The 56,404-nt window shown below is 42.6% G+C and overlaps 3 protein-coding genes across 3 annotated transcripts; 2 read left to right on the forward strand and 1 right to left on the reverse strand.

Moving 5' to 3' along the window:
• The first annotated feature begins 745 nt into the window (after positions 1–745).
• FOXP3 (forkhead box P3) lies at positions 746–11,300 on the forward strand. The gene is made up of 11 exons (XM_053473334.1): positions 746–874; positions 1,813–1,920; positions 4,244–4,379; positions 5,091–5,262; positions 6,302–6,391; positions 7,082–7,169; positions 7,375–7,455; positions 7,553–7,706; positions 9,031–9,107; positions 9,854–9,955; positions 11,008–11,300. Exons 1-11 carry the CDS (start codon positions 746–748, stop codon positions 11,131–11,133), a joined length of 1,263 nt encoding a protein of 420 aa, XP_053329309.1. The 3' UTR covers positions 11,134–11,300.
• Positions 11,301–11,914: 614 nt separating this feature from the next.
• On the reverse strand, positions 11,915–21,151 carry CCDC22 (coiled-coil domain containing 22). Its single transcript, XM_053473443.1, has 17 exons — positions 20,857–21,151; positions 19,037–19,214; positions 18,417–18,549; positions 18,091–18,197; positions 17,639–17,717; positions 17,356–17,525; positions 16,833–17,039; positions 16,579–16,644; positions 15,998–16,114; positions 15,800–15,919; positions 15,221–15,337; positions 14,314–14,415; positions 13,421–13,528; positions 13,087–13,182; positions 12,932–12,991; positions 12,624–12,698; positions 11,915–12,192 (listed from the first exon to the last, which is right to left on the reverse strand). Exons 1-17 carry the CDS (start codon positions 20,904–20,906, stop codon positions 12,079–12,081), a joined length of 1,899 nt encoding a protein of 632 aa, XP_053329418.1. The 5' UTR covers positions 20,907–21,151; the 3' UTR covers positions 11,915–12,078.
• Positions 21,152–23,639: 2,488 nt separating this feature from the next.
• Positions 23,640–53,180, forward strand: CACNA1F (calcium voltage-gated channel subunit alpha1 F). Its single transcript, XM_053472566.1, has 48 exons — positions 23,640–23,667; positions 23,974–24,250; positions 24,710–24,815; positions 26,582–26,721; positions 27,148–27,290; positions 27,791–27,943; positions 28,511–28,707; positions 28,879–28,982; positions 29,666–29,826; positions 31,431–31,514; positions 32,536–32,617; positions 34,513–34,539; positions 34,697–34,857; positions 35,033–35,258; positions 35,658–35,865; positions 35,962–36,082; positions 36,230–36,308; positions 36,910–36,952; positions 37,452–37,497; positions 37,905–38,037; positions 38,368–38,497; positions 38,581–38,640; positions 39,328–39,434; positions 39,585–39,672; positions 39,878–39,985; positions 40,375–40,427; positions 40,514–40,660; positions 41,092–41,293; positions 41,779–41,937; positions 42,774–42,884; positions 44,031–44,114; positions 44,725–44,745; positions 45,277–45,405; positions 46,017–46,082; positions 46,382–46,473; positions 46,610–46,769; positions 46,910–47,037; positions 47,130–47,226; positions 47,785–47,887; positions 48,233–48,334; positions 49,611–49,741; positions 49,887–50,001; positions 50,408–50,633; positions 50,831–50,953; positions 51,496–51,653; positions 51,775–51,887; positions 52,112–52,375; positions 52,565–53,180. Exons 1-48 carry the CDS (start codon positions 23,640–23,642, stop codon positions 52,847–52,849), a joined length of 6,081 nt encoding a protein of 2,026 aa, XP_053328541.1. The 3' UTR covers positions 52,850–53,180.
• Positions 53,181–56,404: the final 3,224 nt, after the last annotated feature.

Genomic DNA, 56,404 nt, shown 5'->3' on the forward strand with positions numbered 1-56,404 from the left:
TTGGATCGAGAAACTCTAAAATATTAATTCTATTTATAGCCCTGTATATCGTGCCTTTCTAAAAAAAAAAATTCCCAGACCCCTTTTGAAGGCATCTCATGTATTGGATAACACCACCACCACCTCCCTTAGCAGTGGATTCCATACCTTTATTGTCCTCACTGTAAAGAATCCCTTCTTTTGTCTACGAAATCTCCGCTCTTCCGGTCTCAGAGGGTGACCTCTTGTTCTTTGTACATTTCTGTTAATGAACAGGTCACTGAAGAGCTCTTTATATTGGAATGATGAATCTTTTTATATTGAGTCTTATTGATCTTGCACCTATCCGTAAAGATGTGTAGAGTCCCTAATGACTCGAACACTGCCAAGCTGTCTCAAGTTGTGTTCTCGTTTCTTAAGTAGGACGTTTCATTTTACTGGGGACATTACTGGGGCTGAATTCAGATAGTAATCCAGGTCATTGTAAACCCAAAGTCAAAAGCGTTGGGGTATCTGGGATCTTTTTCTCCATTTTTGTAACGAATTGTGTGTACTTCCAAAGACCATCTAGAATAAGATCCATGCAGGTCTTTAGATGGTCCTCCTCCATGATGGACTCCCAGAATGTCTATAGAAGTCCCATATAGAACGGGAATGATCGGTGTGTGCTGGATGTGTTCAGCTAGTGTATAGCGTTTCCCATTGTTTATAACATTGTATTCATTCTCTGATCATCTTATATCTTGTAGCCTATTGAGAAGTCCCAATGCCTAGACCTCAAAGCAACACTTCTGTTCTAGATCCATCTGCAAAGAATGATCCTCATTGTGACGAGAAGGGTAAAGAACCCAGCAGCTCCTGGAATCAGAGAAGTGACAGAGTTTTTACACAGCAGGTAAAAAAAAACATGCAGCGTTTCAGGATGTCTTTGAGTGACTATATTATATATATATATATAATTAGTAAATAAAATATAAATAATTAAATATTAATTATGATAAATGAATAATTATAATAATATAATAATATAATGATATATATATATCCATTTCTGTATGTGCTTTCACAAGGAACCAATAATATTTACAATAACAATATTGGATCACAAGATTTCTTACATAAATTACTATTATTAACATATAGTGGAAAAGTACCTTCCTCTTGCGTTGTCTGTAAAAAGTTTTAAAAACCCTATTCCTGCTGAGTACGCTTTTGATATACGCAATCTGGATCTCATTAAATATATGTTTCCTGAGAACATTTTGAGACACTGATCCAATAAAGCCCACGTGATGTCACTTAAAAAGTTTTCCAGGTGTAAATAGCGAAGAAAACCAGCAGATTTATTCTGCAAGAAGACATAAATTGGCATTAACGGCACTGTGAGAGTAGGACATCTGACTCTATATAAGGCAGGTTAAAAATAACAATAAATTAAAGATGAAGTCAGATTTTTCTTAATCCTCCCACGAAACAAATGGTTCAACAGATTAAAATTCCTTCCAGCTATTGGGGTTACTGACAGGGAATTTACATGTTATACGGGGAAGTGTTTTTTACTCATTAGGACAATTTATCTTAGTAATTATAGGGGTATATGCCTGGAATTTACTGTTCAGGAGATGATATGCTATGAAAACAAGAACTGTCTGACCCTAAACTGCACATTCAGCCTGAGAATTCATCGCGTGCGCTATTTATTATAGCCTTTTATACGGCTTCGACATCTTTTGATTATTGTGTCATTAATAAGAGTGTAAGACGGTCCTTATGATATGTATAGAGAAACAGATATAGCATAATTTATTGAATTATACGATCTTTTATTTCCAGCAACCTCCGAATCCTTATGCCGCGGTGGCACCTTCATCCTCCATCAGTTCTTCCTCTCAATTGAGGGCCCTGCTTCATGATAGCAAACAGGCAGTGGTCATACACCCGGTAAGTATAAGTATAGTAATCCGCCTGGTGCCCGTCCTAAAAGTCCATAAAAAAGGACATTTTAGAACATAAGAACTCATTGGTAAAAGCCGTTCAAAGTTAAGTTAATTCTACGAGGGGGAAATGACATTTAAACGACAGAGAATGATGATTGGATTGTTTTCAGCCAATCAGGAGAGCTAGATGCTACAATTCATATATCACATCCTCGTAGCTTTTATTATTGCTATTAACGTTCCTATTTTTATTCTTACTTTGTTTAGTATGATCTAATGTTGCTGTTGCGGTTTGGGTGCCAACCAGATGCCAGTGATGGGCACCAGCTTTTTAGTGACTGCCAGCCAAGCCCCTCAGTCATTGATCAACGGCTTATTTTCACTTATTTACTAAAGCGTCAATGTGATTTGGCTGCTGCTAATACCATTGATTTCAATGGAAGTGCTACTGAGCACGTGCAGGAAGTGTACCTATGAATGCTTCCTGTTTTCAGTAGAGGCGGATGGGGGAGGGGTTAAATATGACAGACGTCTTACACCAATAAATAAAGATTGATTGTGCCAATGCACAAAAGTCAACGCACTGGAGTCCATGCAAACTGAAAATAGGGCTGGAGTGGGCCTTTCCGTCTGTGTCAGGCTTCATAATTATGTTGCTTCGCTCCTTTTGCTGACTTCCGAGACTTTCTAATAAAACTTTCTTGCCTTCTCTTGTTCTTTAGATCTTTAATGTTGTCCACTGGGGCTCATCATCATCATCCATATAACTGGATTCTACTTCCGGTTTTATAACAATCAATTCAATCAATCGATAGAATAGATCGCTTTCTTTAAAAATGACGATTCCTAAATATTACACGTTCTTCGATTTTTTTCCTAAAACAAAAAAGCATGCCTGAGGTATAAAAAAAGTTACTTTTAGAACAAGATGATAAAGCGCGGCTGGTATCGTTCCAATCACATTACATAAATTAAAAGGTAGAGCCGCGTTTCGGCTTGCCAATAGATTTCCTAGAATTGAAATTGATATTTATTATCTTCGGCTTCTATGATGTCTCATAAATCAGAAAACGGCGGACAATTAAATGTATGTCTCGACCTGCCGGGGCAGATATTATTATGATCATCGTGTAGTTTGATCCAAAACAGCGTCGGGGTTGGTTGGTGCTCAAAAGATCCCTAAGGCATGACCGTGCAAATAACAAAAGATTAAAAGCATAAACTGTATGAAACAGAAGACAGCGGTCTCGAACTGTCTAGTTGTGAAAAGTAATTTAGGGTCCTCGTTAAAGAGTTGTGGAGAGTTCCTCGTCTGCTTTGTGTGGCAGAGGTGGCAGAGATGGGACGTAGCAGTTTTTTAGTTGATGTTTTTGACTCGTGCTTCCTTATTTTCCCTCTCTGATTTCTTTCTATCACTGTTTTGCTTCCCTCCCTGACCTCAGTCTACCTTCCACCCCTGAACGGTTGCGCCTCCACCCCAACGCTAGCTGCCCCAAACTGCCCCCCTCCACACTATTGTCTGGGCATCTTCTCTTACAATGATCAGCTGAATCACATTTGAGGATGCTGGGAGAAGGAATTCAAGTTTCTTAACGTCTGCAATGTTATATTTGTTGAACTAAACAGCAATTGGGGGATTTGGCTCACCTTCGGCACCCAAAGCCTCACCCATGGCAGCGCCGCCTGCTGCCCCCTCCTTGCCTTACTTCTGGGAGTCGGGATATGACATCATAGCCCGGAACCTTCATTTAAAGGAAGTGAGGCGCGCACGGAAACCATGGAGAACCGTGCTGACCTGGCATAGCCCTCCATAGTGTTAATGGTCTGGTTGGGGAGATTAGTGATCCCCTTCTAACCGGTCCGTTGAATAGCGGCATTGCCTGGTGTGTGGCCGGTATACGTCACCGATTTTCTTTATATAGCTCCAACAATGCCCGCAGCGCTTCTTACAGTCCCTACATTCAAAGGGGTCTGACAAAACTAGAACTGACGGACTAAGACAAACCGATGCATTAGGCACACGGGGTCCGGCTCGCAAACTGTTCCCCATTTTAATGACATGTACCGGTGCTTAGCTACATTACAAATCAAATCTACCCCATGAAAGGAAACATTAATTGGTTTGATTGTTTTTATTGTAGGCGCACGCTGTGCTTTGATAGTATCGCACCTGTACCTATTTTTATTATTGGCACTGTTTGTTTTTTAATTTAACGGTCCGCTTGCTATCCCGTCCTAAGGAGCGTGAAATTGCAGTATAACGTTCCGGGGCCTGCGAGCAGGAGAGAGAGACGTATACGATCGTTTGTAACTTGTCTTTCAAACAGCTCTCCAGGGGCCCCGTCTCCCGGTCTCCCGTCATCCGTCTGTCTCCTGTTTCTTCATCCGCAATACTGAACCTTCAGCCCGCGAGGCTTTTGCCCGTTATCGGCAAACAGAAACAACAGCTTCCCGTAATGCATGGCAAGTAGAAATGGTTACGTGGCATTCTATTGCCCAATAAACTATATAATTTCCCCCAAAGTTCTAAATGGCTAATGACGATCACAGATATTTGGGGGATTTTTGGTTATCGGGGGCCAGGGATTTAATTTCATTCATAAACCTGTTATAGCCGGCAAGCTTAGCCCACCGTATAAATACCCAAGCGGCTAATTAATTTAATTTTTTAAATATATTTGTGCAACATTTATGATAAAATCTGTGTAGTGTTTCTTTGGTCCTAGCAACCATCTGCCTAGGATTTTTGCTATTTATTGGTAGGAAAGGACCTTTTTTCTACAAAAAACTGTTGCATATTTTTGAAACATTTCTAATATATCCATTTTTTTCACTCGTAGAAAGTGTTTTATTCATATTTTTAATGAACTTAGAGCAATTGTAAATATTGTAAAAAATCATGTCTTTAAGATTCTTTTCCGCAGCTGGATCCTTTGTATTTGTAACATTATTTTAATACAAACTTGGCAAACGTTAATGCGATCCAAACGTGTTTATCCATGATTTATGTGAATGCCTTTTAATTAAGAGACATACATGTTCTATGCCTTTGGGTAAGAGATGCACTCTGCTAAACCCAACACACCCAACACACCCGTTTTTGATCCTCTATGACTTTCACCGCTGCTGGTATGTACTTGGCAAGAGTTTCTGAAGATATCTGCCCCGTTGTAGGATTCAATCTAACCAGCCTTGGGTGGGTTCAGGAGCAAACATGTCTCAACAAACCTGGAGAAGTCACTAGCGGTAAGAAAAGCTTAGCTTCTGGATCTCGGCATCATCCACCATCCCAAGACGTAGAGTCGCGCCACAAAAAATGTCCTGGTGAAGAAAAGTCCGAGGAAAGGTCAGTTTGTTTGTATGGAATATTCTTTGTCACTTGCCATAGAATTCTTTCTCTTCGTTGAATAGCTTTTTTTTTTGCTGAAATGAAAATCCCTTCTAGGAATCACCAAAATTCCTTCTATCATCTGTAGGGAGAGGCCTTCAAATGGACCCTCTCCAAGTTCACATTGATGAAACGCTGGTCAAAATGTTACTCTGTATTCAATATAGGATATTAGGGACTATTTTGAAAAGTTATGCTTTGGTTTAATTTGTCTGTCCATTGACTATATTATATCTGAATTACTTTTTGTATGTGGTAAGTAAAATTGCATGCTAAGGATGGATTTACTTCTCACCAGGCCCTAGGAAGCGTACCAAATTAATTGTGCCGTTGCACTTTTACTCCCAGTTCTCAATAGAGTTGGCTGTAGTGAATATCCATGGCCCTAGAGTTCTTTGTTTAGAATATAGATAACTGTTTTGTAAATGCGTAACCTTCTATTTGTTAGCGTTGAATCATCCCCAAAGGAAGAACTTGATCTGATTTTATTTCCTGTCATCAGCAACATTTATTTTCCAGGGCAGTCGGACTGATGACTTGTTAACACTGAAGTCAGTGGGTAGTCCGCTTGGTAGAGCAAAGCATAGTTCAACCAGAGTGCAATCATTTAGTGTTGGATGACAGCTTAGTAGCTAAAATGTGGGACTTTGTGAGTAGAGCCACCAAACTTTAAATTTATTAAATGATAACATAAAAAGCCCCGATAAAGTCATCATTGATGATTTTGTTTCCTCGTGGATTGGGATAATGGGAAAACCCAACTTTTATTATTTTTTTCTACTTTGTAGTTTATCCCCTTTTACTTTGTTAGGTATCTATCATCTCAAAAAGGCAATGATACTCTTTTTCACTCATACCACTGATAAAAAAAGATAATATAAAAAGAAGACACCATAACATGGAATTTTAAGAAAAATACCAACAAATAGATACTTGTTTTTAACGCTCAGAGTTTTTATATTTTCTGTTTCTGTCGCCTGTATTCTTTTTGTATCAGCACTGAAGTCATCTCCTCTCTGAGTTATGGAGGAGTCTGCAAATTTGCTGACTGTGAGAAGATATTTGAAGATCACGGCCTTTTCCTCAGGTAGGATGGTCCACCTGGAGCTCACCAGCAGTGGCACCAGTAAATCATCTGTGTTGTATGGGGTGTTATCATATCAGATTGTTCAGGGACCCTCTTTTGAAGACTAAGGTCTTATACTTGTGTAGCATGGATTCCCAATCATGTTTCAATAATGCATTTTTATAAAACAACCAAACACACTGTTTTGTGTATTAAAATCATCATGTGTGTCAGAAATGGCGCCTAGATATTTTTGCTTAGGGGCCTTAAATTGAAGGTTTATGACCAAAAGGCATAATTTAAACGTGACACGAGTAAGAACCTGAATGGATGTTCTATAAAACCCATTGTGGCCACGGTCATCCTTGTAAAGTCCCACGACTGGCCAATATCACCAATTACTGGAGGGAACCAGGCTCAGTTCTCATTTGGTACGAATCAGGAGAACCACATTAACCTAAAGATTGGTGAATTGGCTGACGGCTCTCGTTAAACAAAGAGTAAAGCGATAACTAATGCAATTTATGATTGAGAGAGAAATATCATATAATGAAGTAGGCTGGGTCCTATCACACTTTACTGCCCCAGTCTGGTATTGTTCACCCATGCAATGCACATGATGTATAAAGGGCCATGTTGAGTAACTAAAACTCAAGCTTAGTAAATAGGCCAATGTACTCATCTTGTACTCATGTTAACTTGTGCTTTTAGGCACCTGCACAGCGATCACAACTTGAGTGATAAAAGCACCATGGAATGCCTTATCCAGACCGAAGTGGTTCACAGTCTAGAGGAGCAGGTGAGGTCATCCCGTGACTTACTTACCCATGGCCCTATCTAGATGGGAGTGTTGGCATGGAACATCGAGTGTTACAGCATCACCATCTCAAGAACACTGCCTTACCACTCTGTCAAATGTGGCCAGAGTCAGATTATCCATTAGGCAGGCTTGGTACATACTTAGGGTTCCCCAATACGAGTTTGATATTTCATGCTTGTTGCAGTTGGCGGTGGAGAAGCAGAGGCTCCATGAGATGCAGAGGCTGATGACTGATAAACTTAACGCTCAGGCAGTCCATGTTCCTGTAAGTAACTTAGTACTGGAAACACATACATAAACATACATGAAAGTATCATGTAAAGGACTAACAGATTCTCCAAACATGTGTCTCCTTCACATAGAAGCAGAAGGAGCATAACCTGATTCTCCACAGGCCAAGGGTCTCCGCATGGTCTGGTCTGAATGTGTCTGTCCCAGTTGGAAAAGAATTCCCCGACAGCATTCTGGCTGTCAGAAGACATCTCTGGGAAGGTAGCAGCATCAATATATTTCAGGGTTTGTAATTATTTTTTACTGTATATTATACTGGGTGCTTTTCTCCAGGCAGCTCAGTGACCCTATATGAACAGGGCTGGTTTGGCATTTGTTTTGTGCCCTCAATACAATCTCCAGGTCTTTGTAAAAGGAAGCTATAATAGAAGTATAAGATAGAGCTTGAGTAAAAATGGACAGGAGAGGACTTGGCCTTCCTAAGCCTTAAAGGGATATTCCAGCCATCACATTCACGTCAATGCACATGATAGCGGCGTGCTCCCTTTACATTTCTGTATCTCCAAATTGCCTTTGCCCCAAGCAGCTTATCAGTGCCAACCTAACCACTAAAGCAGCCTGTTGGTCCCAGCTTTGCCCCCAGCTTTTCAGTGCCCCCAAACAGCTTATATTTGCTCTCTTTGCGCCAAATAGCTGGTCTGTGCCATCACTGCCCCAAACAACTTGTCTGTGCCTTCTTTGCCCCTTACCTTCCAACATACACTCTGTCACACATATGCAAACACACTTACACAAATTACACACACTTAGTCATATTCACTAACACACACATACACATTCATTCTAACACACACTCCATCTCACCCTACTTACACATCCTTGCTCACACACACACAATTACACATCCGTGCCTACACACCATTGCACATCCATGCACACACACACGCAATTACACATCCATGCTCACACACACAATTACACATTCATGCTCACACACACACAATTACACATCTGTGCTCACACACACACAATTACACATCCGTGCCTACACACCATTACACATCCATGCTCACACACACAATTACACATCCTTGCTCACACACAATTACACATCCGTGCTCACACACCATTACACATCCATGCTCACACGCACACAATTTCGTAGCCATGCTCACACACAATTACACATCTACGATGAATCTTAGCCTTTCAAACGCCAAAAGAATATTTATCATTAGTTACAGACGATGTCATGGGATACCATAGCCAAATGAATACGACCCCCCTTCCAGTTTCCCTTTTAGATGGATGGTGTCAGAGCAGAATATATAAATTGTTATCTGCCATCAGAATCAGCTCTTCTGTATTTCTCCAGGGAGGGATTCAAAACGTACCAGATAATGGTCTTTATAGACGTGATTGACAAAAACCGCTATTGTTGTAATATCCTGCCATTAATTTCCCACAGGTACATTATAAGGATTATTACTCGGGCTTCCTGCATTGTTTCTTGAATCAGGAATCCGCACCTAATTAAAACTGTGATAGTCCCCAAATATCCGCCTTATTAAGTGGGACAATGCTGTTGTTTTTTTCTCTTATCATCCAGACATGACAAACTGTACTGAATATTACAAAGTAAACAATGTCAGACCGCCGTTCACGTACGCCTCTCTCATTCGATGGGTAAGTAGATTAAAATATAATTAATTGATTCAACCTCTTGACATTTTTTTTCAGCGAGCGAGAAGAAGGAATTCCCGTCAGCGTTCTCCATACACAGTACTTTACTGTTTCAGGATTAGAAAGTGGAAAGTGAATTTCCTTCCCTCAGCTTACAAAAAAAAATCTATCACCTGGAAGCCCCTGTAATTCAGGATCTGTCAACACGTCCATAACTTTATAAAGGAGATCTCTTTAAATATTAACCCTTTAATGCACCATCATGTAGTGACTCGCCAGATGGCTCCAACTGTGATCATCAAGGGAAGCTTAGATTTGTCTTACACTTTGTTGATTCACCTGTATTCAAGCAGGGAAGCAGGGGTATCACCCATAACACACCTGTAGCATAGTAACCTGCTTGGTCACAGCAGTGTATAGAAGGATAGACTCAGGGTCAAACTCTGAGAGTCCCCATGCAAGCACACAATTAACTGGATGAGACACAATACATCATTTACTTTTTTGTTTTTTTTAGGCAATAAGATAAGTTTTTATTTTTTTATTTAATTTTTTCATTTTTATATACCGGTATATATATTTTTTTAATGTATGTTTGGACAAAACTGTATTAAATGAAAGTATGTTAAAATGACATAATTGTTTCTGATGATCATTTCTCTGTAATGTGCTGGAAATGATTCCTGTTCTAAAAGTTTTACTCTTAAGCCAGGAATTGATTTTGTGTCTTATTATTTTATTTCCTCCAGGCTATTCTGGAATCCCCGCAGAAACAATTGGCATTAAATGAGATCTATCACTGGTTTACCAGAATGTTTGCGTTCTTCAGATCCAACAAGATTACATGGAAGGTAATGTCTGCCTGCAGCACGGAGACTGTTGCACTGAAATTGAGAATTAAAGTGTTAAAGGCAGACTAGACTTTTATCATAGTTAAAATGAAACATAATATCATCATTTAGAAATGATTAGATAGAAACAGTAACCCTAGGGAAAAGAAGAAAAAAATAATAAAAAAAATAATAATAAAAAAATAAAAAAAAAAATAATAAAAAAAAATATATATATATATATATATATATATACATACATACAGTATATATAAGTATGTATTTCCATCCTCATCTGTTTAATAAAAAAAGAGCATAAAACTGAAAAATGCTTTTTTTGTTAAAACTAAAGCGGCAGATGTAGCAAGGTTTCAGTTTCTCGTCCAAGGTACGGAGGAAGCGAATGTCTCATTGATAAAAGAAAGGTCAGGGCTGTTGGAAAGTAATTCTGGAGTGATTCTAGATAAATGTGCTTAAGGCTGCGGAGACATATGATTTTTTTAAATAATGCTTTTGTCATTGACACAATTCTTGGGCATACCCACGCATGAATTGTGCCACTATTACCCCACCGGCCCTATTGTTCTCTCTACCCACTACTCTCCATCCTCCACCTTTCCTGCCATTTACTTAGCTTCTCATCTTTCCTGAATATTTCTTCTCTTCCTCCTCTTCTCCCTTTAATAATAATAATAATAATAATTATACTAATGTAATAATACATTTGTGTGGCTGAAGTCCCACCCCCTCTTATACAGACCCCACCCACTCAATGTTCTGTCCACCCCACCCTAGAGGTACCTGCTCTGGTCCTGTTTATAAATCGCACCAAACTTTTCATCTATTATACAAAAGCACACAGAATGCTGATTATTACAGCTACGGGTAAATTTAACCGCCCCTCGTCATCTTGTTTTCATTGAAGTTTATTGGAAATCCTTATTGTTCTGTACATTCCGTCACAAGAATTTTAGTATTTCCCAGTAAGCCAGGAACATGGAGTGATAATGCATGTAGACAGATGGAGGTATTTGCAGTCTGTTTAATGCCCCCCCCCATGTTTTCTCCCTCAGAACGCAGTGCGACACAACCTCAGCCTCCATAAATGTTTTGTGAGAGTGGAGAACATAAGGGGCGCCGTGTGGATGGTCGACGAGTTGGAATTCCAGAGGAAGAGAGGAGCGAGAAGTTCCCGCTGAGCAACAACGTGGCTGCCCCTCTTTAAAACTTCAGCACAGGGTCTCCTTGTGTTCAAACCTCCCCCCATATATAACCAATAATTCTCCCACCTGGCAGTAAAGTCTCGCTGGCCTTGTATCCATGTCTACACCTCAATACAGAGCTAATTGAGCGCTTGGAATGCGAATCTCCGAGTCTTTCTTTCCGCTGTCCGACATGTGCTCGGGATTTACAGCCGTTATAAAAATGTAAAAAAACGTTTGCCGTTACACATGACAAAATGTGGTTTTCTGGGGAAAAGCACACATCTACCGAGCAAATCCAGTAAAACATCCAGATTTACTGTAAGCAAGCGGTCACAGAGCGGACCTTCAGCACAGGCGCCTGTAGAAGTCTGCCCGCAGCGGCCGAGTCCCCGCGGAGTCGGGACAGAGCTAGCGCTTACGTGAAATGGAATAAGAGAAGAATTCAACACTTTTAAAACTAATTACAGTGTTAGAAACATCACCCCTGGTAACACTGAATGTCCAAACCCATCCCAAAAATAATATAATAAAATAATCAGGTAAACCGTTGCTCTGTTCTGAATTTTTGCCTCAAATTGTGATCCATTGTCTAAAGTGAATTATAATACTTTTTATGTATATTGTGGTGCATTCTCCACCAGTTTCTAAATTAAATGGCGCAGGAGCCCTGGAGTCTCGTTTCACCCACGGCTCCCACGTTTCTCTCTTTGTTCGGTACGGCCTCGCAGATCACATACAGAAGTGAAAATAAAATAAAAATCCATACATGCACGTCTACCTAGATGTGTTTTATTTAGTACGGAGAGTCCTTCTGTGTTACAAATGAATCTGAAGAATAGAGTATTATGCCCGCTACGCAGCCAGTACACGTATAAATGAGATCCCCGCTTAGCCTCGGCTATAAAAAGCTGAAGACGGGGCTTCGTGGAATGAAATCTTCTAGGCCTCCTTGACACGTCCAAGCAAAATGGCATTCTCCTGTTTGATGGCCTTATAATCCTCTAAAATCTTCTGTAGATTACTCAGGGTCTTCTTGGCGGTCTCTGTCTCTATCTGCAGGAAGAGCAGGGAGGGTCATATATGTGGATCATGTGTTATCTTGGGTGACTTTTCCACCTCAAACACCACATTGAGCTGATATTTTTTTGCCAATGCAAATGAAGTCCGTTCCTCCATAGACTATAGTTAGCCAGGAAGTCCAAATGGGTAATTAAGACTGAGCCATTCTATTGTTTATCACATGCAGTAAGGGTGTCATGATAGGGAGTCAGGGTGTTTGTCTAGTACACCGGGCTACGATAACACAGAACAGGGGCCACAGCTGTAATTGGAGTGGTTGGGTGATTATTGTCGTAAACGCAAATATCCTTTCAGGAATCATTACACTAAGACACACTGTGCAGGGGGGTTTATGTTCTCCTTTTTTCAAGACCAAGCAGCTCTAACAATAAACCCCCCCCAAAATAAAAATACTAATACCATACCTGCTCCTCTAAATCACGGATTTCTCTAAGTATTGTCCCAGTGTCCTCAATGGTTTGGATCAGCTGACTGCAATTCTGGAGGGAGAAGAAATATACACATGCAAGTATGAACAGATTGCCAAAATATAAGAAATAAAAAGACGCACACAATCATCTGAATAAAGAGACAACCCAATACTGCCACCAAGAGGCGAAAGTGTGCAGGTGCGCTTGCCAGACACAACCTTAGCTTTATTTATTAATACACTGAAAAAATGTGAATTTAAACGGACGTTAAGGTCCACACTTTGCCCACTTCTGCCTCTTACCTCATGAAGAGCAGCCAGGTATTTGTAAGCCTTCCTCACTGGCTCATCCTTCTTGGCATCCTAAGTAACAAAAACATACAGTGTTAGGCTAGCATTTTTTTTGAAAGAAGGCAGAAGCAAGGAGGACAAAGAAGGACCTAGAGAGAAAACTGTACCTTAAACACGAGCTCATCTGTAACCACGAAGGTCCGGTCCACCTTCCCAGTTAGACTGTTAATCTCCTTCTGTAGATCCTTGGTGTCCGAGAGGATCTGGAATAAAAAAATTATAATGATAAACTGCTCCGATCTTCACATTTTTTTTTGTTGTTATTTGACACATAGCCAGAAAGTGTCTAGAGACACGGACAGGACTTTATGACCTGACCTGGCCCTATACTTCTTTGTGGATTCTATGCAGTCTCCTTAACTCCTGACGCCAGTGACCTCTTATACTCTATTTTAAAGCACTGCGAAGGACCACGTGCTGTAACTCCTGTCCGTGTCGTACCTTGGTAATCTCCTCCTTCTGTTTCTTTATATTGCTCACAATCTCCAGGATGCGCTGGGTATATGCGGCCCGGGAGACTTCTTTGGGCAGAGACTCGTACTCAGACATCTGTAAGGGACACAAGCAGCTGAAGTAGAAAAGGACATCCTTATACAGAAAACCGTAACCTATATCCGTGGGAGTCAATGAAGACAGTACAACAAAATATGATGGATTTTTGAAATGGGATTTAGAAGCCAAAAAGACACTTTAAGAAGTCCTCTGCTTTCAGGAACAAATTAAGGGCCCTCGTCTCCTTCTGCACGAGGTCTCAACGTGGGTTTAATGTTATTGCCAATTTGTCATTTTAACGTGATTGTAATAGTGTACAGAACCTGCTGGTATCTGTACATACATGTAATACAATGCTGTGGAGACACAGCTATACATTTTTATATAAACCAGTCAGAGTCATGGGGACTTGGTCCTTGGGAGTCTTGACTCTTTCCTTGGGTGAACCCTTCTGAGAAGCCAACGGAGAACGACACCAAAGGGGACCAGGCTTATGATAAATAAAGCCCCAGAACCGGAGAACGACACCAAAAGGGACCAGGCTTATGATAAGTAAAGCCCCAGAATCAGAGAACGACACCAAAAGGGACCAGGCTTACGATAAGTAAAGCCCCAGAATCGGAGAACGACACCAAAAGGGACCAGGCTTACGATAAGTAAAGCCCCAGAATCGGAGAACGACACCAAAAGGGACCAGGCTTACGATAAGTAAAGCCCCAGAACCGGAGAACGACACCAAAAGGGACCAGGCTTACGATAAGTAAAGCCCCAGAACCGAAGAACGACACCAAAAGGGACCAGGCTTACGATAAGTAAAGCCCCAGAACCAGAGAACGTCTCACCAGCTGCTTGTAGAGTTCCTCCTTGCGTTTGGCTTCGTCGGCTGCTCCGCGGATCTTGTCGTACAAATCTTTAGCCTCTTTCATCCAGCGCGAGGATTCATCCTGGGACACAACGGACAATAAAGAGAAGAATCGACACATTTCAGCTACTTGGCCCTTTTACATATTATGTTGGTTTTTTTTTTTTTTTTTATTGGCCCTGTTATATTAGTTTTATTTACTGTTCTAATAACAATGGTGTCAGTGGAACAGGAAAAGTATCCCATAATAATAATACATGTTCTCTTGCATGAAAAGGCGCAACCCTGTTTTAACAAAAAATAAAATGAAACGATAAGTTTGCATTTCTGTACTTTTAACAGAAATTCAGTTAGCTGCAAACTGATAAACCCGCGAGTTTTAACAATTTGTATTAGTAATTTGTATGCAAATCCGACCCTCCTAGGAAGCCCCCCCGTTATAAAACAGCTTACACAGATACCACCGAGCAGCGGGAAGACGTGGTCAGGTGCATACTGGCAAATATGATGATCTAACCACAGCTCAGCAAATAAGACCCCAATGCAGACAGCTTACTTGCTTAGGGGGCTCACTCTTGTAGTACGATCTCAAAGAAGTGTAACCAAAATACAGCTCCTAATTTAAAATAATAAATGGCCGTTCTAATTTTCTTCCCTTGACCAAATTGACGTTGCTCACCGGCACTTAATGTGTGTGAGCGTATCAGAAACCCGGCGCTTCTGATTAAAGATGCTCATTCGCTGAAATCATGGGGTGATAAGGTAGGCAGGTCAATAACCTCTGTTTGGAAATGACGGCTGCACGATGCCCAGGACAATGATTGCAGTTCGATTCACCGATCACTGATAAACACCAATCACTCAGTGTTGACATGTTGGGAACATACCTCCTGCTCCTGGTGAGCCTTCCTTAGAGCTCGATATTCCTCCAACAAGCGGACGCGGTGAGTCTCCCATTGCCCCACGAGATTAACCATCCGAAGAGCACTGCTGTCCACCAGAGCCTGGATAAAACAACGGGACACAGCAGCTTCATCAATTCTGAATGTAACTCAATCAGCGTTTCATGGAGATGAAGTCTAATTTTCTGGTGTTTCGTGGCTTTGCGGGTACCAAGAAAAGGTTGCTATCTGAGCCCTGATACCTTGACCTGTCATACACACCATGCAGCGTCTTAGGGTTCTATATGTAAACTGACACACTAGCTGCTTAGGCTCTGCGTGTATACTGACAGGCTAGTCATTTAGAGCCCTTTATGTACACTGACAGAGCAGAAATTGAGATCACTACACATACGCCAAGCAGTATAGAGACGAGGGTATACTGTGATTCCCTACTGATTTAGGGCTCTGTGCGTACGTTATCATGAAGGTCATTTTGAGTGATTTAGGATCCAGCTGGTTAGTGAGTCCAGATAATTGCGTATTGACTCTGGGGGTTCTCATTTAATTTTAGATCCGGTCTACCTGTAACTTGGTCAGGTTGTTCTCTGCGTCTGGAAGCAGCTCCACGGCTCTTTTCTTCACTCTGACCACCTTCTCCTTCTCCTCACATTGCTGGTGCATCTCACCGGCCTCCCCACCAGCCTGAATGAGATGAGAAGCCACAGACGTTCAGCGCGAGGTTCCTGCCTCTCTCTGATCAACACTTGTGAATCAACTCACCTGAGTCAAGGTCAGCTGGAGAAGTTTGGTGCTTTCAGTGAGTTCCTGGATCTCCTTCTCCATTACATCAATTTGTTGCTGCAAAGATGTCAACTCCCGCTGTTCTGCATCCTCGTCCTGGCAATAGGCAGAGGTGGTCAATCAAATAAAATTACAGTCTCTGCAGCCCAAAAGATCCTCTATGTCTTACCTACTGTCCAAGACAAACAACACTTCAAAAAAAGCAATCAGACATAACCATTCCCAGAGACGTTTAAATCATTTGTGATGAAGACCAGGGACTCAACCCCCGACGGGTATCGCCGGAGATGTTGGCTACCCCTAGACTGGACACAATCTAAGTAATGGCGCATGCTCCTGGTCAAAGTAAGAACCAAACTAACAGTGTAGAAATGGAAATACGGTATTCAGAAAAGTACATTTCTGCAAACACATGATTTGGGGACATAGTGACCACAATTTACTGTTATTTAGGGGTTTTTTTTCATAACCCTTAGCGAACCCGTCACCTGAAACCCCATATAATCAGCCATTAGAACATCTGCCGCTATTATCCCTAAAATATGTCTCTTATAGCATACCTGTGTGTCTTTCTTGGGAAGAACTTCTGTAGCTCTTTGCATTTGCTCTCTCAGTTTTTGAGGATCCTGTTAACGAATACATCAAAATTAGTATGGAAACAGGCAAACGATCAGGGTATTAATCCCATCTGTAGTACCTGCTCTTGATTAGCTACTCTACGGTTAGACTCTATAACAGTAAACCCTTGGATGTTGAGTCTTTATAAATGTTCAAGTATTAACACGTGTTCCCTTTGATTGAATTGTAGCGATACCTGTTGGTGTGTGAACTTCTGGGCATGAGTGAATCTAGACCCTTTGTGCTGATCCGCTGCGCCCTCCATGTTAAAAGCCCTCAAGACGTCCAGGAGGTCTTGCGAGGAAGACGTTGGGATCTGATTCTCTGTCAGGAGCTGGCTGTACTTGCGTAGCTGATCCTGTATTCGCTTCTGAAGTCGCTGGCGTTTCTTACTGCGGTAATCCTGCAGGAAAGACAAATAAACATGTGACAAGTGATAAACTGTTTTTGGGAGGCAGACTTAAAGGTGGACTGGAGGAATCATCCAGGAACGGAGGATCTGTGGCATGAAGCAGGGCTGGCCAAAAGGTAGACCATCAGATGTAGCAGAACCACATCAAATGCCAATCGCTAGATGTACTGGCCAAGTATGTCTCACTGCATTTACTTCGTGAGGGATGGGGGACTTTGCGCAGGTCGCTGGTGGGAGACGTGGCTCCGATACAAAAATGGAGGGGAGCTATAGAGACCTGGTTTAAAGGACCTTAAAGGGAACTCACCTCGGGGGGTAAGCGAGAAGCCAAGCCCTGACTCTTCCACTCGGCCTCCCATTCCTGCACGGCGCTGATCTCTGCAGTGTTCCTTTCCAGCAGGGACGCAGCCACGGAGGAGACGTGGGGCAGCTGTGCAGTCACAAACGGGAGGTATTTGGCCCAATACTCCTGCCTTTCTACAAAAAAAGAGACACAACAGCGGCTGAGAGGTCCAACACGTAGCAAGACGTCTACGTGTCCATCCCTCCCGATTCCCGCATGTTGTAGCTAAGACACCCATGTATCTTACCAGCTGGGACGGATTTCATGGAAGAATCTCCAGCCAAAGAAAGAGGCTGGGAATGAAAACAATGCAACCGGTACAGGCTCTGAAATGGCAAAAAAAAACACCCAGACTTTATTAAACTTCAGAAAACAGATTTTTAACCAAAGATTTATAACTCTGTAGATTACTATCATAAAAGGGTTTGTACCGTGTTAGCCGTTGAGAAAACTATAGTTAAGATGATACCATTTATTGGGAGTTTAATTGCAAGCTTTCGAGACCAAGTTGTTAGGTCCCTTCCTCAGGCATTAATGAAGCTAAAACATGCCTGAGGAAGGGACTTGGTCTCCAAAGCTTGCAATTAAATTCTCAGTTAGTCAATACCATGCAACGCTCCTTCTCGTAAGTCCTAAAAATGTACATCCCTGGATTTTATGAAGCACTACTGCCCCCCTGTGGTCGCCGGGAGCACATACCTGAGATCGTTGTAGAGAGGCAGTTCGACATAAAGGAGGCACCCAAGGGAGAGACATCTGTTGTTTTATTTTGGCTCCAATGTCTCTTTGGAGGATGGTAGATTTTCCTGCAAAAGGAGAATATTTTTTTTTTTTATATAATCAAAATATTAAATAGCCAATAAAAACTTATTTTAACAATAACACAGCATAGTTACAGTAACAATTCTGTGAGTACAGTTTAAATAAATCACTTTGTGTGTAAAAGATAATAATAATAATAATAATAATCTTCCTCCATGTTGTAAATATACCAGCGAGTCTTTTCTGTGTCCTTTAGACGGTACCTGCTGGCTGATGAGCGTCCTCGTGCGAGTCTCGGGGGAGCTTCTCTGCCAGGAAGATAAGAAGCGCTCGGATGTCGGGTTCGCTGCTGTACAGAAACGTCTGGTAACCAATTTCCCCAGAATATCCCAGGTCCTGAGAGAATAACAGATTTTGAAACATCAGCAATACCTCGGGATCTGAGAAACGTCTCGTTCTTCACCGACTTCAAAACATGACGATAGTCCTAACACGCTAGTTACTTTTCTGCCCTAAATCAAATAAACTAAAGAATTTGGGGCTAAAGTTGTCTATCACACACACACACACACACGACCAACAGGCAATACATACAACACACACAGCTTTTAGTGAAAGTGTTGATTTTGTAGAGCTAAAGCATGCAGAAACTGTCATTTAAAGGTGCTGTTCCACTTAGACAAAATATTGTGCCACATGGCTACTAAGTGCTCCCATAAAAAAAAAGGCCATCACATTCAGAATAGTAGGTGGAACATCACCTTTAATCGACATTTTGCGAGAGCGCGGAGGGGCGAGAGCGCAGAGGGGCGAGTAGGAGGAGGGGCGAGAGCGCAGAGGGGCGAGTAGGAGGAGGGGCGAGAGCGCGGAGGGGCCAGCTCACCTGACAAGCCTGAGCCAAACTGGTGCCTATGCGGAACCGAGCCGACATGCCCGGGGGCAGCGTGTGGCTGAGACTTGCCCCGACCGAGGGGTTTATGACTCGCAGACATCTCACCACGGCCTCTACAATAAGCTCGGTGTTGAACTGTCGCACGCTCTGTACGTCTTCTGGGACCTCACTGTAGGAACGGGGGGAAAAAAGGATTAAAAGGAGGAGCGGACATTGCTTTATAGCCTTTGTAGCTCTTGTGGACCGTAACATTGTTGTTACTTTCTCCATTTCCAGTAACTATTCTTTATCTTCTCCAACATAGACCTGTTAATGTTTTGTAGACCTTCTTTTCAGCAGTCTACGGAAAGCTACTTTCCAGCTGATGCCTATAGGATGTGACGTTAGAGATATAAATGTACATTTTTGCCAAGGAGTAGACTTTGTGACCCGCGACGTAACTGCCGACACAAGCAGTCCGATCCCCAGAAGAGGCTACAACCTGAAAACCCTTACGTACACGTCCTACGGTGATTTGGCCATGTGGACCTTTAAAGCTGCCCATCTGTTTGGTCTGAATGATATCTACAGTACATCCACCCTCATGTTTTACAGGGGAAAAACCTCCACTGACATATAAACCTGATCCGGCCCACGAGGGCCGTCAGAACCGAAATGTGAGAGGGAACCAACAACCCCAGACGTACGTTTTGGCATTCATCGGCCTCGTCGCTGGGGGGCTGTTGGTATCCCTCTAGGTACAAGCGAGCATGGAGGTCCACGTCTTTACACTTGGGGTCGGCCCCAAAAAATTCCTGAAGGGTTACATAATGTCCACACAAGGATTTTCAATATATCTAGCCTTTTTTGGTTAAACTTACTGTAAAATCAGTAAACTTCAAAAAATTTTGCCAGCTATGAAGAGATCCATTAGTCACTCCCAGAACACTAAGCCGGGAACTATATGTAAGGAATAGCTTATGCTTTATAATTAGTATCAACAGGCCAAGAAACACATGGGTTGCGTGTTAATGTATGGAGCCTTATACCATAACATGCGAGCAAAAGCATCTCATGCAACCGAGCAGAGCCGAAGCGTGTCCTATGACCTGGCACATATGTGGCACATGGAAGTGTATGATGAATGGCGTCACATGACTAACACGAGGCGGAATGGAAGAGGATAGGGAAATTTTGGAGTTCCAGGTTGATCTACTTTTATTTTATACGTGACAGCAGACAACGGCGGCGCAGGGAAAGCATGTCACGTGACCTGTAATATTGAGTGGATGCAGGGATCACGTCACGGGATCCAACGGATGATGGGTATGTGGGGAACTACTTGTCAAGCGCTTTATACACAACAACATGAAGCATCACGCATGATGAGATGGTACATGACGAGGTGCGTGTTGTACACACGTCACATGATTCAGCTAACAGAAGGAGGAGGATGTCACAAGATACGGCTCACAGCACGCTGCAAAAAGTGAATGAGACGCAGGAGGGGGCAACTCACTGCGTGCGGAAGAACATGACGGGCACGGGGTGACAAGGCTTAGGATGGGGTGCGGGGAGAACTAGATGGTGGGGTGCAGGAGGATGCAGGAGGCAGCCAGTCATGTGATGGGGTGCAGGAGGCAGCCAGTCATGTGATGGGGTGCAGGAGGCAGCCAGTCATGTGATGGGGTGCAGGAGGCAGCCAGTCATGTGATGGGGTGCAGGAGGCAGCCAGTCATGTGATGGGGTGCAAGTCCCATCATGGGGTGCAGGTCACATGATCTTGTGCTTTTATAGGTTACATGGGGCTGGTGCCAGCACAGGGTACTTACGTGCCACAGGTCCGCAAAGTATGAATGAGAATCCGATCCACTTCCTCCATGGCACGGCTGCTGTATATGAAGTGTCCGCAGCGGCCGGCTGTGTGGAGAAATTCATGTATCTGGGTTTCTATAATACTGCTTGTGTGCCGAGTGCCTGTGCCGCAGTCCCGGTGCCCGTGTCTATAATACTCGTGTCAGTTTCCAGCTAAGACTCCGTGTCTCGCTTCATTCCCCGTATCCAGTGCAGCTTTTACTCTTACTACAGCACACAGGAAACCCTTCACCTCCAGACTACAAGACCCAGAATCCTATGCGCCAGCTAGCGGGCCAACTCCTCCGCTCCAAATAGCGGGATGCGCTGAACTGCCTAGTGACCGGAAGGATGCTTCCGCCCATCACTAGCCGCCGTGCACGCCGGGAAATGTAGTGCGGAATCAGATGTGATAAACAGTGGGATACCTACCTGGGCAATACATACATACACCCACACACCCACACATATATAGATATATAGATATATATACACACATACATACATGCACAAAGGTTATTTTAAATGAATCTTAGTTTTAAAGGTGCCATCATTGGGGAGGAGAGAATAGTGGATACCTATGGGCCGGAGGAAGAACCAAAATACCCCCCCCCCTGATCTCCCTTTTTCCTCTGCTGATTTTCCCTCTTTCCTCCTCTTATTTCCCTTTTTTCCAGGGGTTCAGCTTGTTTCGTGGATTTGCTCGTTCTGCAGTCCTATAAAGAGACGTCTATGTTTATAAATTTGTATCAAATGTGTTTGGTAAACAAAATCGTGTAACTAAACAATAAAGGTACATTGTGCGTCTCTGTGCTGACATGTACTGTATACATATATGTGTCACTCCCTGGTGCTTAAAGGGACACTCCATTAGTGCTCATGATAGCTGCGTGGCCCCCGGACGATGCGGGCGGAGGTCACTATAGACCCCTGTGCGCATGCGAATAAAGTGCTCCCAAGGATTTCATTGGCAGCACGTTCCTGCCACTGATTGGCAGCGTCTAGAACAGGGGGTGTCCAACCTGCGGCCCTCCAGCTGCTGCAGGACTACATCTCCCATAATGCTCTTTCAGCTAAGGGGCTGGCTGAGGAGTATGGGACATGTAGTCCTGCAGCAGCTGGAGGGCCACAGGCTGGACACCCTTGTTCTAGAAGATTCTCAGTGAGAGAATCCTCAAATAGAGGAGGGGGCAGCAGCAGGGCTGCGGCTTCTACCTCAAGCGTGTTGTTTTCCGGAGAATGCTACCCTGTAAATAAGTCTCAGTGTTTTTGAGAGTAAATGTAATGATGTAACTACGGCAACCGCACTACGTGGTAGTAACGTGACCTTATATAATTCTCCATTCACAATACATGTGAGCATCGTCATGTTCTGCCACATTGCGCATGCGCCTACGGATCCGATATTGTTCTAGTCCTTTTCTGTGACGTCACGGAAAATACGGGATCCTCCTCGCTATCTCAATGTAATAAAACAATCGCGAGGTGCCAACTTTGCAGAAAAATAGCCAACGATCTGACCGTACCTGGGAACCTGGCCAACCCTGACAGTCTTTAATTATTAACCCTCTAATAGCCCATGGTGAAGATTCTATGTAGCGACTCACCAAATGTGTTACCCAAATGGCTCTAATAGCTGCGCTTGCGGAAACCTTGACTTAAGTAATTAGTTGAAGATACACTTAGTTGAATAACCTGTATTCAAGCAGGGATATCAACTATAACGTACTGGTAGGTAAAGCATCAGAAGGGGTCAGTACCAGACTGTGTGACCCTGAGAATCTGCCCCTTCACCCTGAGATTGGGGCAAAAACCCAGAGATTCAGGGTCATACCCTCAGAGTTCCCAGGTATGGAGATAACAGATACTTTGCACAAGGCCATATATTCAGAAAGGGTTAATTGCAGATGTTATTTGCCCCAGCTGCAAATGGAGCAGTCAGGACTGGTGAAGACATGGCGGCCCTGGCACTTTATGGCCAGCGGCTGGATATGGCGGCCGCACGTTCCTTTTTTATGCTCACGTAGTGTGTGGCTGGCTGGCCACACACGGCAGCACCAGATCATGCCAGTCATGCACCAAGATGCCCTGTGGCCCCCGGGAATGCCGTGTTACCCCCCTGCCTATTTTTCTGCTTAAATTTCCCACCCACCAATGTCGGGATTTGTCCTGATAAGACATCCACCATTCGTGTTAAATCCCCTCCCCCGTTGCCAACCTTCATACATTTGAGTAAATCCTTTGATTTACACATGACGTTAGCATGTATGTATGTTTGCATCCTCCGTGTACATCTCCTATCTCACAGTATGCGTCGGGTCCCTCCCCCCACCCTGTTATAAAGGCTCAGCATTCAATCTCTGGTAATCCCCTGATGAAGGGAGGGGATGACGGAGATCAGGAAACCGGGCACAACCTGGCACGGAACAGCAAAGCATGGGGAGGTAACTGGTACCTGGTTCACCCCTAGGCAAGTATCACAAAAGCCCCCCTTTATCTCTTCCCCCACTTTATATATTCCTTTAGCTTTTAGATCATGTCGCTCGTCGTCCGTCGTTTTGTCTTTGCATCTGTCCATCTGCTAATCTCCCAGGATCTGTCTTCTGTCCAGCCTTGGATCCAGGAAGAGCGGAGTCTTTGCTATGCTGGGGGCCGGTAGTCCGAATTTAAAGGTTGCCGAAGAATACAGAGACGGGAATATAACGTTTAGGGACGCTTCCTTCAACTCATCCAACCTGTAGGATCCCAACCTGGGCAGAGGATGTCGGAATCGGTGGAAGATGAAAAAGGTGAGCACGTTGTGTTCTGGAAATGCCAATACCACTTTTAATATAGCTCTAAAAATATCCAAGGACATCCAAGAGACCTCTATGACCATCCCAAATATGAAAAGCTATATTATTGAGCTGCTTATGTTTAAGTGTTGGGAACCCGAACTGGTTCAGTGAGCCTCGTCTCCACTCGCTAAGAAGTCTCCACAGTGAGAAGATGACCCTCACTAGCTATGGCTGCCTTAGTGCATCAAGCCTACCTAATATCAGCAGTGTGTTTCTTGTAATATTATGTCAGTTGTTTCTGTTGGGTTGTACTCTTAGGCCCCGCTCCACCATACTCCAGTGAGGAAGCAGAGCCATTCATAGAAGGCGTGGAGGCCGCGTTGGCCTGTTGGCGTTACTCAATGGACGGAGTGGTGATGAACGGAACGGACACCCTAAACTCTACCACCAGTTCACAGGCTCAGAAGAAGAGGCAACATTACAGCAAACACAAGAACCAGGGAGCAAGTGGGGTACACAGGAACCCCAGGGCTCTCTTTTGTCTGTATCTCAACAACCCCATCCGCAGGGCTTGTATCAGCATCGTGGAGTGGAAGTATCCTTACCTGGAGGTTATAGGCGCTAATGCCTTCTAATTGCAAACATAGCCTCAATCAGCAAAAGCTAGATATTATCACGCAGTATGTCAGTCGAGTCATGGGTTGCGTTACCAGGCAAATTGATCATCCAGTTTCTAAGTCCCAGTCTTCTATGGAGCTAGTTAAAGCTTTTTTCTACTTTTTTCAATTTGACCCCAAAGTCCACTTATTGAAAATAGACGAGCTGCTTTCTTTTTATTAGCAACTCTTTGTAAAGGTTGAGAGAACTTGGCCTGTGGCCGAATTCACAGTGAACATCGCTTTAATGAGTAGATGAGTTGCTCAATCATAGCCATATGAGTTAAGCGACCTGACTTCCAACTATAAGCTATGTTCACTGGTCGTGAGTCATCTGTCACCATAGTGTACCATGCGCTCCGAAGGTTCCATGTTCCTCCTTAACCAATATACATCAGACCTTTTGATATCCTCATCCTGATGACCATTTTTGCAAACTGTGTAGCGTTGGGTGTATATATACCCTTCCCTGAAGATGACTCCAACGTGGCCAACCACAACCTGGTAAACTACACCATAGATTCTGAGAAAAACTGAGCGTGTACTGGAACACAACAGGGAAGTGAAAAAGAGAAACATTATCGAGATGACGTTAAAGTAGAACGTTCTTATTGCTTAATTTAGGGCCGGCTCGATCATTATTGCAGGAAAAAGCTTACTGGGTTTGGCCCTTTACGATGAGGCAAAGTCCTCATTTAGAGAATCTTCCTTTAGATATTATTACAGAAAATAGAGGTCTTTAGGAGAATATGATATTTTTGATTGGAATAACATAGAAAAAAAAGGTACCGTCACACAACCTTTTGGTAACCCAAGAGGTCTCTACTTCAGACCGAATAAGAAAGAAACAATTCAATGTTTCCTTTAGAAACATTCTATCTCTTTCTCTTAGTTATCCCAAAAACGTGTTCAGGACCTTGTGGTCTCTTCTTTAGGTGGCAGAAGAGACCTCAGAAGTCCTGAAGGCTTATAGGACTCCATGTTCTCTGCATTGGGTCCTTTAGTAAATAATCCACAAACGTGTGAGACTATGAACAGGTATTATTGGAGATGTTTTTTCTTTTAATGTGGAACATGTCCTCGCTTATCAAGATAGCAATCTGGTAACTCTATTTTTGGAAACTTAATTTTCGCAAAAGCTAAGGTCTGAACTTGTGCGGAACCAGAGATCTGAGAAGCAGACGCGGAGAAGACAGCTGGATTCCGCTTCCTTCCTCTCGGTCTCATTGACATTCTAATCTTCCAGTGGTTAAGGCTAATTTTAGATCGTTCAACTAGTAAAGAGATCTAATCCTGCACTCTGGGCTTTTCCCAGGAGGAGGGGGAATCCCATCTCCGAGGAGGAGAAAGTACAGTTTTTTAGTAACCGTCTAGGATTTGGTTTAAATGTGCCCATTATTATTTATTATTTATTGTTTTATATAGCGCCATCAAATTCCGTAGCGCTGTACGTAATAAACCTCATGAAGGCTACAGACTGTAGCGAGAGCGCTAACATATTCCTTCTTATGAATAACATTAAGCAGGAGAGGAGTTAAAAATTTTAAACATTATGACATTTTAAACATTTTAAACAGCAGCGAGAGACGAGCGCTCTCTTGGCATCTGGTCTCATTTGATTGTCTGATTCTCTCACCGACTTCATTAGTCTTCCTGAAGTGTATTACCCCAACCACTTCTGCTGAGAGGCTATTCTACTCCACCACCCTCTCCGTGAAGTAATACCTTCTTATATAAAATCTGTAGGGGGAAAAAAACTAAATTACACACATATTCTCACGAATTTCAACAAAACTGCAAAGAAATGGGCTTCTCCCATTGGCCTCATTAATGCAGATTTGTCTTTCCAACTTTCAGGCGGTTGGTATATTTTAATATAAAATATTCACAGGTTCACATATTCTTCCACAATCCTTCTTGGCAAGTCATATAAACATTGATGATGTGCAACCATAAGAGATAAATACCCCAATAATGCAAGATGTAATTATACTACAAGATTGATACAAGTTGATAAATTCTGGCTTCATAAGCATGAAAATGTAATATTCCATATGAAATAGATTAATATTTAGCCAAGTGAAATCAGCTGATATCCTTCTACTGGAGGATACCAGATGCCTGTCCATGAAAATAGATATACTTTTGGTCAGATCAATGTTCAACCCATTATGGGTATTAATATTTTAGTGATTTAGTGATCCTGTTTTTGGATGAATACTGAAACGTATTAATTTACCACATGAATGGCCTCCGTGGCTCTGTTCTAGGAACAAGTGGAGTATATCTTCCTGATCATTTTCACCGTGGAGAGCTTTCTGAAAATCATTGCCTATGGGCTGGTCATGCACCCGAGTGCCTACATCCGAAACGGCTGGAACTTGCTTGACTTTGTCATCGTCGTTATTGGGTAAGAATTAAAGCACAATTCAGAATACATTTTTACATATATATATATATATATATATATATATATATATATATAAACTATACAATTGTTAACAATTGTTAAGTAAAAATATCTTAAAAATGGTTGAATGTCAGCAAATATAGTAACATTTTCTGCTGAGTATTTTTTGGCGGGAAAAAGGCTGTTTTTAAGGTGTGATCTCTTTTTGAATGCCATTAATCCAGACGGAATCCCCAGCGTCATAAAGAGATGATATCTTAAAGAGGGAACCCTTTATCCTGCTAAAAAATAACCAGAATAAAATGCCTAGGGGTGCCGGATGTGTAAATTGATCCAAATCTACTGGCAAAAGAAGGGTACACAGTCAAGGACTGGCATATGTTTACAGTTCCCTTTGGGATGTGTTGCTTGTTCTCTTTTTTGTAGGCTCTTCAGTGTAATTTTGGAGCAGTTTTCTCACAAACAAGGAGATGCACACCACATGAGCGGGAAGCCAGGGGGGTTTGATGTGAAGGCCCTCCGTGCGTTTCGTGTCCTGAGACCCCTCAGATTGGTGTCCGGTGTCCCAAGTAAGAACAGAATATTTTGTTAATGTAAGGTGAACAGATGCTAAAGCAGGCCTGTGGTGGTACGAGTTTAGCATAAGTGGCTACAGCTAAATTTAAAACCATCGGATACACAATGAAGATGTTCTGTAGGCAGAAAATGGTTTTATGTTGGACAAGCTTGAGAACAACTAGGGTTGGCTCAAGTTGAACACAATTCCACTAAGGGTTATATTCAAGAAACCCCCATTAAAAGCCGAACCCGGCCCTAATTGGTCACACTCAACAACTGAACGTGAAGACGTTTGGGTCTAGTGTTAAGAACCTTTACTAATTATCATAAGGGCCGCCACATAAAATTGTAAAGGTCTACTCCCGTCTTGGCTTCTAAGTGGAAGCCAGACATAAATGGACAATCTGGGGCCCAGAACCTCAACGCAGTTGATGTGAAACATGTTGGAGCTTTTGCGCTGGATCTACTACACCAGAGTTTCTTTGTGTTAATGCTATGTTGTTTCCTGTAGGTTTACACATTGTGTTAAATTCCATAATGAAAGCCATGGTCCCTCTGTTACACATCGCTTTGCTTGTCCTGTTTGTCATCATTATCTATGCCATTATTGGTCTGGAGCTCTTCATTGGAAGGATGCACAAGACATGCTTTTACATTGGCACGGGTGAGTTCCACTGCCAGAAAACCGAATAGACAGGGAACAGGGATGTCCAGCTGCTGTGGACTTCAGCTCCCTTCCTATTTAGTTTTGCAGTTCAGAGAAACATAAGCTGTATAAATAATAGTGCATATATGCTGGTGATAGGACCCTTTAAATCAATGGAAATGGAGTACAGGCAGGGAATGTTTCCCTATTTAGGAAGAGTGAAAAGAAACATTACAACTTACCATTGCCTATGATAAAACCATTTGACAGGCCACCTCTTCTTGGCTTTCTTTGACATCTTAGATGTCCTCATAGGAAAAACTTTGTAATGTTTAAGTAACTACATCATCAAAATGTTATTTTTGACATTCCACTGGAAATGTTGCAACTCTATATGTAACATAATAGAGATGTGGACCTCACTTTGTAGTCCACAGTAGGACAATGTGCCCGTTCTGTACTCTAAATCCATGGTGCAGACCGGCTAGATGTTCCCAAGTTTGCTTATGATATTTTTGCAATCTGCAGACAAAGTTAAGTAAACTCTATCTTTCATCTGTCTCCTTCTTTCTTACCGTATGCCAGAGATCATCGCTGAGGAAGAGCCTGCTCCGTGTGCTTTTTCTGGACATGGGAGGGAATGTCACGCTAACAACACAGAGTGTAGAGGCAGGTGGGAAGGACCCAACGGGGGAATCACAAACTTCGATAATTTCTTCTTCGCCATGTTGACTGTTTTCCAGTGTATCACCATGGAAGGCTGGACAGATGTCCTATACTGGGTAAGTTACACTTACTAAGGATGTTGCTGTTCGTTCAGATCTCTGGCATTAATTAGTTTGTATAATATTGTTAAGTCTTCATATTTAATACAGTTTGAAATCTTGATCCACATTTTCTTTAAATAAAATTTGTATAAATACAGTGTTAGTTTCATACATTTTGTCTTTCAGATGCAGGACGCAATGGGCCATGAGCTTCCTTGGGTGTATTTTGTCAGTTTAGTTATTTTTGGATCATTCTTCGTCTTGAACCTTGTTTTGGGTGTGTTGAGCGGGTGAGTTTCCCCAATGTTTAATGAGATGAATTATGAAGTTTAATGCATGTTATGGTTGTACGTTAAATGCCAGTGTCTTTCACAATTTGTGTTAAATGAAAAGGTAGGGCAAAGGGGGCAGATGCCTAGAGCCCACGTCATTTGGCCTTCGTGCCTGAATGAGGTGGAAGGGGCAAAAAGAAGAGGTTTAAGGAAGGTGGATAAAGGAAAGAGGCTGTTATCGATGGAGGCTTGGCGAGAGAGTAAGAGGATGTGGGTCCCAGAGGTGGGATGTTTGGGTAAATTGTGGAGGACCCAAAAGACCTGACTAGGGACTCTTTAAAGACCACCACTTGAGTCTATTCACAAGTTTCTAGGTTGGACAAGAACATTCCTGAGATGATCATTTTCGTGAATAATATTGGGTATGTACCACCCTTTGGAAAACTGTGTTAACCCTGGGGAGTTCAGTGTAAAGTACTATGGAAGCTTCTCAAAATGTAAGGGTCATCTCAAGTTTGTGAAGTTTTCAACTTCTGAGCAGAATCTCCAGAGTCTCGGGTGAACAGAGAGTTCTAAGTACTGAGGGGTTATGTTGGTAGGATGCCTGTATGCAATCTTGGTTTTTTTTTGGTAGAAATTATGTTAGGTCTTTGGTTAAATAATAGCATTGAAATGTCTCGTAAATCCCAACCATGCTGCAGTGAGTTTTCCAAGGAAAGAGAGAAAGCCAAAGCACGTGGGGACTTCCAGAAGTTGCGAGAGAAACAACAAATGGAGGAAGATCTAAAAGGTTATCTGGACTGGATCACACAAGCCGAGGACATCGAGCCAGAACGAGATGAGCGAGACGACAGGCACAACCGTGAGTGTCGGGAGTAACACCCTGGGCAACTTACTAATTTAGTCAAAATCATCTTTGAGTTATGGATTCATCAAATACGTAGGAGTAAGGTCATGATGCTTTAGCTTTTGAGAGAGGCTGAAACCAGTGTGACCTTCCAAACATCAAAAGAAATTGGGGGAACCATCCTAGATATCATTAAAAGGAGCTGTAACGGATTAGTATGTCACAGTCTATGTGGGTATGAGGCGGCGAGGGAGAGTGAAGAGTTGAATGCGCTTTAGAAGATGGGTAATCAGAAAACTGCGATGACAATCTGTGTCAATGTATATATCCTGACATCTTGTGTATACATTAGGGTTCCCCTGTCGGAATTAGAACATGACCGACCGTGTGTCGTTTTTTTTGCATTTCTCTCTCTAGACTCCTTTAATGTGCATTAAAAGCATTGTTTTGGACTCGGAAAAAGGGTTCTTTTGGCACGCCTTAATTAAAAAGTATATTTTATTGACTTTGTTTTACATAAGTATATACAGAGGGTGGATTGTCCAGTACAGTTCAGCAGTTTTTTGTTAATAATGTATTTATTTACATTAAGTTAGTTTTTTTTAATGATTTTTTTGTACCCATTTTTTAAGGGCAATTATAATACCAATCGGATAGTTTATATAAAGGACCAATTAACGTTTCTCCAGGACTTACCCGTTTGATATGCTGGATTCTCACATTGCCTTCTGAGTGTTAATTAGCGTTGAGATTTTTATAGCCTCAAACTGCAGCATCTTGTCTGATTCTTTATATTTATAGGGGGGGATCTGACATCCTTGTTGCCACGTTACCTGCTTTCCTCATAATTTGTATAACATGTATATTCTTATGAAGATAATCACTAATTAAAGTGACATCGCCAGAAGGATACCGTCCTCATACAACGTTTCCTTTATTTTTTCTCTATTTGTGTGATTTGCTCGCGGTCAAAAACGAAAAGGCATTTTGTTAAAAAAATATATCGATAAAAATATGTTGATTATATCAACTTTGATGAATGCGGTGGCTGAATTGAAATGTCTCTCTGTATGAGCGCACGTGGAAAACTCAACATTTCTAAACCACTCGTTCATCAATACTTACAAAATCTGCCCCAAAAATTGCTGTTCCGCCAGGATGGAAATATAATTCTAATTGCTTTAGCCATGTTATTAGTTATGGTTTAACGGCTTAATATAATTAGTAGAATGGCTTACAATAGCCAAGGGGCTTGGAACCTCATGGAAACGTATATCTGCATTGAACGAAAACGTATTATTAAGTAAGGGGACAGGGTAATGTATGGCTTTTGACAGTTTTACCTCCTCCTCCACAGAAGGACTATGAGGACAAATGCCACCACCTTTATGTGATTCTTTATGTGGTCCATTCTTCTCATATTGTTGACGTGAGACCAGGCAAAACGTATAGATGGTGTCTGTTTTAGGGTCTCATGTACTTTGTGCTATCTCATTTACTAACGAATCTGTTAATCCTTCTGTATCACCGCACGCTGCTTGTCTTATCCGCCTGTTTGTGGCGTGCCAGGTGTCCATCTGTCTCTCACTTGTAGTTGTCCATCTGTCTCTTAAATACAGGCGTCACTCTGGCTGATTTGACTGGCAGGAGGAAAGGGAGACTTCAGTGGTTCATGCATCCTAACCATTCCTCCGAGACCCACAGTAACTTTCTGCCTCGTGTGCCCTGTGATTTGTGGACTTGTTGCATTGTGATTAGCGCCCTCCAGCAGACCTTGACGTCTTGGTTCTGTTGGCCGTGGTTAACTGTCTTCCCTTTTCACCCAGCGATCTTTAAATCGTCCTAGTTGTGTGTTCAGTGTCGCTGTGGCGCTTGTGAGTAGTGTTAGCTGCAGCTACAATTGTGTTGATATGTACTAAAGAGGACAATGACTCCTAAATGAATCTAGTAGGATAGGGTGGGATGTATCACCCATCTCCCCAAACCAATGGGGCATATCTACAAACAAAGATATATACATACAGTATCTATATAAACATATGGCAGGGCTTCCATTCTGAAATTTGGTGAGAGTACGTATTTATGATTCGACACAGAAGAACTTATAGCCCATTAATGCAGGGCAAAAGCCATGCTATTCCATGAGGGTCACCTCCATCTCGTGGGCCTCCTGTTGATCAGCAATGATACACCCCACCAAACCTAGTTTGATACTCAGCAAACAAAATAATCAAGACTGGTGTAATGAGATTTAATTAGTAAACAGATAAAAAGAACAAACAATTTGCCGATGTTTTAATGCTAGGCTGGAGATCCCAATATTGGGTAATTCTCATAAAAAAATGACCTTCATAGAACAGACAAACAGGTTTTGGAGTGCGACGCATATTAGGAGAGATACAATGTTATTACGCCCCAAAATTAGCCTTAATGGTAAGAAAGATAGGAGGTTTAGTACCGGAGGTTTTGCTAGAATGTTTTGTAACCCAAGGGTGGGATTCTCTCTGAAGAACTGTTACTGAAGATAGTAGGAGTTAGCGGGACTGCAGCTGAGGCTTAGTTGGTAATACTTAATAATATTTTTTATTAGCCAGATTATCCCACGAGAAATGCTGTCTTTTTGATCGTGTTCCTATACGTTAAATTCCCAGCTCATTTCAATCAATAGGAAGAGAACAGAGGAGAATAATAATCAATGCTTTTATTCTCGCCTTCCCACCCCAGCCAGCCTTCCTGGCAGTGAAACCACTTCACTTAACACAGAGAATATAGACGAGGAACATACAAACTGCTGCTCCCTGTGTATGTGAGTATTAATACTACCTATAAAGCTCCAGCTCTGCCCCTGTGTATGTGAGTATTAATACTACCTATAAAGCTCCAGCTCTGCCCCTGTGTATGTGAGTATTAATACTACCTATAAAGCTCCAGCTCTGCCCCTGTGTATGTGAATATTAATACTACCTATAAAACTCCAGCTCTGCCCCTGTGTATGTGAGTATTAATACTACCTATACAACTCCAGCTCTGCCCCCTGTGTATGTGAGTATTAATACTACCTATAAAGCTCCAGCTCTGCCCCTGTGTATGTGAGTATTAATACTACCTATACAACTCCAGCTCTGCCCCTGTGCATGTGAGTATTAATACTACCTATAAAGCTCCAGCTCTGCCCCTGTGTATGTGAGTATTAATACTACCTATAGAACTCCAGCTCTGCCCCTGTGCACGTGAGTATTAATAATACTACCTATACAACTCCAGCTCTGCCCCCTGTGCATGTGAGTATTAATACTACCTATGCAGCTCCAGCTCTGCCCCTGTGTATGTGAGTATTAATACTACCTATAAAACTCCAGCTCTGCCCCCTGTGCATGTGAGTATTAATACTACATATAAAGCTCCAGCTCTGCCCCCTGTGTATGTGAGTATTAATACTACCTATAAAACTCCAGCTCTGCCCCTGTGCATGTGAGTATTAATACTACCTATAAAACTCCAGCTCTGCCCCTGTGTATGTGAGTATTAATACTACCTATAAAACTCCAGCTCTGCCCCTGTGTATGTGAGTATTAATACTACCTATAAAACTCCAGCTCTGCCCCTGTGTATGTGAGTATTAATACTACCTATAAAACTCCAGCTCTGCCCCTGTGTATGTGAGTATTAATACTACCTATAAAACTCCAGCTCTGCCCCTGTGTATGTGAGTATTAATACTACCTATAAAGCTCCAGCTCTGCCCCTGTGTATGTGAGTATTAATACTACGTATACAACTCCAGCTCTGCCCCTGTGCATGTGAGTATTAATACTACCTATACAACTCCAGCTCTGCCCCTGTGTATGTGAGTATTAATACTACGTATACAACTCCAGCTCTGCCCCTGTGTATGTGAGTATTAATACTACCTATAAAACTCCAACTCTGCCCCCTGTGTATGTGAGTATTAATACTACCTATACAACTCCAGCTCTGCCCCTGTGCACGTGAGTATTAATAATACTACCTATACAACTCCAGCTCTGCCCCCTGTGCATGTGAGTATTAATACTACCTATACAGCTCCAGCTCTGCCCCTGTGTATGTGAGTATTAATACTATCTATAAAACTCCAGCTCTGCCCCTGTGTATGTGAGTATTAATACTACCTATAAAACTCCAGCTCTGCCCCTGTGTATGTGAGTATTAATACTACCTATAAAGGTCCATCTCTGCCCCTGTGGATGTGAGTATTAATACTACCTATAAAACTCCAGCTCTGCCCCTGTGTATGTAAGTATTAATACTACCTATACAACTCCAGCTCTGCCCCTGTGTATGTGAGTATTAATACTACATATAAAGCTCCAGGTCTGCCCCTGTGCACGTGAGTATTAATACTACCTATAAAACTCCAGCTCTGCCCCTGTGTATGTAAGTATTAATACTACCTATAAAACTCCAGCTCTGCCCCTGTGTATGTGAGTATTAATACTACCTATAAAACTCCAGCTCTGCCCCTGTGTATGTGAGTATTAATACTACCTATAAAACTCCAGTTCTGCCCCCTGTGTATGTGAGTATTAATACTACCTATAAAACTCTAGCTCTGCTCACCTGTTGCAGAATCCAACATATATGGTCTATGTACTAAAATAATGAAGTATTTTCCTCCTCCGCCTCATGGTCCTCCTGACATCATTTTGCTTCTGTCCCTAGGAGTAAGATTTCCCAGACTGGATGCTGGTGAGTGTTTTTTTATACGATCAGCGGGGATTCAGCGATAGATCAATGGTGGCCAACTTATTTGTAGTAATGGGCGCTGCAGCTCAGAACGCAGTACTTCAGTTGTCGCCGTTACCAGAAGACATATTTATTGACGTGGTGTCTTCTCTGCTCACAGCCGCAGGTTCAAACGCTGGAACCGGGCGTTCAGACGGAAATGTCGCCAGGCTGTTAAATCCGTCACCTTCTACTGGATGGTCCTGATTTTAGTTTTCCTTAACACGTTGACTATTGCATCTGAACATTACCTCCAGCCGGAATGGCTGACTCAGATACAAGGTAAGCATGCGGGAACGATACGATGACCTGTTGTCCCTGTTTTATGGAGACAGTCCACAATACTCTGATCCATGGAAGTATTCTATATAGCTCTTTATCTCTCCAGACTGCTTTGTACCATTCAAATCCCCAAAGAATTGTCTAAGTTATATATAAATGTCTGTTCTGTGCGTAGGCTATGCCAACAAAGTCCTGCTTTCACTGTTCACCCTGGAGATGTTGCTCAAACTGTACAGTTTAGGATTCCATGCCTACTTTATGTCCTTCTTCAATCGTTTTGACTGCTTTGTGGTGTGCGGTGGGATTCTGGAGACAGTCCTCGTGGAATTTCACATCATGTCCCCTTTGGGCATCTCCGTGCTGCGATGTGTGCGCCTACTAAGGATCTTTAAAGTCACAAGGTCAGCCGAACACTTTGCGTGTCCTTGCTAGATATCTATGTAAAATAAAGCACAAAATAAGAGATGTCCCCCAGTGTTAGGTAATTCCTCATGATTGCCGGACATCTTATAATAGATCATAAGATCTGAGTCTTAGTACATGGGCTCTTAATGGCCCTAGATCTCCCCATAATGACACCAGTGAGCCACCATGTTTACTGGTATCCCAGGCAGCTGTAGTATCCACATTTGTCAATGGAGAAATCCTAATATTTATCCTTCAGCAAAGCTCCCTGACGTTGTATTATATTGTCTTGTGGGACTGTATGTAGATATGACCATGTTGGCATTTCTAGACCAGTGTGAATAGAATACCGTATCTACACCGCATGGGATGTCTTTCTTCGTCTTACCCTACAGGCACTGGGCATCGTTAAGTAACCTTGTTGCCTCTCTACTGAACTCTATGAAGTCTATTGCTTCCCTGCTGCTGCTCCTTTTTCTCTTTATCATCATCTTCTCCTTGCTTGGCATGCAACTTTTTGGGGGGAAATTCAACTTCGATGAGACACAGACCAAGAGAAGCACGTTTGACACATTTCCCCAGGCTCTACTCACTGTCTTCCAGGTGATGACCCCTTGAAAGTCTTCCATTAACAGCTGTCTAAACGCTTATAACTCACTAACTCTTTTTCTCCATCTCTGTTGATCTGGTTTCACTTAGATCCTGACCGGTGAGGACTGGAACGCAGTGATGTATGACGGAATCATGGCGTACGGAGGACCATTTTTTCCAGGAATGCTCGTCTGCATCTATTTCATCATCCTCTTTATATGCGGAAATTGTATCCTTTTTGACGTTATATTACTCTTCAATAATTGCATCGATTTTTGTCCAAAGCGCGATCCGAGTGGAGGCATGGTTTGTAACCCTTGCTAAGAATTTTAATGTTTTTACGTTCTTTATTTACTTCCTTGACATTCCTGTGTAGATATTCTACTGAATGTCTTCTTGGCTATCGCTGTGGACAATTTGGCCGATGGTGACAACATCAACTGCAAGGACAAGAAGTGAGAACAACGGCATGCATTGCGCATGTATATCTTTGCTTTATTTTATTACTATGCAGCCTACAGCAAACTACAAAAAGTTTTATCTACAGCTGTAGGGTGCTGTATAGTCTGTTGTCCATAGAACACAATCTGTCCAACATCTCTGTCCAACATCTCTGTCCAACATCTCTGGGTCTTTGCTGCCTCCCAAGATGTCAGCCTGAATTATAGATATTAGGCTTCAAAGCTTAAAGAGACTTCCAATTTTCCTTTAAACATATATGATTTATGGGTTATTATTACTGACTGCTCAAAGTTTTACCACCAATAGGGTCCATCTCTCTTTACCTTCAAGGGATTTTCTTTCTTCCTTATGAGATGAGAGCTTATATTGGGTCCTATTCACTAAGCCAAAGAGTGATTGCTTGCTGAGTTGAATCCATATTGACTCTTATAGGGACATCTAAGTATGTACTTATTTTTCCAAGGATCTATTCCAAAGCTTAGTTATTAGTATGGTGTCTGTGATGGATGGAGTGGATTATATGAAAAGTCGATCTATTAAGGAAACCTTAAGCTGCAGATGTCCTATAATTTTTTATTTGTTTTGTTATTGCAGGGGAGGAAAGAAAACAGGGAAAAAGGAAGAAAATTCTGTAAAGGTAACACTCTGAATCCTATATGTTCACAAGAGCGTATCTTGTATTATAGGTATATGGGTACAGTTTGCCAGTGATGTGACTTTAGGACTTTGTCTGAGTGGAACAGCACCTTTAAGATCGCCTGACAGTTCTTCTTCTATTGCCCAGCATTATTATCGTGAAAGTACAGTATTGACTCCCAGGAATTCTGCCTTGTTAACCGTTGATAACTTAGAATGGTGTTACAATATGTACACATTCTGTTAATATAGTAAAAATCTGGAAGCTTTACCAAATTAAGTAACATTTACGTTATTAAGGGTGTAGTATCAGTAGACCTATAGCCTCCGGGTTTATTTTTTCCCACTCACAATATATGGCATTTAAGTCCCAGGATTCAGTTGTCCCTCATTCGGTAACATTACTTATGAAGGTTGTTTAAATCTATATCTGCCATTTATACAATCATAATGAAATTCACAAGATTTCCATGGCCGTACCCATTGTGCTTATTTTATAGGTTACCTGCGAGGAGGAAAATGAGGATGAAGAGGGTAGTGATGCATGTGAGTGCACCAGAGAATAGTAGACACAATGAAGGGCTTTAAGCCCATGAAGGCTTTTTATGACAATACGCGGCATAGATCTGGGATGGAAATAGCATCACATAGATCTACAGAGACGGGTTTATGTTTTGCAAGCTGGGCCAATTCTAGGGTCTTCGGATTACAATGGTTATTGTGGCAATACCTACCTTCCTGGCCGCTGCTCATCTTCAATATATATATACTGAGTCTGGTCATTCCCTACATACCTAGGGATGACCAGACCACCTCCCAGCCATCTGTTTTGATGTATTTTAGTTTGTAGGATGGGTTATGTGTGATCCGCATGGATCTGCCATAGAAAGGCTTAAACAAGGTACTGCTATACAGGTAAACGTCTGTAACTCTGGTCCTCCCGCATCTCACAGCTGAGGAAGAGGAGGATGAGGAGGGCAGCCTCCCAGATTCTCACCTGGATAAACTTGCAGAGTTTGCCCCTAAGGAGAAGGTACTTCCAATTCCAGAGGGCAGCGCCTTCTTCATTCTCAGTAACACCAACCTGTGAGTATCCCTGCATCACTCTTCTCTCTGCACCGCTACATGTTCTTCTCTCCTGTTCTTCTCTCCATTCTCTAATTCTTTCTAATATTTAGCTTTCATTTCATGTACTCCTTAAGCGTTCAAAACTGAGTTTTATACATAATTTGCCAGTACATAAAATTCTGCGTTTTTAGGGTAGAGTAAAGATGATGAGGGTTTAATTAAGTATGAAAGCAAACAAAACACAGGACACTATACCTGGAAACCTAGACCTTTTCCTCTTTTTTCACTTATCTGCCTTGACTTTCCCCCAGCTATATAATTTTACATTTCTGTTCCACATCTCTGCAGGCTCCGTGTTGGCTGCCACCGACTTATCCACCACCATATTTTCACCAACCTTATTCTGGTCTTCATCATCCTCAGCAGCATCTCGCTGGCAGCCGAGGATCCGATCCGAGCGCACTCCTTCCGTAACCATGTGAGTGCAAAATATGACACATTATATTAAGATTCAGGATTCACCGCTCATCTATCTGCCTTACGTGTTGTCTGTGTTTACAGATTTTGGGGTATTTTGACTACGCTTTCACTTCCATCTTCACAGTGGAGATTTTACTGAAGGTGATAATACCAAGTGTCCCTCACTGTCCTCTCCTCAGTTAGTGTCCCTCCTCCCTTCCTGCATCCACATCCTTCCAAGGTAATATACCTTCCATTTTATTAGTTTGCCCCTTCTCTTTGATTCTTTGTAATAAAATATACAAAACAGGGACCAATAAGGCAAAAATACAATGTGTTTTAGACAATCCTGTTTATTGGTAGAGCAAACTTCATAGAAAGCCTATACAAAGAGAAAGGATTATTTATTGAAGTAAATGTCTATAGCGAGTTGGCTACATCTTACCCTAGAGTGCACCCTATGTATACCTGAAAGTTAAAAACATGTAGTGACTGTCCACCTGTGTCCCCTTTTGACAAATATTTGGAGATTATTATTATTATTATGGTCACTGAATAGACCTTCAACGGGGTTCTGAATGGCTTCTCAATAGTACAAATCTGTCTTACTTTAATCCCTTGTCGGTGGGCAAGAATAATTAAGAATAATCATCATCACTCCCTCATTGAACGCCTACCTTAAAGAGTAGTTGAAGTCAAACATCAACTAGACTAATAATGCTGTTGCTTCTCTCTCTCTTGCTGCGAGTAACTTTCTCAGTCTTTGTGCCCCTCTTAATTGCAATGTTCACTTTGAGTTACCGGCCTCCAAGCCTTTAATGATCTCACTTATTGGTTTCTTCTCTCCAGATGACTGCATACGGTGCCTTCTTGCACAAGGGTTCCTTCTGCAGGAACTGGTTCAATCTTCTGGATCTTCTAGTGGTTAGCGTGTCTCTCATCTCCTTTGGGATTCAGTGAGTCAGGAACTCTCATCATTTTCCTTAGGACCTAGTTTTATACTCTCATACTTGTAGAAAGGCTAGAACTAACATAATCCTGAACATGCTATCTCCATGTATCTCCCTGGGGTCCCTGACCATGTATGTGTTCTAACTATCTTGCAGCTCCAGTGCCATCTCGGTTGTAAAAATACTGAGAGTTCTTAGGGTGCTACGTCCACTCAGGGCTATCAACAGAGCCAAGGGTCTGAAGGTAAAAAACCCTAAATTATGTAAAGTGTGACCACTACCATCTCTAAGATCTCGTACACATTGCTGTGAAAACAGAGCTAAAATCCTAAAGGTGTATAAGACCTTGTTTGAGTGATTTCTTTATGTGCGTGCCTCATGCTGGTTGTGGTGTCTTTGTTGTTCTATTGTTGACACTGTTACCATCGTACAATCTTCTCTCTCCTCAGCACGTGGTTCAGTGTGTCTTTGTTGCGATCCGCACTATTGGGAATATCATGATAGTGACCACCCTGTTGCAGTTCATGTTTGCCTGTATAGGTGTGCAGCTCTTTAAGGTGAGACTAATGTGTGGCTCTGAGGGCTGATTTTTTTTAAATCAAAAGCTCTCAGCGTAGGCTTGGGTACATGTCCCGAATCCATTATCTGTAGGTATTTCCATGTTTGTTCCATAGTTATGTGACACAGCACAGCCTGTAGTGGTATAGTTGTGTTGTAGCCAAAAGCTTCTTGTTATTCTTTTTGTTCCTATTTTCTTTCATGTAGTTTGGAGGGGTTTCTTTGTAGGCCATTTCTTCATCGAATCCTCCGCTCTTGTGTATGTTGTTTCATGCTAACTGGTGTGCTCCCCTATATTATAATTCTTCCTTGTGTTCCTGCATCAAATAATGATCAGCTGCTCTAATTGCATAAGGGAACTTGTATTAATCCTGAGATTTCTGTGCAGGGAAAGTTCTACAGCTGCACAGATGAGGCCAAACACAGTCCCGAGGAGTGCAAGTAAGTTCCCTGCCACAACACCACCCATCTACACACACCTGCACAATCTACACCGGTTCACGGATCTTCACCTTGTGTTTTAACAGGGGAACCTTCATTGTGTATAAAGACGGGGATGTCACACATCCCATGGTACGGGAGAGAATCTGGCACAACAGTGACTTCAACTTTGACAATGTCCTCTCTGGCATGATGGCGCTTTTTACTGTGTCCACTTTCGAAGGCTGGCCAGCGTAAGTCTGCGTGGGGCGGTTAGTGTGGGGGCTCAGGGTAAGAGAGGCTGTTGTGTGGTGAAGAGGTCAGTTGGCGTCTGCAGTAGACATCTGGAGGAGAACTAGGTCATTGGGCAGACCAAATCAGTGTGGGCCATCATTATCAAGACAGAATGGAGAAACGGTGGTGGAGAGTGCTAAATACAGAACATATTCTGTTTAGTTCTGCGGAAATCATGGTTGCTTAATGTGGAGGACTCTGTATTTCTAAATACACGACAGCTGGTGAGGAACTGGGACTGCAGATATTTCTTTCACCTCTCCAAAACCAGACCTTCTGGTTTTTTAGAAATATTTTTAGTGCACCTGAAGGTTTGTGTGTTCCTTGGCATCAAGCTGCTTTATGAATTTGGAATATAAATGTGAGATTCACTTTCAATTACTGCTTTTAGGCTTCTGTACAAAGCCATTGATGCCAACGGGGAGAATGTGGGGCCGATTTACAACTACCGCGTGGAGATCTCCATCTTCTTCATCGTCTACATTATCATTATTGCCTTCTTCATGATGAACATCTTCGTTGGCTTTGTGATCATCACCTTCAGAGCTCAAGGAGAACAAGAGTATAAGAACTGCGAGCTGGACAAGAACCAGGTGTCTACTACAAACTGAACATTGGCTACTCGAAAAGCAAGTCACCCAGAACAGCATATAGACCTCATTAATCCATTATAGACTATCAATAGGAATAAGCCATTGTCTTAATAGGTTCTATCCCTGTCCAACATGATCCCCTCGCTATATTATTTTCCACTACATCTGGTTACTCGATAAGTAAAGTTTTTTTCTTGACTTTAGGCTATAGCTTGCTATACATACATTTTATTAGCCAACATGTGTTGTAACTTCTGTATTATTGTAACATGAGTTCACATCTGCCAGGTCTGGATTTCTCATAAATCACCTTTTTCAGTCAGAGGAGGCAAGTATGTATGACCTTGCCATGTCCACTTCCATATATACCTTTGCCACCTACTCCCCATCCATAGAGTTCTTGATTTGCTTATTTCATAGTCTTGTGAGTGTACACTCAGCTCAGTAATCCTTTAACCCCCCCCCTTTGTTCTCTCGCTCCCCAGCGTCAGTGTGTAGAATATGCGTTGAAGGCTCAGCCCCTGCGCAGATACATCCCCAAGCAGAAATACCAGTACAAGGTCTGGTACATGGTCAACTCTACCGGCTTTGAATACATCATGTTTGTGCTCATTCTTCTCAACACAATCGCCCTTGCCATGCAGGTAAGACCTTCTGAATCTAAACACGTGTCTGTTTTCCATGAAAAAGGCTTGGGAAGTGCTGTACTAACTAATGGGAAATGACACCGCCATGCCTGACACCCACCATGAATTCATTAATAAACCTCTTTATACACAATGTCTACATTTTGATATGTCTATTTACTTTTGTTGTGTTTGACCTTCGTACGGAGTTGTATTTAATTTTCAATAGCCCCTAGCGCTAATTAATAAAATAAATAAATCCTAACACTATAATATAAAAAAAATATATATTTATATATCAACACGATGGTGGCTCTGAATTATCTTACAGCCATAAGTTCTTTCCTTTTATCATTCTACTAGAGACTGATACACTCTTAACACAGTATATAAAAGAGCTCAAAAGGCAACCCATAAGGTAGAGATAAGGAGAGAAAGGCTCTTTGCCGAAATGTCGGGGGTATCCCGGGTCTCCACTCCTTCTTCACAGGTCGCCTCCGAGCTTTTTTTTTGTCTATACTGTGTGTATCGCTGATTAATGTGTGTATTATGGTAATATATTTTATGTGTGTGATGCAGTGTAATATGTGATTTTCTGGAATATTTTTATATTTATTAAATTCATTTGCAATTTAAATGGATTTGGTGTGTTCTGGATATTCGGCTGATATATTGACATTGAACTGCTTTCCGATTATTCTTACGTTAGTTTGTTTAGGCGAAGCAGTCCGGGTTCTGCGTATCGATATTGTCTAGAGAGTGATTTATATCACATATGCTCTGAAATATTTGATGGTTTTATAAACGAGCCAGTCATCCTGTAACACTGCCCTTGTGTCCTATGCTTTTCTTAGCATTATGAACAGTCAAAGCCTTTTAATTATGCCATGGATATTCTGAACATGGTATTCACTGGACTCTTCACCGTGGAGATGGTGCTGAAACTCATCGCTTTCAGACCCAAGGTCAGTACCAGGCTGGCTGATGGATGAATGATCTTTGGTCGTCGCTGTATAGTTCTTAATGTGTCTGTAATAAGGGGAGGTAGAGGCAGCAGTCCAGCGTGTATCTACTAAGGGTTTCTACTTTTGAACCCCTATTCCGAACATGTACCTTGTTATGAATTATAAATTAGATACTCTTTTGTTCATTTGAAATCCGAGAGCTTTAGGGAAACGTGTGGCTTTATGATAATCATTGGAAGCATGTCCTTGGCATTTCGAGCTGTAGATCGGAAGGAAAGAAGGAAGGAAGAGCTTGTGGCCGGGTCACATCTCCCTGCCGTCAGTGATAAATGTTACAAAACTAAACAATATCTTCTCTACGCCTGATAAAGGCTCTGAGGGTTCACCGGGATTTGCATTAATAAGAGTTGTTTTGCGTCCGGTGTGATACAAGCTTTGCTTTGTTGTCTTCCTGGTCCACCATTGACTTCTAAATGGCCCTGCCACCCCGCTGCATGCATCTAGATTGGTTTGTACGACCGTTACGTGGTTAACCTCTTCAAACATCTTATTAAATATGCAAATCAGCTTCAACAAGCTCATTGCATATGTGTTAATATATGCGTGTGTAACGGCGGGTAGCCATTTCAGCTGTCAGTGCCAGCTGAAGCATATATTGTGAAATTACTTGCCATAGAGGGAACCATTTTTTTTGCCATTACATTATGTTAATTTATATATAGCCCCAGAAGATTCTGTACAGTTGGGGGCCACAACGCCCAGGTTCTTCTGGAATCCCATGGCTTGATTTAGAACATCCTTTGGGTTGATTCTTTGCATGGTTTGCATGCACCAACCCATCACCCAAATAAATAGTATCGAATCTTAAAACTAAACCTGGAAACAGATACATTCAAGAATTACATTACGCCAAGGTATCTGAAGTAGTTCAAACACTATCTATAAGATTATTAATAATGAATACAATAAGTATTTTGTATATCGCGGCAATGTGTGCTCTCAGCGACTCGATTTTATCCCACTTCTTTCTCTGCCTCTGTATTTTCTTTAATCCTGCCTCACTATTGATCTTCGCTCTCTCTTGCTTTCTTCCTTTCTATGTGCGTCTCTCTCTGACTTTTTTTCCCCTCTGTCTTTATCCCTTAGCATTATTTCTGTGATGCCTGGAACACGTTTGATGCTCTCATTGTGGTGGGCAGCCTTGTGGATATTGCAGTAACTGAGGTCAATGTAAGTCCCTGGGTATTTGAAAAAGCTGGGAATAGAATCGGCTAGAACTCATATAATGGATATTTCAGATAATGGATATTTTTTAAATCATATGTTTTACTTATTTCTGAAAAAAATATGACATTGTGGGGAAAGAGAATATCTGTGTTGGGTTCATCTTAAGGACACCAAGCTCCTTGTTGGTTAAACGTGTGTGTATTTCCCATTCAATATTATCCCCAAATTCACTGAAAGCGAGCCTCTTCGGCTCTGGAAAAGGTCCGCCTGCTAAACCTGCATTGGTTATCGGTTTCCCTGACCTGAGTTACGCAGGGGAGCTGTCAGAGCTGCTTTCATTGACATTGGTAAGGTCCCAAGGAAGAAGGTCAACTTTGGACCCCATGCTCTGCTTGTGATTATTTTAGTGTCACCAGATCAACTCCGAGTTTATTATCCATTTAGTGTCTCTAAACCCCGCTAATAAGTAAATACCCAATGATTAAAGGCTTGTGCAGCAGCAAATTCTGTTTCTGTTCTTGCTCTCCTGTCTCGTGCATCCATGGACTCATCATTGTCATGAATTTATGATCCATCCCACCTTCATCTATTGTCCACGTCTGTCTGTTCTCAGAATGGATGGCATGTTGGAGAGGTATGTGCCAGCATTACTTACCATTTAAACCAGAGGTGCCTGCATCATTGTATACTGAATACGTCGTAGATCTATAATATAGTATGATAAGGCGACTAACACGTCATAATCCTTTCTGTGTCATCTCTGTTTATTATCTGTTATTCAGTTGGGAGCATAAGTTTATCAGCTTTGCCCAACCTCTAAATCAGTGTCTTAATCGTGTAAAATATATCAACTCTAATGGGAAAACTGGGTTGGGTGTCAATTCCACAACTTAACTGTTTTTACCCCTAAAACACGATTTAGCTTGACATTTCCTCAATAAACAACCATATTATTCAGGGTTTTAACAATCAGTTGTAGAATTTAATACCCAAAGGTTTTAATGCTCAAACACATGGCCCTTGATCATTATGAAGCCATGATATCATGTATAATTAACTTCCTACTATTTTAAATTCACCATATGCACCTCTACACCAACCACATATTCTTTTTTTTTACCCCCACTATTCTTAATGTATGTCTTTTTTACCACTTTACTCCTAGACTTCCGAGGACAGCTCCCGAATTTCCATAACATTCTTCCGTCTGTTTCGTGTGATGCGTTTGGTGAAACTGCTCAGTAAAGGAGAAGGTATCAGGACCCTGCTGTGGACATTTATTAAATCATTTCAGGTAAGAGACAGGACACAGAGTACTCCAATGAGGACCAAATTTACATCTCATATGACTATAGGTGCAATATCTTCAACCAGCTGGGGTCGGATCGATTGGCCCCATGGTTGTACCCATAAGTTGACATTATAGTATGGGGCATATTGGGCCTACTACTAGCTCCTCTTATCATAAGTACCAGGTAAGAATAGCCAATGGCACAGTCTCACCATTTGCTGGAAGGGTGGCCCATATATAACATTTACTATATATATTTATCAGTCTACATGCTCATAAATCCATTAATTAGCTAAAAATCAGATACTGCTCTCCATCTCCTGTCAACATCCTGATACCCAAGTCCAAGGTCAGTGTTAGCTGTGCTCAGCAGCACGGGGTATCATTCTATATGACATCACGTTGGTTTAAAGCTCCTATTATACTTTTATACAGAGAATAGCTGAAAAACATCATATGCAATCTTTCTTCAACAATTAACCCGTACACCAACTGGCCTTCATCACACTATTAACCCTTTTGGAACACATTTCTCTTCCGGGCACTAATGGCCAACAGCTGTGTCTTTGCTTCTCGTGACTTCTAGTGACTGATCCTCCTTTCCCTCTTTCTAGGCTCTGCCATATGTTGCCTTGCTAATTGCTATGATATTTTTCATCTATGCCGTCATCGGTATGCAGGTGAGCCATCCATGTTCTGTTGAGTCTGACCATAGTATCATTGATGATATTCCATACAGTGACATGTTGTCGTGGACCACTAGGCAGCAATCTCAGACAGCCAAATGGCTTTGATCATACTATACAACATGGTTTCATGTGAATGGATGGAAGATAAATGTGATTACAAAGTGACTAGTCTACTCATTCCATGTGTTAAAAAGTGGCATGTGTATAAAATGATCCTCATTATGTTATTGATTTCTGTAGAAAGGCCAGCGATTTTACCGACGAGTCTTGTTTGTTTTCCCCACGTATAGACATTTGGTAAAATCGCCATGCAAGATGGGACTCAAATCAACAGAAATAACAACTTCCAAACCTTCCCCCAAGCCGTCCTGCTCCTCTTCAGGTACTTTTGACTTCATGGTAATGGAGACATGTCAGTTTTGGAAATGCTTACTGTTACAGACAGAGACATTTTTACAAATGGTCGTTTCATGCGTCTGCCATGCAGTATTGAATTATACTTTCCTGCCTTCTCCTAGGTGTGCGACGGGAGAGGCATGGCAGGAGATCATGTTGGCCAGTTTGCCCGGCAAACGATGTGACATTGAGTCTGACTTTGCTCCGGAAGAGGAATTTACATGTGGCAGTAACTTTGCTATTGTGTATTTCATCAGCTTCTTCATGCTCTGCGCATTTCTGGTGAGTGTTTGGGGCATTCGCTTTGTCACTCCGTCAGTAAAGTGTCAGTGCCGGACAAAAAATATAAAATTGGATCTAGATATTTTTAAGTACAAGCTATGTATGGCTTTATGTTTGTTGAGTCCTCTTTTCCCTTACAGATTATAAATTTGTTTGTGGCCGTCATCATGGATAACTTTGATTACCTCACAAGAGATTGGTCTATCCTGGGCCCTCATCATCTGGATGAGTTTAAGAGAATCTGGTCTGAGTACGACCCAGAAGCCAAGTAAGTGGTACCTAAGAAATCTTTCTTCACACTGTATACCCATCATCTCCTGCATTCACCTGATTAATGGTGGCGTGGCCTTCTTTTCCCAGGGGCCGCATCAAACACCTGGATGTGGTTACCTTGCTGCGCAGGATTCAGCCTCCTCTTGGATTTGGCAAATTGTGTCCACATCGTGTGGCATGTAAGGTGAGGGCTACAAGCTCTGATTGTGCATCTCGTTTGGCGGAATACATGCGATCAGTAGCTTATTAAAGCAGGACCCCTAGCTGGTCGGTTTCCCTTCTTCTCCTAGCAGGTGAAATGAGGTTAGGAGGCACCTTTGATGTTCAAGAGTGGGAACTTAATGCATCTGATAACACAGATCTTCATACATTGTTGTGAACGGGGTGACGGGATATGGCATTGTTGCCACATCAAAAGACTTACAGATCTGAGGCATCTGTGTGTGACAGCGAAATTGCAGCTGCACCTCCTGTGAACTCCAGACGCTACGGAAAAAGCGCATGGAAGAGCTGATTCTCGGGATAATTATTAGGCGAAGTCCAACTGTGAAATGTTTCCTTTGGATTATGAAAGTTGATGGCCAGATATATAATTCCAAAATGACATGTACATCTCCAAACGATCTGTACATCTGTGCTGTATGGTTGTTTCCAAAATTCATATAAGCTCATAGATATTTACATCCTAATCTAAGTATATTTATCACACGTGTTTATAACCCACCTTATATTGCCTCCCCAGAGACTGGTTGCCATGAATATGCCTCTGAATTCGGATGGGACTGTGACCTTTAATGCCACCCTTTTTGCCCTAGTCCGGACCTCATTAAGGATCAAAACTGAAGGTACAAGCCCCAATTTAATATTGTTAGCTCTTCTTTTAGAAGCACTGGTGATAAGTAATGTCTGCAAAGGTGATAAGTTTCCATAGTCAACTCAAGAATTACCATCAGCTCACTATGGAGGTCCGGTGTGGGTCCCAAAGTCCCAAAGCTGGGATATCCCATTTAAACAACTTGCTGTCAGGTTTGATGGACAGTGCAGTGTAAACCAAACCTGAAGTGATGCTGCCTAACTGCCTAGAAGGGTGGTGTTTGTAAACGCACTGGTAGCCTCAGCCATCATTCAGACTATGGTTAGCACTTTTATAGCTCCTCTTATTCCTAAAATCATAAGTTTCTATTTCTTAGGAAATCTGGATGCTGCTAATGAGGAACTGAGAGCTGTAATCAAGAAGATTTGGAAAAGGACCAAGCAGAAGATACTGGATGAGGTTATCCCACCTCCTGAAGGTCAGTTGAAAACAGGGACTCACAATCAGATCTGCTTTAGCAAGACACTCAATTACCTCACTGTGTGTGTCTGACGATCAAGGGTAGGTAGCTTTTCACAATCTTCCCTGGCATATGGCTTTTAGATGTCACAGGGGGTTGTCAATGAGGTTAGCGGACTGCGTCAAAAAACTTGTGGGTGCGGGTGGTTTTTCGGGTGTTGTGGGTGTTGCGGGCGGTCAGACGATATACCTGCGGGTCCCAGTAATCCTACACCCTCCTGCAAGGCTGCCTTCATGTTGCTCGCACACCGCATCTCTTCTCGTGTTACGCCCAGGAACCCAGCGGAGTCACGTGAATTTACATCACGTCATGACTCTGCTGTGTTCCAGCGGGACAAGAGAAGAGACGCTGTGTGCGAGCATTTCGAAGGCAGCCTTGCAGGAGTGCGCGGGAAATCTGCAGTTCAGGTAAGGGGGTGGGGGAGTTTGTATGAACGAGTATGCATGATTGAGGGACTAAATGAGTATCTGTGAATGATTAGTATCTATGAATGAGGGAATGAATGAGTATATGAATGAGTAAATTAATGTTTGTGAATGATGTTTGCGGGAGCGGGCGGGATTGGACACATATGTTGCGGGAGTGGAACACACACATTGCGGGAGCGGATGGTAATGGTCAGAAATTCAGCGGGAGAGGGCGGGAGAGGGCGGTAGCGCAATTAAGAAAACAGTCCTGCGCAGAGCTCTACAAAGAAGGACTTTACAGTCAAAGGGAAATTGTATTTCAACAAAGAAATTATGATTTGGTTGTAAATGCTGCAGCATCACATCCTTCCAAGGAACCAAAACAAGTCTTTTGCACATTTCTAGGTGAAATGTTAAGACTGGGTACAGTATATAATAATATGAATATGGCAGCTCACCCTTTATCTTTAGTCCAAAGTATGAAATAGACTCCAATTAGTGGAAACTTTGTGTCACCCTTGGGAAATCCACCGATATCCAGTTGCTTTGGCAATGATCAGTGGAGTTGTAATTTGCCCATTGCTGCTGGGTATTAGGCACAATTTTCCTAACTCTTCTCTGGGGATGCGATTGAAACGTCCACGGATAATATGCAGAAGAAATAAAATGTAACTTGATTTTAGCTCGTGACGGCAAACTTCAAGGACTGCAGAATGCAAAAGACCTCCCCCCATATTCACGTTGTTTTGTCTTTCATCATGCAGACTTTTGGTAAATCTTTATATACGGCTTTTATATACATTTTGTGTGTTTATTTTATGTCCCAGAGGAGGAGGTGACCGTGGGAAAGTTTTATGCCACTTTCCTGATCCAAGATTACTTTCGCAAGTTTCGGCGCAGGAAAGAGAAGGGTCTCCTTGGGACAGAGAACTTGCCAAGCAATTCAACAACATTACAGGTTGGCACCCTCGGATTGTCTAATCCAGATATATTGGGACCTAATAAATCAATACTAACATTGCTCCGTAGAAATTTCTACAGTCACGTGTTCCAGTCAGTTGACTATAACGATGAATGTGTTACCTAAAACACTTTTCTCACAGGCCGGACTGCGGAGCCTGCAGGATCTTGGTTCTGAAATTCGCAGAGCTTTATCCTGTGAGCTGGAAGAAGACGATCTTTCTGCCTTTCGAGAGGTTGGACGCCAGGTAAGCAGAGGTTGCAGAAGAGATAAAGGAACCAACCCTTCTCAAACATTCTGGTACCTTTTTTAAAGACCATTTCTGTTGACGTGTTGATGTTGATCTTGCTTAAAGGGCATTAAATATGATAAGAGATAAAAAAAACCTAATTGGATTGTCATTCTGAAGCTATGAGCCCCCCTTTTTATCTGGTACCTTGATTTAGGCCTTGGTGCTTGTTCTTTTTGGTACCTGCACAACTCTTAGGCCTCTAGCCAAGCAAGTCAATGCCCTGGTGCCATGTTTTTCAAGAGACAGGAGAGGCAGCATTTGTGAAATAGGTGTTATAATTCTTTGCCAATTTACTTTCCCTTTCAGTAAATGTCTCACATCGAGGTCGTCGCAAATTAATTGTGTCTTCATGTTGTGTTTTTAGGTTACAGAGGATGGTGTCTGTGAAAATACGAAAGCGCTGGGCACTGAAAATATTTCCTCTGGATCTGTACTGTCTCTTACCAACCCCACCGGAATAGGAGGAAAAGAGGCGCAGCCTCCAACATCTAGGCGATCATCTCTAGTGAACCGTTCTGGTGGAGGTTCCAGAGACAGCCTGCTGCCACCTCCACCCAATATGACAACTGGCAAGAAAAGGCAACAGAGTACACGCAGGTATATGTGTTGCCATATGCCACCTTGGTAGAATGGACAAAAGGCTTCAAAGACACCACTTCTGCACACAAAAAATCCTTTGCAATAAACCCCAATAATGTCATTCAATGTAATGTGCCCGGTAGATCAAGACTTTGTGATACTGTTTTACAGCCTATTATCCAATACATTTACAGTGCTTTTATTTATTTTCCTAGAAGGAGCTCAGATGGGAGTTGTATTCCCCCAACGGTACATGAACAGGAAGAGACTGCCACCGAGGATGAGCAAATATCTAAGACCTCTTCACCTGTATTGCACCCCAGCAATGAAACTGAAAGGTATACTATTTAAGCTTGGCATCTATTAGACAATCGAATATTCATCATGGTTTAGTGACATGCGCATGACACTGAATGAGGGTTGGCAGGCTCGGTAGTGAGACGTGGAATCTCTGACCTTGACCATCATGGAGCTGCGATGTAGACTCTTGTCAAACAGTTAGAGACCACTTTTATGTCAGGATTCGCCAACAGGTACATCTCCAGCTGTTGAGCTGCAACCCCCATGATTCTCATCAAACCAAGGGCTGACAAATGCCCATTGGAGGTGAACTTCTACAACAGTTGGACACCTACCTGTTGGCTGCCTTTCAACACTATAATGATAAGTGTTATAATGATAAGTGTAACTCTCAAATACATCATCCGTCAATGACCACAATGGCCCTTCTCACCTAGTACAGTATAAAATATACCGTTCATCCCAATGTCACCTCACACCAGACTGGACCATTTAGATGTTGTTTCAATGTTCTCATCCTATCTATTGTTTTCTTTATTATTCTCTTCCTTTGTACTTCATCTCTTTCCTTCTGATCCAGGCAGCAGAGTTTCGAAGACATTCTACAACGTTCAGCATCACCTGAAGACAGGATGAATGCCACGGCCCCACAGACATCTTCTCTATCTGGACAACAGGCTAATGGCACCCTGGAGGCAAGAGCACCCCCACGTAGGAGACTGTTGCCTCCGACTCCAGGTATGTAGAATTTAAGTCATACTGTTCATATTCTAATCATCCCTGCTAATGTCGCCATGATCGATACAATTGATTTAAACCCTTTAATGATGTATTACTCCAGAAAATGTTTTCCCAGCAGGTAGCAAATCTGCTTTCGGTATCCAGTGTTTAAAGAGGCAAGGAAGTTGCGATGATATCCCTATCCCAGGAACATATCATCAAAATGCGCCACCATGCAGAACAAGAGGCCAGGTATGATGGCAGGGATTGTGTAGCATGATTATAAGGCAATTCTTGGATTTGTATGTGATGAGTATACTGTTTTAGTTGTTTAATGTATGGTGTGTATTAATCTATAGTTACATGCACTTTGTTGGCTAAGTATTTTGGAACACCTAGTATAATGTATTGTCTGGTATAAAAGATTGGTAACCAATTTAACTACTACTCTAATCTGCATGAACTTTGGTCCTCAGGGTTATGGAAGTTCAGACTCCTGGGATAGAACCACTTACAGCTCCACCGGTACTCATTCTTGGGCCAATCCCCCCAAACGCGGGCGCCTTCTATATGCCCCTCTGATCTTGGTGGAAGAGGACAGCAGCTTGCCTCCGATTCCATGCACTCACTGGTACAGGGAGGAGGAGAGCAAGTCTCCTTACTGCACCTACACCCAGCTCCACGTGCCAGGGCCAAGGCTGACGGAAAAGCGAGGCAGTGCTGACAGCCTGGTGGAAGCGGTGAGTAGAGATAAAACCAAAATGATTACATTACAATAAGGGACTGGCTGAGGAGTATGGGAGATGTAGTCCTGCAGCAGCTTGAGGGCCGCAGGTTGGAGACCCCTGGTATATACCATTCCCTGTAGAGGCCTAGCTTGTAATAAGGAACCTAGAATACGACATGTGTAATGAATTCTGTGTTGACAGGTCTTGATATCAGAGGGCCTGGGACTGTACGCACGAGACCCCAAGTTTGTAGCCTTTGCCAAACGTGAGATTGCCGATGCCTGTCACATGACTATAGACGAAATGGAGAGCGCGGCCAGCGACCTGCTCAGCCAGAGTCGAAAAGGAAGTTGGGCCGGGAGTACCGGTCGGCCCAGTGGAGAGGACATGACCAACCAAGGTCTTTTTTACAGCGACGAAGAATCGATACATTGCAGAGATGAAGATGAACTGAGAGACGAGATGGCCTGTGTGTCCTCGTTCTGATGTTAACCATGCACTAGATGCTTCCCTTACAAGGAGGAAAGTAGCCAAAGAAGTTACTACAAATTGGGGAACTCAATAGACTAAATTGATAAAATAAAAAAAGAAAGAGAATAACAGAAACTTTAATAAAAAAAAATATTTATAGAAAAAAAATACAAATATAATAATGACTTCTTATATAATGACTCAAAATAATAAGTCATAAATACTACAGAATTATCTGTACAATTTGGCAGATTTTATGACTTTTTATTAGGAATGGATTTTTTTAAAATAATGCTCAAAAAAAATAAAAATGTAAAGGCTCATCTATAAAAATATTTCAAAATCAGTGGTTGCTTATTTTTTTTTACATACTTTTTATATAACAATCCACGAGGTATTTTTTGTAAATAGTTATCATTGGTTGTAAAGCAGTTGGTGAAAAGTAGCCCAAAGCAAACACTGACAACCTAGACAGTGCCCAGTTGGGGAATATGGCTCTGTGCCCAATTTGTTCCTATATGCCCGTTTCCCACCCAAGCCCTGTGAGATATGGTAACTTTGGATTTACGGACCACCAGACACCATGCAAAACACGGGAACTTACACGCTTAGAACACGCCATTTAAAAAAAAAAAACAATGCTACAAACTGGTGACCCATCAGAAGAGCCAAGTAGACTTCATAAAGATTCGGTTTGGAGTCATTTACTTGATTTCACATTATGATTTCACATTATGAAGGGCCAACCCCAATGAAGTTCTGCTGCAAGTTGAGCTTGGGTGACCCTGTATAATGCATAATAAAATCAGTGAAACGTCTTCAGTCACCTCAGCCGCTGAACTATGCATTAGACAAGGTCAGCTCAGCTCTTCTCGCTGGAGAAATGTGTCAGCGTTGACCCGCGTTCATAATGCTTAGTGAACTCAGAGAGATAAAATCACAAGGCTTCCCGCAAACCCTCTTGGACAACTCTGCCTTTAGTGGATAAACCTCAATGTGTGCCCAAGAGTCAATCACGATCAGTATTGACTAAAGTTCAGAATAGTTAATAGACAACTCAAAGCGTTTTTGCACCAAAATTGACTGTTTAATGTGTAATTCACCATGTTGAAGTTGAGGGCTTGGCTATACCCATAGTTTAACAAATCCCGAGTTATATAACAAAAAAGAAAAGCTTTCCGTACTTGGCGAATGTACTCTTTTAAAGTCGTTCCGTTTGCCTTACTGTCATCAAAGACAAGGGGAAGATGAGCGCACCAGCTGAACAGAAATACACTAATAGAAGAGCGCTCAGAAAATATAAATAAATATAAAACATTGATCTTTTTCAACTTGAGTACAAGAGATCAACCTCCCTGCAAGGACAAACGGGCGGACTAAACGGGCCAAATGGTTCTTATCTGCCATCAAAATCTCTGTTTCTATGAATTCTCCATCTTTATAAAAACTTATTGGCCAACTAATAAGGAGCCTGAAACCTTGAAGCAGGAGGTAATGGCATCCACGTGATCAGGCCATGTGTTACAAGCATCTAGAATCCCTGACCTAAAGATGCATCCATAGGATGCAAAGGAGCAAAACTCATGTCTAACCATCAGATATTTCTTATCTTTTTAATTGTAAATAGGCCATTTAATTTATTGAAAAATAGAATAACATTAATAATTCTATCCATGGTTTAAAAAATATATATACCGTATTGGCTCGGATATAGGCCGCCCCCGTATATAGGCCGCACCCTAAAAGTTTGGTGCTTTTTTAAAGCACTTTTTTCTTTAAAAAAACACCAAAAAAACATGCTGCCACTCTGTCCCCAACCCCCCCCGAGATACGCTACCACTGTCCTCCCTCCCCGAGATACGCTACCACTGTCCTCCCTCCCCGACATACGCTGGCACTGTCCTCCCTCCCCGAGATATGCTACCACTGCCCTCCCTCCCCGAGATATGCTACCACTGTCCCCCCTCCCCGAGATACGCTGGCACTGTCCTCCCTCCCCGAGATACGCTGGCACTGTCCCCCCTCCCCGAGATACGCTGGCACTGTCCCCCCTCCCCGAGATACGCTGGCACTGTCCTCCCTCCCCGAGATACGCTGGCACTGTCCCCCCTCCCCGAGATACGCTGGCACTGTCCCCCCTCCCCGAGATACGCTGGCACTGTCCCCCCTCCCCGAGATACGCTGGCACTGTCCTCCTCTGCCCCCCCGGACTTACCGGAGCAGACTCCCGGGTGTCTTGCGGGGCCGGCGGGGGACATCTACGCAATACAACTTCCGGTGCCGGCACCGGAAGTTGTATTGCGTAGATGTCCCCCGCCGACCCCATAAGACACCCGGGAGTCTGCTCCGGTAAGTCCGGGGGGGGGATGCAGAGGTAAAACGCATCCGCACGATGCGCTTAGACAACCTCCCGTGCCGGCACCCCCCCCGTGGGAAGTGCTGGCAGGGGAGGCTGTCTGAGCGTATCGGGGAGTAGGATGCAGGTCCCCTGCACCGCTGCGGGGGATCTGTATCCTAACCCCGCTGCCTGCATGCAGTCCCGGGCGCTAGACCCCGAATATAGGCCGCACCCCCACTTTAAAGACTTAAAGTGGGGGGAAAAAGTGCGGCCTATATTCGAGCCAATACGGTATATTTTATTCTATTACACAGCAGATATGAGTCAGTAAGGAGACTTGCACAAGATGTTGAAGCTGCAGCCTTCCACGTCTTGCTATTAGGCCAATAAAAGTATCGTCTTTACCCGAGACTTTCCTGTTTTACCAATAAGGATCTTAGGTTTCCGATCCTAATAGATTTCCTTTGAAGGGAAACTCTAACGACCTCTACAGAGGTTACGAGCCGAGAAGGATGAGACTGAGCCAAGTATTCATTTATAAATGAGCCGTCTTTAAGATGTGCTTCAGACACTAAACACAGCCAGGGGCACACACAATGTGCACAACGTTGGCCATGAGAAAGTGCCGTACATCATATCGGACCTGACAGACCAGTCAACGATAGTGAATTTTGGCACAGTTGTGGCCGTGTCACACTTTAGGACTACAGCCAACCTATATTATGAATTCAAGATCATCAATCTATCCCTGAGGCATACCTGGAAACTCTCAGGGTTTTTGCCCCAACATCAGGGTCTCTGGGTAAGGGGCAGATTCTCAGGGTAACACAGTCTTGACTCTTTCCTATTCTACACTGCTGTGATCGTATATAAGACTCCCAATGAGCATACCTGGGAACTCTCTGGGTTTGACCCGGAGACCTCTGGGTGAAGCACCGCTTGTCTAGGTCAACACCCGAATCCTCCAGGTCGCGGGAGCAGGGTCTTGGCACACCCCGCTCCCCGCCCATTTCCCCTTTTAATGGGGGTGTTTCCTGTGATATCAGCGGGAATGCCTGCCGACATCAGCAGGAATGCCCGCCAACGTCAACAGGACCACCAGCCAACGTCAACAGGACCGTCAGCCAACGCCAACTGGACCGCCAGCCAACGTCAACGGGACCGCCCACTGCCATCAGTGGGCAGTCCTGGCCGTGTGCCGTAAGGGTAGGCTCCAGGTAGCCGGAGCTAAT

This window comes from Spea bombifrons, chromosome 8 (assembly GCF_027358695.1).
Source record: "Spea bombifrons isolate aSpeBom1 chromosome 8, aSpeBom1.2.pri, whole genome shotgun sequence".
NCBI lineage: Eukaryota > Metazoa > Chordata > Amphibia > Anura > Pelobatidae > Spea > Spea bombifrons.

Coding starts and splice junctions, on each gene's coding strand:
- FOXP3 (XM_053473334.1), top strand. CDS start 746: ATGCCTAGACCTCAAAGCAACACTTCTGTTCTAGATCCATCTGCAAAG. Junction 1,921..4,243: donor AGGCAGTGGTCATACACCCG/GTAAGTATAAGT, acceptor TCTTTCAAACAG/CTCTCCAGGGGCCCCGTCTC. Junction 4,380..5,090: donor ACAGCTTCCCGTAATGCATG/GCAAGTAGAAAT, acceptor GCCCCGTTGTAG/GATTCAATCTAACCAGCCTT.
- CACNA1F (XM_053472566.1), top strand. CDS start 23,640: ATGTCGGAATCGGTGGAAGATGAAAAAG. Junction 38,498..38,580: donor CGCACTCCTTCCGTAACCAT/GTGAGTGCAAAA, acceptor CTGTGTTTACAG/ATTTTGGGGTATTTTGACTA. Junction 52,376..52,564: donor CTGACAGCCTGGTGGAAGCG/GTGAGTAGAGAT, acceptor CTGTGTTGACAG/GTCTTGATATCAGAGGGCCT.
- CCDC22 (XM_053473443.1), bottom strand. CDS start 20,906: ATGGAGGAAGTGGATCGGATTCTCATTCATACTTTGCGGACCTGTGGC. Junction 17,718..18,090: donor CCTCTCTACAACGATCTCAG/GTATGTGCTCCC, acceptor TTGCCATTTCAG/AGCCTGTACCGGTTGCATTG. Junction 12,992..13,086: donor CAGATGAGCTCGTGTTTAAG/GTACAGTTTTCT, acceptor TTTGTTACTTAG/GATGCCAAGAAGGATGAGCC.